At 37.5% G+C, this 72,089-nt stretch overlaps 3 protein-coding genes across 5 annotated transcripts in view; all 3 read right to left on the bottom strand.

The window, feature by feature from the left end:
* Positions 1 to 4,918: 4,918 nt before the first annotated feature.
* Positions 4,919 to 26,188, bottom strand: CEN2 (centrin2). The gene is made up of 7 exons (XM_089987392.1): positions 26,117 to 26,188; positions 24,612 to 24,738; positions 24,497 to 24,533; positions 24,369 to 24,396; positions 5,953 to 6,105; positions 5,785 to 5,887; positions 4,919 to 5,219 (listed from the first exon to the last, which is right to left on the bottom strand). The coding sequence occupies exons 1-7, from the start codon at positions 26,117 to 26,119 to the stop codon at positions 5,155 to 5,157; spliced, it is 516 nt and encodes a 171-aa protein (XP_089843518.1). The 5' UTR covers positions 26,120 to 26,188; the 3' UTR covers positions 4,919 to 5,154.
* A 4,112-nt stretch (positions 26,189 to 30,300) lies between these two features.
* LOC149816150 (abscisic acid 8'-hydroxylase 3-like) lies at positions 30,301 to 38,409 on the bottom strand. The gene is made up of 9 exons (XM_089988193.1): positions 38,152 to 38,409; positions 37,688 to 38,009; positions 36,623 to 36,772; positions 35,182 to 35,430; positions 34,508 to 34,597; positions 33,903 to 33,981; positions 33,297 to 33,403; positions 32,498 to 32,616; positions 30,301 to 30,533 (listed from the first exon to the last, which is right to left on the bottom strand). Exons 1-9 carry the CDS (start codon positions 38,346 to 38,348, stop codon positions 30,416 to 30,418), a joined length of 1,431 nt encoding a protein of 476 aa, XP_089844319.1. The 5' UTR covers positions 38,349 to 38,409; the 3' UTR covers positions 30,301 to 30,415.
* Positions 38,410 to 68,821: 30,412 nt separating this feature from the next.
* The window catches only part of LOC149816151 (red chlorophyll catabolite reductase-like), a 9,856-nt gene continuing 6,588 nt past the window's right edge, over positions 68,822 to 72,089 (bottom strand). Inside the window, exon 3 of one of the 3 annotated variants that reach the window (XR_016427719.1) lies at positions 68,822 to 69,305. The gene's annotated coding sequence lies outside the window, so the exon portion shown is untranslated. Of the gene's footprint in view, positions 69,306 to 69,332; positions 69,356 to 69,390; positions 70,770 to 72,089 lie in introns of those variants that run through there. The other 2 variants (XR_016427720.1, XR_016427718.1) reach the window with 2 other exon arrangements.

A 72,089-nucleotide genomic window follows, 5' to 3' on the forward strand; every position in this document is an offset into this window, starting at 1 on the left:
GGGTCGGGTTGGCGGGTCGTGTCGGCAGGTTGGCGGGTCAGCATACCTCAACACTGACCCGACCCGTTTATTAAACGGGTCGGCTGTGGCAAACACGAACCCAACCCATTTATTAAATGGGTAACCCGACACGACCCGGTTAACCTGTTTAATAAACGGGTTGGGTTGGGTAAACGGGTTGGCGGATCATGTTTGCGGGCGGGTCGGGGTCGGGTGAACGGGTTGGCGGGTCGGGTTCGGGTAAACGGGTTGACCCGTCCGCCTAACCCATTTATTAAACGGGTCAGCCGGGTTGCCGGGTTGGCATACCTTTAACACGAACCCGACCCATTTAATAAACGGGTTACGCGAGTCAACCCGTTTATGACACGAACCCATTTAAGCCAAACTCGAACCCGCCTAAGAGGCGGGTTGGCGGGTCGTATCAGGTTTTGCCACCCCTAACTAGAAGCCAAACACCATTGGCTTGGAATCAGTAATGGAAAAATATTGAAATGCTCCACTATCATGTCTTCATGTGTATCTTTAGGAGAGCATGACAGAGCTAGGAACAAGTCTCACACTATTATGCTTTTTTTTCATAGTTAAAGCAGAATATATAGAATCTCTTATGGATCTAAATCAGTGGGAGCATGGATTTGTGTATGACAGAGACCAAGAGAATTGACACTCCAGAATTAATGTTGCTGCTAAGTTGCTCATTCCCTGGTAATCAGTTCAAGTCAACGCAGTGGATAAAGACAGATATGATAACAACTCAAATTGAGTGAATCCACTTCATTAGATTATAAAAGCACCTCATGTTTCGTCATTACAAGTGAATGTCTAACCTTTTAATGCTGATCCTCTTGGGCTAAACAACAATTTTTGTTTTTGTATTCATCCGAAAACAGATGCGTGAACTTCAAAGAATTCAGTGACTTAGCTAGTTTTTTTGTAGTGTCAAGAACTTTGATGGGAGCATGTAAGACACTTTATCGCTCAGGTACATTCACAGTGCAGAATGGAATCTTCATAAAATCCTCAGGTGGTCTGCTCAACTCAATCATAAAACCTCTTCTTGCAAGAATACATCCTGTTAGGAAATTTTAATAAAGGTCAATCTCTAGAAGGTTCTAATCAACCAACCAGTCATTTATTAACCAAACAACATAAAACCAATGCCCATGCAGAAGTTTAAAACAGTAGCATGTTAAATCAGTAGCACAATTCAACACAACAAACAAATGTCAGTAATCTATCCACTCTACTCAACTCTAATACTAGTAATACCATGAAGAAAAGAAAGTAATAAAAAAATATAGTGATTATAATCATATACATTAGTATCGAGAAAATAAAATACTTCCAACGATATTAATGTGATGCTAAATTAGAATCTAACCCAATTAAAGAAAAATGGGAAGGCAGACAACCTTTAATAACAAATCTAAATCACCAGTTCTAGTTTTCTTTTCATATCCTGGTGGTGGGAATGAAAAGCATTGAGACATTGCACATGATCCTTGGATCAGCAATGGACTCTCCTTCCATGGATCAAACAAATGCAATTAACTCCAGATAATGTTGTTCCAAATGAGGAACAAACCTACACTTGTGATCTTGTTCATCCACCATGTCCCCGGTTTCATTTTCAGCTTCAGTGAAGCTCCATTTTCATCTCTCTTCTTTATACCCACCTCAGAGCTCAAACTTGTTCCTCATCAAATGCCAACACTTCCAACCCAATTGCCCACACTGAATTGAAGCAACACTGTCTTCAATTGGAGAAACTAATTTAGAAACAACTTATACGAACCACCAAAATCAATCAAACACAAATACACGAAAACTACTACAATCAATCTACACTTTGTCAGAGATGATTTGTTTATGTAAACCTAAAAGGAATTCTGAAAAATAGTGGCCCTCGAAAACCTGATCGTTTAACCATCAAACATTTATTTCTGACTAAGCCCACCTTCAACAATCTCAGGTTAAGCATTTTCCAACACCAACACCACAAAGAAGATGATACCGAGCTCCAACTGTAGTATCAACCCTCAATAGGTTTTACTTTCTCTTAGAAAGCAGCCGCTTTAGAATCCAATAAGCTCAAAGAATCGAATCACCATATTTCATCAGCAAAAACCAAAGCTTTCGGCAACGATCCTAATGTACAACCTTCTTCCATATCCTAATTCTGAATTCGGCGTTCCAATGCAAGGATTCACCGAACCGGGTCATCGAGCGACGACATACAAAACCCTAATCCCAAAATTTCCCCCTCCACGATGCCGGCTTCCGCCAAGATCCCAACCGAAGTTCACCATTGGAACAACCTCGATCTTCAAAAATCTCAAAACATGAAACTATATGCAGAAACTAATAACCATAGACTATAATCTGATACTTCTTCCCCGTCGTCGCCGCAAGATTTTGATCCAAACCTCAACCTTTCAATGTCGTCTTCTTCCTCTTCCACCAATTCAAATCCCCAATTATCAGAAAGCTTAGAAACCTCCCAAATCAAGAAGTGGGCATAAGCAGAGTGCAGAAAAACAAAGAAGGCGACAATTGGATTCTGGGGCGCTGGAGTAGCAACAGCAAGAAAGGCCAACTGGGGAGGCGGATTTTGGGGAAGATGAATTAAAAACGAATCCCCAACAAGAAGAAACAGATGATCACCAGAATCAGAAGGTGAGAGAAACCGAAATAAGTATCTAAAGCGTACGCCTTAGAAGCGAAGCGCGCCTCGACGCGAGGCATGCGCTTCACCCATGTGAAGCGTGCGCTTCGAGCCTGCAAACGCCTCACTACAGTGCCTCGGTTCTTTGAGTCTGGGCTTCGTCTCAAAGGCGTACTCTTCAGGTACTGAGGCATTCACCTCTCACAACATTGGGTACAATACCACCATAGAAGTGCCATATATATATATGAAAATGAAAACAAAAACCTACAAAATAGGCACAGTGCTAAATGAAACATGTTGTTAGATTTTCGGTGTTTTCTCAAAATTCTAACCATACAAATGTGTTCTATATGATTGTTTTCATAGGAATCACTTCTTAGAGCATTTGTTTCCTATTCATGGACAGTTTTTTATAAGGTTTCAAAAATCATTGGCCTACACTTTTCATAAATTTTTGAGGCTTCAAATACCATTTTTTCATCTAAAAGACATGATCCAAGTGTCAATTTCTAATTAATCAATCATGCTGAACACATCTATAAGGTCGGATTTTCGAAAAAAACATCGGAAATCTAATAGCATGTTTCATTTAGCATAGTGCCCATTTTGGTGCTCTCTCTCTCTCTCTCTCTCTCTATATATATATATATATATATATATATATATATATATATATATATAAAGCTGACTGGTTAGCTTGTTAGCCCGCAAGCTGACCCAGCTCTTTCCGAGATTTTGTTTGGTTGAGTTTAAGCCTGGTTCAGGTTAGACCTTTCTTCAAAAACTAAGCCCAGGAGCGACCCTTTCGGGCCAAGCCACAGGTTTCCGGCCTGTTGTCCAGCCCTAATACAGTGACCCACACAGAACTAGGGAAGCAAACAGATTGGCCCCGTTCTGATATAGTAGGCACATTACTGAATCCAACCCACTTGGACCTTGCCTAATTAGATTTGGAGTTGGTTGGGAAAAAGTAAAAATGAATCCAAATCCAATTAGCTAATCAGATATGTTTTACATGTAAGGTTGGATTATCCGTTAAATTTAGATTTGGATTCAAAAGCGAAACTACATACTTGGATGATAGTTTACCCAATTTGACTAATCAGATTTTTCGATCAAATGTCCAACCCAAACCCTATCAGAGAGATGCTAGATTAAAGCTGAAAGAAAATTGAAAAAACTAGTGGATTAGAGAGCGTGGTACAATCATGTGAAGCCAATATTTTCCTCCTTTTCTTCATCTTTGAATCCCAAAAAAGAATTCCAAGAAGATCTTGACGGTTTATCTAGACCATCACTCGATCCTTTTGGGCCCCGTTTGGATGCTTCATGTTTCAAATCCTCATGAGATCTCAGACCCTCTCAATTGGAGAGGGGCTAGGGTCAGTAACATGTCTCAGCCCCTTCTTGGATCTCAGTACCAAGATTCCTTGTATAAAACAAGGATTTGGCCTGTTTTCAGACCAAATTCAATCTGATATGAGGGATATGAAATCTTGAGGGAAATATAATTCTCACTTTTTTGATGGAGAGGGAAATAAATCAACGGCTCACAATGTACCATACATTACAAAGGATAATCATGCAGGTCAACTTAATGCCAAAGTATACAGTGCAAATGGATCTCACCTACGATAGAATCCAAACATGGAGCTATCGGTACGATTTCCTTTTGAAAATGCAATACCTCACCTTGTATCTTGTTCGAAACTTCCTTCGGCCAAATCTCCAAGTCTTCAAACATATGGCATAACCACCAAGTTTGGGAATGCCTCGAGACTGAAACATGTTGGAGATTTTGACAAAGTTCCTTTTGTATACTTAAAGGATTTGCAATCATAAAAATTTAGGAGAAAAAAGACAGAAAAACAAGTCATTTAAATTTTTTCCAAGTCTTGGTGTGGTATAAAAACACACTTGATATTATTGTGTGATAACAATGGCATAAATTGGGTCGAATGAGATAGCTGGATGGTTAGGTCGCACTATCATAACTGAGTCCCTAATTCGAATAACAAGGGGTTATCCCCCAGCTTGCCTGTCACAAAAATATTGGGGTAAATCCAAACTTTGGATCATTCTGAAATTACCAGGATAATATTGAGACAGTATCCACCAGAAAATGTATTGAAAAATTGTGTTATTTAAAATATTGGAGATATTGGTGACACAGCTTCAAGCATATGGGAACATTGCCCCTTATACATGAAAATAAGCAGTTTATATATTTCCCCAACCACTGAAATATGATCTTTCAAATTCCATTAGAAGGGAAAAGAAGTGGACATGAATCAGATATATGTAGCAACTATATTACAAAAGCCAGGAGTCCAAACTGGTTACAAAGTGCATTGGAAGGTCTAAATCTAAGTTGAACGTTCTCATAAAGTGTGACAAACAAGCATCCAGTTTCCCATCATTGGTTTTTCAAATTACAAATAAAAATATCTGATATTATAAAAACTAATTACGACATGCAATCCTCAGACCCGATAGTTCGTTCTCCGCATCATTTGGAGGAATTCTTCAGCATCCACTAGTCCATCATCTGCAAAGCACAAATGATTCATCTATCGTTTACAAAGAATATTCTAAATATATAGAAAACAAAGGTTGAATGAGTACAATTCCAGAACATATTCAAGGACCAGTAGAATTCCCATCAACAGTTCAGATAACAGGTTACAGAATCAATCACGATGGCCTTTATTCATATATGAACATATTACTCGTAATCCATTTTTTTCCTTTTTTGATGAAAAGGGGCTGCAGGGTTAAGGCCCCCTCCACTCATCATCGTTTTATACTCAATGACATGAGAGAATCAATGTCTCAAGCAAGTTTTTTTGTTCAAAACAAAATATACGGTGACATGGGGACTAGAGATGCACGATATCTACAGCAGTTTTAGTATTTAAGCTCTGGAACAAAGCATCAAAAGTATCGGGTATATATAATCCATTGATAAGTAACAAGAGCAAAGAACAAAACTCAATCATTAAACATTAAGATGCAACAAAATTCTTCAGATTGACTAGCAAACTTAATTTATGTTTGGTGTTCTTGCTAAAAAAGAACATAGGAAACTAATCACATAAAGCAAAGAAACTTGCCATCCCCATCCGCCTCATGGATCATCTCTTGTATCTCACGCCGTGAAAAGTTTATACCCAAATCCGTTGCAATTATTTCAATGTCCATCTCAGATATTCTCCCCTGCAATCAAGTATTAACTATGAAGAACATGAACATGGGAAAAGAAGTAACAAGTGAAAATTTACATCTTGATCTTTATCTATTATATGAAAAGCTCTCATAAGCTCCTCCTTGGTATCCCTTTCTCCAATCTTTGCATTCATCATGTGTACAAATTCTTCAAAATCGATTGCGCCACTGCCATCCCTATCTACATCAGCAATCATTTGGTTTATTTGCTGCAACAACCCCAACATAACATTGAAGTCAGAAAATAGAGGAAAACCATTACCAAATTACATACATCAAAAAGGCATACTTATATATCCTGACTTGATAGTCTGAAGCAGAGTTACCGGAAGCTTCTTAGATAGGTGGGAAGCTCGCTTCCCGGAAACTCGCTTCGGAAGCGCGATACTCCTCGCTTCCAAAACTTGATGAGAACCTCGATTCCCCCACGCTTCTCCTATGCTTTCCACACACTTCATTTATTCATCTTATATGTTCTCTTAACTTTTTATATTTTTTATGTGTTTTCTCTCACTCTTCTCACTCACTTCCATGTGCTTTCTCTAAATTGGTAATCATCATTTTTAGATTTTGTTAAAAATTTAATTCTTACACTAAAAAATCATGAAATTTAATATTAGTCACTTTCATTTTAGTTTTTATTTGTGTTTCATTATGATTCACAATCAATTATTATATATATTTTTTATTCCTCGCTTCCCGCTTCCTATACATTTTAAAATGCATCGCTTCTCGCTTCCGCTTCCCGTATCATTTCCCGCTTCTGCTTCCTAGTTTGGCAACCTTGGTCTGAAGCTAAATAAAACAGTTCCTCAACCAACATGTGTGAACGTGTGCATATAGTATGCACCTGTATGCATGTGTATGTGTGCATTTTCACATACTTCAATACTATCAGTTTGCACAAGTTCATTCAGACTTTGTTCCCAAGATATGCCAAGTTCACTCAATCATGAAATCATGTTAAAGGAACCTGATAGGGCATACAGCTGATCACAACAGTGGAACCAGCATGGATGCCATCAACTCCCACGTCGATACTATTTTGCAAAGAGGTGCATCTTCAATAGAGATTAATTCATCAATGTCTTAGTTTATTGGTTCCAACAGACTTTCTTAACACAACTAAAGACATATGAATCAGCTGGATATCCAAACCAAACCAGATCAGTTCACATCCTTGCCGGAAAAGTTAGATAAAGACAGAAAGTAAAGTCCTTTTCTCTCGACAGTGGAGAGCCTGGTTCAACGGATGCCAGGCTGGGACAATCTTGGTTTACCAAACTCTAGGCAGTAATGCTAACACATTTTCCATCCCTCAATTTACCACTTAGAAGCGACATAGAGTGGTTTCAAATCCATGACATTTTCCCTCAAACCCAGACTACTAAGACTTTTAAAACAACGGACAAAAGCATCACAAGAAAAATTGAAAGGAGAGCAGGTAAAACTTCTCAAACAAGTCGACCAATTAAAGTGACATAAAGCAAAGGCCTAATACAAATATTCCTTGTAAACAAAAATACTTATCCACATCAATATGCTTGTTTTATATGAGCACTGTTGTCGCTTAGAACATAAATGGTTATCCTAGTGCCAATATATACAGAAGGAGAAGTTAACTAAACACCATGTAGGCAATTCAGTGTATGAAAGCATCAGTCATGCTTTTCTCTTTACTATGAAATAAGTCTCCCAAGCAAATGAAAAAAACCAGCATTAGGCTGCAATTTAGCTGCATGAACTGTCTAATTTAGATTTAAAACAGGTTCATTAAGAACCCAATGTAGAGAAAGGTATAAACAGGAACTGCATTACGGGTTTAACCATATGTAGACAATGGAACTAACAAAGACTACTGTAAATGCAATCTAGATTCTCACCATACGATAGGTGAAGTTACCCGTTAACATTTCAGAAAGTGAAAGAAGCACATGTAAGTTGCTTAATTGTACTAAAAACTTCATCCATTCATTACTGATGGGTAAGCTAGACACTGAAAGAGCTAATGGATGCCTAGCCAACTGCGGCCTTGAGTCATTCCATCCTAGTTGGTTGAGTACACCAGGAAAACTAGGCTACCAGCTAGCTCTACTAATCAGTTGCTTACAGCCTTGATCAAGAAGATAACATTTGGAAGTTACAAGATGATTCTTTGCTGCTGCAATTTCTATGCAAGTTTCAATAATTTGATTATAGTTCTGTTCTTTCCTTTTGCTTATTTTTATTTTTTGGATCATTGCTAAATACCCACCAAACTTTTTGTTTAAATTAGTACACCCACCCTCATTTTCATAGTTTTCAAATGATGCCCAAACTTTTGACACCTTAAGAAAATACGTCCATCTCTACTACCCATGGCTTGATCAGGTTAGCGTTGATGTAGAGTTAAAATCACCGTATTACCCCTATAGAAATGGATTGCACTTTTTAAGCTAAACATAGATCCATCATAACATTAAGACAGAAAAATATCTATTGTTATCAAGCATCAAAGATTACCAGAACAAACCGAGGTCTGATTTATCCACAGGTTCTATTTTTAAAGATGTAGTTGAGATATAAATGAGCTAGACGGCCGAAATTAAAATGGCCTTTACTTAGTTTCTAGGGATTTCGATGTTGATGTATAATTTCAATGGTAATTATACAAGAGGATTGTATGCTTGTCAAGTTAAAAGTCTGGGGAGTAATTGAAAGAAGAAAAAACTTTGGTGGATATGTAAATTAGGACAAAAAGTTGGTCATTTGAAAATACCCATATTTTTTTAGGGTTCTTGTGTTTCTCCAAGAACAGTCACCTGGTCCAACCCCACGTCTAGGTAAGATAACCTAGTTAACATGTAACTTTTCTTCTTTTAGATAAGCAATGGAGAACTTAGACAAATAAATGCTGAGTTGCAACTGTTCACTTGGCCTGCAGCACATAAGGAGTTGACAGAATCTGAATTATAATGGAGAAGAACTAAAGTAGAGTGGGAAGATGAAGGAGAAGAGGAGATGAAACTACGAGTTATGAATGGGGCAACTCAAATAGTGCGCTCTGGTTCATGATGTTGTGTGTATCCTTTACACTACCTTTGTTAAATAATATGTAATATCCTAGTCTAACTAGGAATTGTTTCTTTTCTTTTTAGTTTTGTTAGAATAGGATTTTTCCTTGTTTTGTTTTTTACATTTTTAGTCTTTTTGACTAGTCAAACTTTGACTAAGTCAAAAAGTAAAGGAGTCGTTGGGCTCCCAACGACTCCCTTTCCCCTCTCTCAAATGTATTATAAATAAGGGGTTTTTCCCCTCATACATGTAAGGTTTTTAAGGGTGTTTTACCCTCTCAATACATATATTTTTTCCTTCTCTTTTGTATACCCTTTCTCGGGTATTGTTGTATGAACCCTTGTGGTTCTTGTGAATGTTTGGTATTTTGGTTGAAGCTTTGTTCGGTGATAATTAAAGAACTCATCTTCTTATATGGTATCAAAACTCGGTAGTGATCAAGCTAACGTTCTTTTCAAGTGTATGTAAAATTGTGATCGTGTAAAAGCTTGAAAACTTAGAGGAGCACTCGTACTCACTATCCGTGGTGTACATATTCTCTCTCCTCTTCTTATCCTTTTATTTTCTTTCTTTCCTTTGTTATTTCTTTATCTAAACCTTGTAAAATGGATGACAATGATAATGTCATCATTAAACCCATTAAACTCAACGATTCAAACTATGTTACATGGGATTCAATTATGAAGCACCTTATATGGAGAAAAGGGTTGTGGAGACTAGTTGATGGAACCAACTTGAAACTTAAATTAATCCTTACAAAGGTAGAAGGAGAGAAAGAAATACCTCTCACAGAGGCTGAGAAAAACAAAGCTATTACCACTTACGAAAAAAGTATAAAGAATGGAGAATAGGACATGCCAAGATCATGTCTTGCCTCATAAATAGTGTTGATATAGAAAAATGTTCAAGTCTTGCAAAATTTGAACATGCTAACGATGCTTGGGACTATCTTAAGAGAATGTATTCTCTTAAAGACATTGCACATGTGTGCGACATACAAGACAAAGTTAGAAATATGGTTCAAGGGGATAAGAGCATTAGGCAATACTATAATAATTTGTCCGAATTATGAGAAGAATTGGCTCTCTTAAAACCTAAGTGGCATTGTCCACAATATATAGAACTTCGTCAAAATCAAATAAATGTAAAGAACTTCTTTCATTTTATTAGTGGGTTAAGATCAGAATTTGAATCAACCAAATCCGTTATTCTTCGTCGAGGAAAGGTGTCTTCCATAGAAGACACAATAGAAGAATTGAGCATGGAAGAGAATAGGCTCAAGAAGAATATCTCTAAAAGTGATGATAACTCGATTCTAGCCGTATCTAAACCGAAAAATCATGTTCGTACATACAAGCCTCCACACTATAGGAGGACTAATGATGAAAAGAAAGGGAATACAACAACAACAACCACAACAACTACGCCTTCATCCCAAAACAATTGGGGTCGGCGATATGAACCAACAAAGAAAATCATTCTGGGTCTTCCACATGAATCATTCTCCTCCAATCATTTCTATCCAATGCCATGTCCTCGGTGAGGTTCAAAGCATTCATATCCTTTCCTATCATCTCCATCCAAGTCTTCCTAGGCCTACCCCGACCTCTTTTAACCAAGGTTTTAAAACCCGTGACTCGGAACTCGACTCATTCTTTATTGACTCGTGACTCGGCGGGTCAACTCGGTGACTCGGACCGGGTTTTGTTAACTTTTGATTTTAAAAGAAAAACAATATATAATTTGTCTGAAACCATGTTTTTGAGTAAACATAGTCTCCAAATGTCTGTAAGAATATAAAAACAACTGCAAAGAGCTATAGAGGTTTGCTTGAATAATTGAATTTGATATCTATACAAGCACTTTGACTAATTCATGACTTGAATTAGAGGATTTGGTCACCATGAGTTCAGTCTGCTACTACCTAAGGTTCCTAAAATGGCCAATCATATATGCTAGCTTGTTTTAAAAGTTTTAATTCCCTCTCTAACAAATCCATAAATGTAAAACAGGGATATATGTGCATATTGAAAGTTTACGTAATGCACAATATCAACATATATAAGCAATTTTCTCATGTATAAAACTATGCAGGAAATATATTAATGGCACAACTATAAAAAGACTACTAATATTTGAATATGTACAATGCTTGTTCACATAACAAATGGATGATGAAACCTAAATATGGCTTCCCATAGGCACAGTTGACCCGCCATATATAGTGAGAATCATTTCTTTAAAATATTTTGCTAGAATAAGTTGATAACACAGGGTGAACAGTAGTTCGAACAACATGGTGATTTTATTCTATGGATTTAAATGCTTTTTTATCTTTAAATGATTTTTATTTTCTTTTTAATACAAAATCTGGGGGTAACCCTTGTTAAAATATATGTACTTATATATTTCGAAACTGTAATTTGAAACTCAAAAAACAAATTTCAAACATCCCAAAACTCGCCCGAGTCAGGCCGAGTCAAGCCCGAGTTTTGGCAAACCGAGTTTGCCTTGCCGGGTTGACTCGCTGGAGGGGCGAGCCGAGCCGAGTCAGCCGAGTCAACGAGTTGACTCGACGAGTTGACTCGACGAGTTTTAAAACACTGTTTTTAACTAATATATTTTCCCGTTTCTCCATCCTTCTAACTGGAGCATCATTAGGCCTTCGCCGAATATGTCCAAACCACCGTAAACGATTCTCTCTCATCTTATTTTCAAAGGGTGCAACGCCTACCTTCTTACGTATCTCCTTGTTCCAAATCTTATCTTTTATTGTATTTTCACACATCCATTTAAGCATACGCATCTCAGCTACACTCATTTTTTGAATATGATGTCTCTTGGCAGCTCAACATTCCGTACCATATAGTAAAGCGGGCCTAATAGTCGTCCTATAAAACTTTCCCTTCAATCGCAATGGCATTCTACGATCGCACAACACTCCAGTTGCACTTTTCCATTTCATCCTAGTATGATGAAAAGAAAGGGAATGATTTTGAAAAAAAAAGTCATTTGTTACTATTGCCGAGAACCGAGACATGTAAATACTTATTGTCCAAAATTGAAGAAACTCTATGAAAAGAAGGTTGAATCTCCACAAGATTCAAATGCAACATTCATTGAAAGCATGTCTTTAAGTCAACTAGTGGAGGCACTTCAACCACTACTCAAAGGAGCATCTTCATCCACTGGAGCCGTTGTTTCCTCCATCGGCATTTTCGATCCCGATAAATTTCTTTGGCTCCTTGACTCAGGTGTCTCTTTTTATATGACACCAAACATAGATATACTATCTGAATGTTATAACTCAAATGGATCGAATGTTTATATCGTTGAAGGAACATTCCTTGAAATCAAGGGAACAGGAAATTTTAAAAATATTTTTTAAAACTCAAAAAGATTTTGTATTCCGCAAATTAGATATATTCTTAAACTTAACCTAAATCTTTTATCTGTCTCTTAATTATTTGACCATGGGTGTAATGTTTCCTTCTCCTCTTGTGGTTGTCGAATACAGAATCATTAGTCAAGGAAGCTGATTGGGGAAAGTCATAGAGGAGGCTTGTACTACATAAATTTTTTGGAAATACCTAAGAGTACATTATGTTGTAATGTCCAGAAAATGGACTTGGATCTTTGGCACAAGAGACTTGATCATCCTCGTATATCCAAGATCGAGTTTTTTCCAAAGTAATTATGAAACTTTTTCATGTGAAAAATATATTCTTGCAAAAATGAAAAAATTACCTTTTCAAGGAAGAATCTTTGTCTCTTCACGACCACTTGAGTTAATCCGAATATGGAGACCCGCACCTGTTATATCAAAATGTGGTTTTATGTTTTATGTATTATGTAATTTTCGTAGATAACTTTACAAGACATACTTAGATTTATTTTCTTAAACATAAATCCAAATTTTTCTCACATTTTCAAATATTTGATAATCTGGTCAAAAATCAATTTAAGAATGATACAACAACAACAACAACTACGCCTTTATCCCAAAACAATTGGGGTCGGCGATATGAACCAACAAAGAAAATTATTCTGGGTCTTCCACATGAATCCTTCTCCTCCATTCATTTCTATCCAATTCCATGTCCTCGGTGAGGTTCAAAGCATTCATATCCTTTCCTATCACCTCCATCCATGTCTTCCTAGGCCTACCCCGACCTCTTTTAACTAATATATTTTCCCATTTCTCCATCATTCTAACTGGAGCATCATTAGGCCTTCGTCGAATATGTCCAAACCACCGTAAACGATTCTCTCTCATCTTATTTTCAATGGGTGCAACGCCTACCTTCTTACGTATCTCCTCGTTCTGAATCTTATCTTTTATTGTATTTCCACACATCCATCTCAGCATACGCATCTCAGCTACACTCATTTTTTGAATATGATGTCTCTTGGCAGCCCAACATTCTGTACCATATAGTAAAGCGAGCCTAATAGTCGTCCTATAAAACTTTCCCTTCAACCGCAATGGCATTCTACGATCGCACAACACTCCAGTTGCACTCTTCCATTTCATCCACCCAACCTTTATCCTATGATTTACATCTCCATCAATTTCTCCATACTTTTGAATGATAGATCCCAAATATTTGAAAGAATCATCCACCGGTATTTCTTGCTCACCAAGCTTCACTACACTCCCATCTCTATTTCGTTGCTTACTAAATTGACATTCCATGTATTCTGTCTTACTCTTACTCAACTTAAAACCTCTTACTTCCAATGTCTGTCTCCATAATTCTAACTTAGCATTAACCCCAGCTCTAGACTCATCAATCAAAACAATATCATCAGCAAACAACATACACCACGACACATTTTCTTGAATCGATCTCGTAAGCTCATCCATCACTATAGCAAATAGGAAAGGGCTTAAAGCAAATCCTTGATGTAACCCAACCGTTATAGGAAAATTGGTTGTCACCCCTCCACAAGTGCGGACATTGGTTACTACTCCTTCATACATATCTTTAATTATACTAATGTACTTGAGAGAAACACCTTTCTTCATCATTGTCCACCATAGAACGTCCCTAGGTACTCTATCGTAAGCCTTCTCCAAATCAATAAAAACCATATGCAAATCTTTGTTCCTCTCTCTATTTCTCTCAATAAGTTGTCTAAGAAGATGTATAGCTTCCATAGTAGATCTTCTAGGCATAAAACCAAATTGATTCTCCGATATCATGACAACCTTCCTCAACCTAGACTCAATCACCTTCTCCCAAAGTTTCATAGTATGACTCATGAGTTTTATACCACGATAGTTTGTGCAATCTTGTATATCACCCTTATTCTTATATAGAGGCACTAAAGTACTCTTCCTCCACTCGTTAGGCATCTTATTTGTCCGCCAAATCTTGTTAAAAAGATTTGTCAACCATTCTAAACCTTTCTCTCCCAAGCATTTCCAAGCCTCGATAGGTATACCATCTGGGCCAACTGCCCTTCTTGATTTCATTTTCTTCAAAGCCTCTGCAATTTCTTTCTTTTGAATCTTGCGCATGAAGTCACGATTCATCTCATGAAAAGGAATGGAAAAATCTCCAAGATCCTGAGCATGACTTTCATTAAATAGCTTATCAAAATAATCTTTCCATCTCTCCTTAATCTCCTCATCTTTGACTAAAACCCTTTGTGTTTCATCTTTGATACATCTAACCATACCCAGATCCTTCGATTTTCTATCTCTCATTTTTGCAATCCTATAAATATCCTTCTCACCCTCTTTGGTATCCAACTTGTCATAAACCTCCTTATATACCTTATCCCTCGCGTTCCGAACTACTTTTTTAGCTTCCTTCTTTGCTATCATATACTTCTCCAAATTCTCATTATCACGACTTTTACTTAGATTTCTATAACACTATTTCAATTTTTCACAATGATTTAGGGGAAGAGTTTTTATCAAAAGAATTTAAAGATTATTTGAACCTATACAATATTACACATCAAAGATCAAGTCCCTATACTCCTCAACAAAACAGTTTAGCCGAAAGAAAACATAGGCATGTTATAGAAACAACAAGAACTTTACTCATTACACATCAAGTATAAAAAACTTTTGGGGTCAAAGCCATTCTAACTGCGGTTTATCTCATTAACAAAATGTCATCTTCTTCACTAAACAATATTTCTCCTGTAGAAAAATTGTTCAAGCAAATTCCAAATAATTCTAAGTTGAGAGTTTTTGGGTGTAAATGTTTTGTTTTTGTTGAGATTAAGAGGTTTTAAGTTTAAGTTTTCTTAGATTAGAGGTTATTTGATATTTTAATTTAATGAGGGACTTATATGTAATTTCTCCTTTTGGCCTCTCTCTATTTAACATAGAGATTAGCCCTAATAACATTTAACGAGTTCTCTTAATTTTGCAGTTGTCTCTCTCTCTTTCTCTTTCTCTCTCTCTCTCTCTCTACCTAGGTGTCTGCGCATCTCATCTACCTTCTACATGGTATCAAAGCCATTGATCTCGGGAGCGTGATCGATAGTGATTGATCTACACCAACGAAAAAAAAAGGGTTGGAATTAGGTGTGCAGTTTTTTTTGTGTGTAAGATCTGATAACAGATCTGGGATCTGACCAAGGTCATGACCCAGATATGTCATCAGATCTAAGGGACACGGTGGATGCGTGTCTTTGGTCTGGTAGTCGTAACCCTTGAGCCCCTGAGTTTTGGATTTTTTTTCTCTGTCGTGATTTCCTGCTGTTCGGGAGCAGCGGCAATCTCATTTCCTGTGTTGTTGCCTGTGATCGAGATATGACTGATTTGTTTAACCGTGCCCTGAATAACTGAAATTATTGTTGGTTGTCGAGCTTATATGTCTGGGAGCAACAACTGTTGTGATTTTTTTTTCTGCGTCTGCATATTATCGTTGGTCGTGATTCCCTGCTGTGTCGTGGTTTTTTTTTTAACATGCGTGCTGTGAAAGAAGCATGTTAGTATCAGTTGCCTTTCTGTAGTGGAAACAACAGTCGTGATTCCCTGCTGTGTTGGAAAATATCTCTGTTTGTGGGCTAACATGTGTGCTGTGAAAGAAGCATGTTAGTATCAGTTGTCTTTTTGTAGTGGAAACAGCAGGCGTGATTCCCTGCTGTGTTGGAACATATCCCTGTTTGTGGGTTGTTGTTCATTACTGTCGTGGGATTCTGTGTTGGGTACAGCTGCTGGTTGTCGTATTGGCTGATGTGTGATGATAACACACGCTATTCCCTGTGTCGCTTGAAGCCTGTCCAGATTTTATCTCTGGTGTGGAAACCTGTGTAATCGTGGACTTGCCTGACGCGTGATTATAAAACTTGTTGTTAAGTGAATGAATCTGATTTTTTTTTGCAGCTAAAATAGTATTAAATCTTCAGTATGGTTGAAACTTCGAAATGTGATTCCAAAATTGAACATATTGGGGAGTATAAGGCTTTTGTCAATCCCTTCTCGTACGGCTCTTCAGTAAGGTTGAATGAAACTAACTATGTTAGGTGGTCCAGAACTTTTATGATGTTGATATCTGGACATCGTAGAAAACACATTTTGTTGAAAGATGAACCCACTGAAAAAGTGGGAAAATATGTTACTTGGGATGAAGATAATGACATAGTTATGTCATGAATCATGAATAGTGTCGAACTCCATATTGCCGATGGTTTAATTTACTATAATACAGCCAAACAGATGTGGGACAATCTTCGAGATACGTACTCACAAGAGACTAATGTGAGTCGTATCCTGCAAGTCGAACATGAGATATATAATTTACAGTAGGGAGATCAGACCTTGGCCCAGTACTATGCCTCTGTCAAAGCTGCATTTGAAAGACTCAATGCTCACAGGCCTCTTTGTTGCTCGAAGCAAAAGGATCATCAAGAACATACTATGGTTGCTCGGTTTCTTACATGACTATCTTCAGAATTCTCGGTTGCAAAAGTCCAAATGTTGACTGGATCAGATGTACCTACTCTTGCTGATGCATACAATCGTCTGAGTAGACTTGCAATCTCTCTTCCACAATCTCAGCCTGTGACTCAGTCATCTTCTCTAGTTGTCTCATCTGGTTATGGGCGTGAAAATATTCAGAATATCAGAGGACGAGGTCGTGGACGAGGTATGGGAGGCAGAGGAAAGCTTCAATGTACATTCTGTGGAAAATCTGGACATTTAGAAGATCGTTGCTGGGATAAACATGGTCGGCCAAACACTTCTTCATCAAAGCCATATGCTCCTAAAGCAAATGTTACTACACTAGAGGCAACAAATGTACATGATAATATCTCTGCAAGTGACAGTATCACCCTCAGTTGAGCTGAATATGATGAGCTGATAGCTCTTCGCCCCTTGAGTTCCGCCCCTCCTGTAGCCGGTGTTGCCTACTCAACAGGGAATCATCTTCATCCGAATGACAGTAAGTGGATTATTGACTCTGGTGCATCCAGACACTTGTGTCGAAATTCATTTGTTTTTTCAGGTCTAAAGGATATTACTGTTCATAGAGGAGTCTCATTAGCCGATGGGAGTTCCTCACCGGTTGTTGGTCAGGGAAACATTTTTATATCCTCCTCCTTACAGTTGAAAAATGTTTTTCATGCTCCCAACTTTCCTCAAAGTTTACTCTCTGTTAGCTGCCTTACAAAAGAATTAAACTGTAGAGTGATATTTGATCCGATGGGTTGTCATTTTCAGGATTTGCTGACGGGGAAGAAGATTGGTGGAGGCTATGAAGAAAATAGAGTTTACTACCTACATCATCTAGTGGGTACTGCTCATGCTTCAGTGGAACACTCATCCAGTCCTGTTCAGTGGCATCGGCCTCTTGGTCATTCTTCATTGTCAAAGCTTCGTTCTGTCTTTCCTCAAATTCCTTCCACTACATCATTTCAGTGTGAAGCATGTCAGTTGGGCAAGCATCATCGAAGTTTGTTCCCTTCAAGTCAGAATCAGTCTAGTCATAAAGTCTTTGAACTTCATCATGCAGATGTATGGGGTCCTAGTAAGATTCCTACTAGGACTCAGTGTCGATATTATCTTGTTATTGTTGATGACTTCTCTAAGTTGTCATGGGTGTTTTTAATAAAAGAACGATCTGAAGTTCCAAGTATTATCAAATCCTTAATTCTTAAAATAAAAACTCAGTTTGAATCTATTGTCAAGATTGTTCGCACAGATAACGCTCTTGAGTTTAAATCAAAAGCTCTGTTACAATTTTACCAAGATCATGGCATTCAACCCCAAACTTCCTGTGCCTATTCATCTCAACAAAATGGGGTGGCTGAGCGAAAACATTGGCACCTGCTTGATGTTGCCAGGACCATTATGATTCAATCCAATGTTCCTGCGTTATATTGGGGTGATGCGATTACCACTGCTTGTTATATGATACCACATGCCTTCATCTTCTGTGGGTGATCAAATTCCATTACATATCCTAAAACCTAATGCCCCACTCTTCTCTTTCTCACCCAAAATATTTGGATGTGTTTATTTTGTACACAAACTTGGTCCTGACCGTGATAAATTATCTGCTCAAGCTACAAAATGCATATTTATAGGTTATCCAAAAAAATCAAAAGGATTATCGATGTTATGATCCTATTTCTCGCCGAGAGTATGTCAGTGCGGATATATCTTTCTTGGAATCCACTCCATATTTCTCTAGTATTGGTTCCCCGCTGCAGGTTGGTCCAGCAGACTCTTTTCCCTTACCTATATCTCCTTTTCCTTTGGAATTTGTGCCCTTGGTACCGAACCAAACTTCATCCTCTTCACGATTTAATAATCCTCCATTGGTATATGTACTTAGAGCTCCACCTCTGCCCGTGCCTCCATCCTCTTCTTCTCCTGAGGTAAGTACTACTGACAATAGTGATCTTCATGATGATGATAACAGGCCTATTGCTCTACGCAAGGGGACACGACAATGTACCTTATATCCCATATCTCATTTTGTCTCTGATGTCAGAATTGGAAATCAGATGAAAATTTTTATTTCAGCCTTATCTGCTGAAACGATTCCTCTGAACTATCAACAGGCAGAGCTAGATAACCACTGGAAGCTGGCTATGTAAGAAGAAATGGATGCTTTAGTGTCTCAGCATACATGGGATTTAGTTGATTCTCCAGTAGATGCTGACATTGTTGGATGCAAATGGGTATATACAATAAAGTACAAATCAGATGGATCTATTGAAAGGTACAAGGCCAGATTAGTAGCAAAAGGATATACTCAGACATATGATATTGATTTCTTTGATTTCTTTGAAACCTTTTCTCCTGTTGCACGGATGGACACCATTCGTCTTGTTCTCTCAGTAGTTGTTCATCATGGTTGGAGCTTATGTCAATTAGATGTGAAAAATGTGTTTCTATATGGGGATCTATCTGAGACAGTTTACATGCAACAACCTCTAGGTTTCGAGGTTGAGGGGGAGTGTCAGAAGGTGTGGAGATTGAAAAAGGCGATTTATGGCTTGAAACAAAGTCCTCGTGCATGGTTTCAAAAGTTGTTTGAAGTGATGTCACGCTTTGGCTTCAACAGGTCAGCGGCAGATCATACACTATTTATCAAGAAAACTAACTCAAGCATAGTTGTTATGGTGGTATATGTGGATGACATCATTCTTACAGGAGACGATGTGAAAAATATTGAAGCCACAAAGGCTCATCTTCAAAAACACTTTGTTACAAAAGACCTTGGTTCACTTAGATATTTTCTGGGTATAGAAGTTGCCAGGAACCGTGAAGGGATGGTTTTGTCTCAACGGAAGTATGTTCTTGACTTATTAAAGGAAACGGGAATGTTGGAAGCTAAACCAACAAATATTCCCATGGACCATAAAGTTCAGCTGTTTGAAGAAGGGTCAAAATCGGTTGATAGCAAAAGCTATCGCTCACTAGTAGGGAAGCTACTGTATGTAACTGTTAGCAGGCCGGATATTGCTTTAGCAGTAAGCAAAGTTAGCCAGTTTATGGACAAACCAACTGAGGTACACTGGAATGCAGCTATAATGATTCTCAGGTATTTAAAATCTTCTCCTGGAAAAGGGTTATTGTTCAGGAAAGGTGGAACTCTGGGGATAGTGGCCTATTCTGATGCTGACTATGCAGGATCTATAGTGGATAGAAAATCTACCAAAGGATTCTGTGTGTTTCTGGGAGACAACCTGATCTCATAGAGAAGTAAGAAGCAAAATGTGGTTTCTAGATCGAGTGCAGAATCAGAATATAGGGTTGTGGCTCAAACAGCTGCTGAATTGATGTGGGTTCGTACTGTTCTTCATGACCTTCAAGTGAAGGTTTATTCTCCTATGACCATGATATGTGATAACAAGGCTGCCACATATATAGCGAACAATCTTGTCTTTCATGATAGAACAAAGCACATTGAGGTTGATTGCCACTATGTAAGAGATATGGTTCAAGCTGGTTATATCTCTACCAAATATCTAAAGTCGGAGGACCAAGTTGCAGATATGTTTACAAAGCCTCTTGCTAGACCAAATTTCTCAAAATGTTGTGACAAGCTGAGCATGATTGATATCTATGCTCCAGCTTGAGGGGGAGTGTTGAGATTAAGAGGTTTTAAGTTTAAGTTTTCTTAGATTAGAGGTTATTTGATATTTTAATTTGATGAGGGACTTATATGTAATTTCTCCTTTTGGCCTCTCTCTATTTAACATAGAGATTAGCCCTAATAACATTTAACGAGTTCTCTTAATTTTGCAGCCGTCTCTCTCTCTTTCTCTCTCTCTCTCTACCTAGGTGTCTGCGCATCTCATCTACCTTCTACAGTTTTTATAGATAAAAATGACAAATTCTCTCATCGTGCAATTCTTTGTGCCTTTTTAGGATATGCAAGTCACCAAAAAGGCTATATATGTTTTGACCTTAAAACTGAAAAATTATATGTTTCAAAGAATGTATCCTTCTTAGAAAAGAAAAGTTCTTTTAGTGAGAACCCTACGAAAATATATGAGTACACCTTTTTGTTGGACTTAGTTCCAAAGATTGATGAAGGTGATGTTGATGAAAGTAAGGATGAGCAAAACAATATGATAAGTATAGAATCATTTAGTGATGATCAAGGTTGTATTCAATATTCTAGGTAGGAAAATTTAGAAAAACCATTTGCTCTCGAAAAATATACTAAAGAACAGGAATAAATATCAACTAGAAAGTCATCTAGAGCATCAAAAGTTCCTAAAAATTTTGTGTCATATGAGTCTTTTTCACTAAAATATCAAGCCTACATTGCCTTGATACACTCCTACACAGAGCTTTCTAACTATACTGCAGCAAAAGAACAACCTGAATGGGTCAAAGCTATGACAACAAAATTAAAAGCCTTAGAAAAGGTAAATACCTTGACCATTCAAGATATTTCATTAGGCAAAAAGCCTATAGACCGTTGATGGGTGTACAAAGTTAAAACCAAGAGTGATGGCACTCTTGAGAGGTTTAAAGCTCGATTAGTTGTCAAAAGTTATTCCCAAGAATATGTAATAGACTATGAAGAGACTTTTGCCCCAGTCGCTAGAATGACCACAGTAAGGATCCTAATATCCCTTGCCTCTATAAAGAAATAACATATATACCAAATAGATGTGAAAAATGCATTTCTAAATGGAAGCCTAGCTGAAGAAATATATATAGACCCACCACCTGGCATCAATATTCCTAAAGGAAAAACTCTTCGTTTAAATAAGGCTTTGTATAGACTTAAGTAAGTCCCAAAAGCTTGGTATGATAAGTTTAGTCAAGTTATGCCTGATTTTGGTTTTTAATTCTATCTTAGTGACATAGCTTTGTTTGTTAAGAATTTTGATGTTGGTATCATTATTCTTCTCCTCTATGAAGACGACATAATCATCATTGAAAGTGATAAACAAGGAGTTGACAATATTAAAAAGTTTCTTAAAACACACTTTGAAACGAGTGACTTAGGTTTTCTAAAATTCTTTCTTAGAATATAAATTGCTTATTCTCTTAGAGGTTATTTACTAACTCAATCTAAATTTGCTCTAAATATTGTTGACAGGTCTGGTATCTCAGGTGAAAGACAGGTTGATACTCTCAAAGTTGTAAATGTCAAAATGAAGATTGATGATGGAGAACCGCTTGAAAATCCAACACCTTACAGACAACTTGTCGAGGCACTGTCTTATCTCTCCATTACAAGGCCTGACATTGCGTATGTCATTCACACAGCAAGCCAATTCCAAAATGCTTTTACCACTGTCCATATGGGAGTTGTTTTACACATTATTAGATATATTAAAACCTCTATTTTTCGAGGACTTTTCTTGTCTGCTTCTTCTTCCTTAGATTTAATTGCTTATACTAATGAAGATTGGGAGGTGATCCCAATTATCGACACTCAACTACTAGTTTCTGTGTGCTTTTAGGAAAATCATTGGTCTCTTAGAGGTGCAAGAAGCAACAAAAGGTTTCTCTTTCGTCAACGAAAGTCGAGCACAAAGTCATGGCTACAACCACCATGGAAGCAGTTCGACTAAGGCGATTGCTTCAAGACATGGGTGTTACAAGTATAGGAGCATCACAGTTGTGCTACAACAACAAAAGTTCTATTTACATTGTCAGCAACCGAACATTCTACAAACAAACCAAGTATATCGAGATGGATTGTCATTACGTGTGAGAGAAATTTCAAAACGACACCATTGATCTTCCATATGTCGCCTCAGAATATCAATTAGCAGATTTCTTTACCAAACCACTTGCTGCTCCTCGCTTTCACTTTCTCTTAGACAAACTTTCGGTTATTCATTTATTTTTAGTTTAGTTAGAATAGGATTTTTCCTAGTAATATGTAATATCCTAGTCTAACTAGGAATTGTTTCTTTTCTTTTTAGTTTAGTTCATTTCTTTTTAGTTTAGTTAGAATAGGATTTTTCCTTGTTTTGTTTTTTACATTTTTTGTTTTTATTTCTTATTTTTTATTGTTTTTGGTCAAAATATATTAACCAATCTAGCAATTGGGCTGGGCCCACCTTTTTTTCCCTCTTCCTCTATTATATATGGGTAGGTGTGTGCCTTATAAAGTGAGACAGTGATGGGTAGTTTATGAGTGTTTGTAGTGAGGTTTCTCTCTTGTATATTTTTGTGTTTATTTCACATCAATAAAATATTTATTTTTTTATATCTTGTTTCTTCTCTTGTATTTACAAGGCCCATTGTGTCTAGCCAAATGCATTTGGATTTCATCTATGTTGTTATTTTTTTTGTTTCTTGTGTCTTGGGTTCCGTGCCCTTTCATGACATTCACTTGCATTCTTTTTCTACTAAAATATGTCATCAATTATATGACCTTTTGACTTTGAGCTTAATTTTGTTATTTGATGTTTATAATCATAATGGTTAGTTAGAAGTGTTGTTCAAGAGTTTGCACTTAAGATGCCATTCATATTTTATTGATTTAAATTTAGAATATTTAATCTCCCCCTTCCCCCCAACACACACACACAATGTATGGCTGTGTCCTAGTTTTACAAAATTCTCATGTTGTATCAAGTGTATCAGCATTGCGTCTCATAACGGTGTTCATATCTATGTGAGGTAGCTAATATCAGCAACATTTTCAAAACATTCCATTTTCAAATGCTTTTAAAAGCCAAAAATGGAAACTATCACAAAACAAATAGAAATCAAAACCGAAAATATCACAATGTTTTTGCAATATATTCCAATAAATTCAGTTTTTGAAACTTTATGTTTCTAATTTACTGTTATTAATTTTAAAATACATAACATTCTGAGGACAACACACTCATTCTTATATTCTCAGAGACAACACCCTCACCAAGATATTGCTGAGACCAATATGCATTATCATGAGACATACACTACTAGCATCAAAGTCAAGGTTACCTGATAACATCCAAAATATGAATAGAAAGATGTATACATCTTTGTCCTTCCTGGTTTTCTCCTCTTTAAAGATAAGTACATATCCAAAAGAATAAAGATGATAAAGAATCCTAAAACTTTCCTTCTTGTCAACAATAATGACATAATGAGTCACAAAACATATAATACCAACATATGAGAGCCAAAATAGTCAAAGATGAAAAGTTTTACTCCATTTATACATCACAAACAGACAAAAACTGAATCTACGAACATAACATGCAGTCATGCAACTTACACCACTTCATCAAATGCTTGTAAACAATGATGGAATTAATACTTACATAGACATGATTAAATGAGGTGTATACATTCAGAACAAGCAGAATAACATGATGGTCTCCTAGAAGACAATATAAACACTCTTCTACCAGACTCTAACATTTATACTAAATAAGAACAGAGAAAATGCAATGAAGGGTATAAAACTGTATATACAAAAAAAGGAATTCCTCCAACCACATCCATCCCTGCCTATAAAATTCATACCTCCACAGTCATCTCAAAGCCCAAGGCCCTGTGAAAAACAATGCTCTGCTTTGTAAGAGATGATCTAAACAGGAAGAGCAGTGCAACTATATGCAAGTGTGCAACAAGCAAATCAATAGCCTGAATACCTCATTGCAACATTTAGCTCCTTAGCATCAATTGTACCTGAACAAAAAGAAGTAAAAGTCAGGATTATTTTGAGCACACATGGAAGGCAAAACCAAACACATCCAACAGGCATACCTGAACCATCAGTATCAAACAAATCGAATGCTTCTTTAATTTCCTGCCTCTTCTGTTGGCTTAATCCTTGATGTCGCCCCCTGGGCTTCTCTCTCCTTGACATTCTTCCACTTGGTTGGAAACTTGCCTGAAAGAACAATATTCATCACAGTAACAGCAGTGAATGGAACTGAAGTCATCATTGATAAACATAGCAAAGGTAGATAAGAAATAGAGTTGTAAGGGAAACCAGACAACTTTAATATATTGCACAAAAACTACATGCTGATGTTCAAATACATGACTTAATTTTGACCAATCATAATTCATCTTGATTTTAGAAATAAGCATCCAAACTAATTTCACCATATTCAAATTTCAAATACTATCATATTTCCAGAATACCAACATGATCAAAATAAGATGCTTCTGATGAAATGAGAAACAGCATTACCAAATCTCATAAATGAGGAAAATCAATTGTTTTCAGCTTAATTCTATTTGACATTAAACACCCATTGAAAGAAAATCAATGTCAGTGACACACTTTTTTCCTTCACCACGTAATTCTTGGAAGATAATAGTGAAAGAATTAACATCGACCTGATGAATCTCAAACTTCATTTTGGTACAAAAATCTACATAATTTATGAGAAGAATCAGCAAACATCATTTAAAAACCTCAGAGATTGCAAAAAGGAAACAAGAGAAAATAAAAAAGCGAGCTTGGATATTGATGACAGCAACTAACATGAAGAAATTACATACTCAAAAAATCTACAAAAATGAAAATGAAATAACTAAGCAAGCAACCACAAAAGAGCAAGCTTAAGCGGTGGATTTTACCAAACTAACACGCAAAATTTACAGTGGCCAAGAAATCTGAAAAATAAACATAACGGGAGAGATTGAATTGTGATGAGATGGCAATAATGCGCAAAAGAAAATTTATCCCACTCTGTTTTCCCATTAAAAACAAATAAATAGTAAAGAACACCAGGAAATGATCAGAAATAGCATGTATTTCAAACATGGACATAAAATAAACGAACGCGGATATTACTCTTACATATAAAATCAACCAAAAACGTCAGAACAGAACAATTAGATATGTACCCATGAAAAATAAACATACAATGGATAATAATCGTGACGAAAATCAGAGGTTTCGGAGTAACCATCATCTTCTAAACCAAAAGCGAACAACTACCTTTAAATTCATCGCATAAATCCTCAGATTTATCACACCAAGCAATACAAAGCAACCACTGAGATCATTGTCCCATCGACATCGATTTCTTTCAGAGAACTATTCATCAGTAAATCCACAAATTTCCCACTTCCTCTTCTCAAAATACGACGATAATCTCGGAACTTCTTGATATTAATGCGGGCGAGAACAGAGAAATCCCCCCAAAACTCGGATGTCGGATCCATCGGAAAATGAGAACGAAGAGCAAAAAGGAAGAAAAAAAAACAAATATTTCAAGATCAAAGGCAGATGAAAAAGTAAGGAATTTTCATACCATGAATATTTGCGGAAAACGGATTCCTTGGATTTTTTTCGCTCAACAAACCAGCGGAGGGATCGAATTCCTGGCGATCGAGAAAGCCTGACAAATTTAACAGAGCGTAAGGGTGTCAACGGGTCGGATCTGGTTTGGATCCACGTGAAACCGAACCCAGATCTGAGTTTAAGGTGCTGATATCGTACTCGGGTCCGATCGAGTCTTCCATAACAAAAAATTTACCCGGGTCCTTTAAGGATTACATTAACCCGGACCCAGTTCATGCCAGTAGAATATTTTTTATTTTATTTTTTTTACATTGAAAATCATGGATCTTAATCGGAACTCGAAGAGACCTAGGTCTCGTATGCAATTTCATAAATCATACCCGGCTCCATATAATAACCAGACTATATGAGTCCCACCTGGATTCTAATCCAGCCTTCTTCTTTATCACCAAACCCTGACTCCATAGAGTTTGGTGCGGGTCTAGTACCGGTCAAACCCACAAAGTTCTAACAGAGCAGGTCATTGTTATAAAACCGTCTTTTCAAATGTGTGGGATCGAAGACCCCAACTTCAAATGTTTGAATCATCTAGGCCTTGTTTGGGAGCATTGCATTGAGATAGAAACAACATTTCTATGTAGGGATGGCAGTGGACCGGGGGAAAGTGGGCCCCGCCTCGCCCCGTTTGGACCGGGGATGAAGGGTATGAAACAGGGATGGAGGCGGGGATGAAGGTTAAAATCCATCCCCGTTCAAGGATGGAGGCAGGGATGGACTTACACTTTTCCCCACCCCACCTAGTCCCGTCCCACCCCATCCCCGGTCCTTCAAAAGGATGGCAATAGACTACGGGGAAACGGGGCCCTGCCTCGCCTCATCCCCGTTTTAACCGGGGATGGAGGACATAAAACGGGGATGAAGGCGGGGTTGGAGGTTCTAATCTTGAGATGGGGCGGCCCCGGTCCATTACCATCCCTATTTTTATGAATCACCAAAATATGGTTTTGGCAAAATATGGCATAGAAGACGAAGTTGTCAAAAACTTTCTCTTGTGAATGGTGTTGACATCCAAATTTATTCTCAATGCAGTGTTTTAGCAACACATCCCAAACAGCAATGAAAGCATGGTCACAAGTTAATATATTGTCAACCTATAGTTTGCCACATATATTGCATATCGGCTATATATATATATATATATCATTAATTTATCAGCAATTTAATTATTATTAAAATATACATAAAAATTAGTAAATTTGAGGCACTAAATTAATTTTATTAGCTGGTCAGCTAATCTTAAAAAAAAAAATGTAAGCAAAGAATTTAGTGCAGCTAATAAAATTTAAAAAAGATGTGAGGGATTTAAAAAGAGATATGAATCCCCATATATTTTGTTGTTCCGGATCCAAACCGTTTGCAACCCTGATGGTGGTGCATGAATATAACTTAAAAAAATTCTTACAAGAAAAAGATGTGCCTATAAAAAGTTTTGATATGATAACTTTTCTAAATGAAAAATGTGAGAAAAATGAGAGAGAGTCAGTGAGTGTGATACAGCTGGAAATGGTGGTAGGTGGATATATTTAGAAAAACTTTCTTTTAAAAAAATTTCTTGCCATCTTTTATTTCATGCTTGCATTTTTTCCTACCATTTTCTCGCTTTCAAACATGCCCTTGGGAGAAAAAAAAAAATCACCAAAAAAGAAACAAAAACAGGAAAGTGAAGCAAGGAAGACAAATGAAGGTTGTGGTCTAAATTAAAGAAGGCGATGGCTACATTAAATGAGTGGGTATCAGCAGGGGTGTCAATGCGTCGGGTTTGATTCGGACTTAGGTGGAACCGAGCTTGGACCAGATTTTTGAGTGTGGTATCGGGTCTAGACTAGGGTCTAATCGTGTTCACTATAAGAAAAAACATACTCAGGTCCAATAAAAACTACATGAACCAAAACCCGGACCATACCTAGTAAAACCATATTTTTTTCATTTTTACATTGAAAAATTGTGGGTCTTAATCGAAACTTGGGTCGGGTCCAGATCTGGTATAAAATTTCACAAACTATACCCAGGTCCATGTATTAATCGAACTTTCGTCTCTGGACCTGGGTCTTAATTGGTTCACTTTTATCACCATACCAGGACCCTATAGGATTTGTTTCAGGTCGGGGGTCCGGGTAAACCAGGCCCCTTGGCACCCTTAGGTATGCAATGAACCGTATCGCAAATACCATGGTTGGACTCTTCTACATTTCTTAGATGGGTCCCACATTTTTTCTAGAGCCGTTCATGCCCTAAATAAACGGTAGAGTTTGCAAAAGGAAGGACTGAAAACATAGAGTTCAACCATGGTATTTGGGATGCCGTTCATCTCATCTCATGGATGAATGACATCAGGGTGACCTCTGATGGTGCCCTCTGACCAAGAGGGATCAGGGTGACCTCTGATGGTGTCCTCTGACCAAGAGGGTGTTGCGTGTGCACCACCGGAACACGCATGGTGTATGGCTCCCCGTACACCCCCATTGAGCGCCACACAGCGCTCAGTGGGGACCCAGGAACATGCACTGTAGCTCTGACCTGATATGCTCTCACTCCAAATCATGGTTGCCCAACTCAATAAGCTGAACAAACCGTTTGGCACCAACTCGTACCTCGGCCAGCCAACTCAACTTAATATGCTGTAATAATTATGATTTTTAAAATATTATTAGGATTCTGTTGAATCTCCACTTGATTTCTGTACTTTGTTTTTTTAGATTAACTTAATTGATTTTTTATTTTTTGGATTTTTATTATTTTAATTTTTTAAAGCTCAATTTTTGAAGATGAGCTGATTCAAAATTATTCAATTTGATTCAGGCTGATTTTCTGAATCATTTTAAAAAAACGATTCAGTTCAGAAACTGACAACATTGGAACTATCCAATGCTCTATGTATACTCATCTTTTGTAATAATTATGATAATAATATGATAATAATAACAATAATGGCAACCGCCACCGTAATGACATTCAAGTAGGAGACTGAGAATTTTCATATATACTCACATACCACCACAATGTCAGCATTCTCATGTTTGGATTTTCAGTAGCAAATGGCTGGAAAATCCTCAATCCCTGTTTTAAGTTCTCACCTATCCTGATGGGAAATCCAGTTCTAAAATTTTGAGAGGACTACCATTGTTGCCTCTCTCTCTCTCTCTCTCTCTCTCTCTCTCTCTCTCTCTCTATATATATATATATATATATATATATATATGTGTGTGTGTGTGTGTGTGTGTGTGTTCTCGTCAGGTCTCTTTTTAATTAGGCCCCAAGTTAGGTCCCAGCAAGAAATTGGCTGGAGGTAATTTTTGCTTGATCTAAACCGATAGATGTTTATCCTATTAAATGCATTCAATTAGGTATTTTTCATGCATATATGTATTTTTTGGAGGGGTGAAAAATCCAAGATCATGTTGTGCTAAAATTTGATGATAAAATATTTTGTTTTTGGCAAATTGGTTCAATTCAAAATCTGTTCCCTGGCAAATAAACAATTGTGAATACATTTACAAGTTCAGATTCGGCAAAAACACTACAACCGTGTTTTTTGCCAGGACCTAACAAAAATGGGACCTGTAAAACATTTTCCATATATATAGAGAGGAATGAGAACCTATTTAGTGTTTATTTCAAATTTTTGACTGTACAGATGTGTTCAGAAGATTGATTTACTAGAAATCCACACTTGGATCATGAATTTTGGATAGAAAAATAGTATTTGTGGCCTAAAAAATTTATGAAAATCATACACCATTGATTTTTGAAACTTATAAAAACCAATCCATGCATTGAAATAAAATGCTCTAAGAACTGACTCCTATAAAAATAAGCATCTATATATGTAGGGTCAAAATTTTGAAAAAAACATCAAAAATCCAATAAAAGGTGTAGTGGGTAGGTTTGACATATTTTTTAATGGGTAGTCTCTCTCTCTCTCTCTCTCTCTCTCTCTATATATATATATATATATATATATATATATATATATATATATATATGATCACAATTCATCATCACTTGGCTCCTTTTACAATTTCCAATTCCCATGAACGATAAGAAATCTCAATACCTGTTCAGACATTTCTCCCTCTCCAGCCGTTCATATCAGAACCAGCTCTCTCTTTCTCTCTCTCCATTGCAAATTCTCATGAAACTCAACAAAAAAGGGGTTTCTTTTATTTAGAATTCTTGAATTAAAAATTCTCAATCCCACGACAATTTTTGAGAATTTACCCAAACGCACCCTAAGAGAAAAATTCCCGCTTCATTCCTTCTTGAGTGGTATTAAATGACGTGCCTTCCAAAATTTGGCAGGAAGGCCATGCTTGGGGACAGGGAATGGCCCATACTCAACCTCATTGTCTGATCCCACCACCTCCCACCTGCAGCAGTTTGGATTGAAAACTTTAGTCACTGAAATTCAGATACCCTCATCAAAACATCTTTCCTAACTTCATCTATGAAAGATAAAAACAATAATACTGATGATGACAATGAAAATGAGGGTGACAGCATTGACAATGGCAAGTATAATTATATCAAGGATTTTATTATGATTATACAAATAGATATTCTTAGGATGTAGGTCTCCACCCGGGCTAGTAAACGAGCCAAACAAACTGAAAACAAGGTGCTCAAGCTCCGCTCCTTTTTGTGGCGTTGGGATGGACCTCAAGTTAAAGAAGCTGTGTTCAAGGAGGTTTGATCCAGTGATCCTAAGGTACTGGGTCCCATCAGTGGATGCCATGCATCCACCCTGCTGTAGGGGGGGGGGGGTGCAGCGGGGATGAGATCAGATCAGTGGATCTGTCAAATCACTTTAAGAAAGTGATTTGACATCTTCACCGTCCATTGCTTCGTCCCACAAGAATCGCATGGCCCTTGTCCACATTGTGGAACGTGAGGATGCCAAATCATTTTTCTTAAAGTGATTTGACAGATCACTTTGATCAGCTCTCGTGGGATGCATGTCATCCACTCACTCGTCCAAGTACTTGGGCCGAGTACTGCCCATGTTCGAGTTGGCTCGTTTAATAAAAAAAATACATTGTTATAAAGCTGAACTCATAAGATTTGAACTCTAGAGCTATCGAACAAGCTCATATTGGCTTGTTTGCTAAAAAAACTAAGTTGTTCCAACGCTGGATTTAAACTCTAAACCTATTGTTTGCAATCTCAATACTTCATTTGTTTTATACCATATTATGTGACATAAAGATATATCTAGAATATATTATTACTAATTAACGAGCTTGTAGCTTGAAACAAGCTTTTTACGAACCAAACCACAAGCAGCTTGTCTCATTTTCTACCCTTATCAAGGGGATTTCCTAGCATGTACATGTTATGGTAAATGTGCTGGCAGTGGTCCTCCAGTTGGCTTTGAACTCATGAATGGACCTGGTGCTAGACCAATAAATGGATATCAGTAACTCTCCAAATCAACACTTTTGAAGATACATAGCTAGCAAAACCAATCCTTTCCTTGCCATAAGGCCAAAGCAATGAGGCTTTCTTGGTATACAAGGAGGGGTTAGCCCGAGGAGTTATACACCAGGGACTGAAACAGGGCAACCCAGTCCATATCCAGGATGTCCGAACCATAATGGTGTTTCTCCTAAAAAAAAAAAAAAACCTGCAAATCTAACACAGCAATTTTCTCCTTAACATGTTTGTGTGAAATGCAAAAGGCATTTTTGGAGGAAAATAGCAAACATGTTCTCTAAATGGATGGGTAAATTGTGCATGCAGCAAACACGTGCTAGAGCAATCACGGTGATACTTAGTTGGGCTCCTTTGTTTGGTGTGGGTTAATTTGTTTGGTGCTATTGAAGGTACAAAACTATTGAGCTGAAAATCATAGGTTCAAGCTTTATTGACTTAATCTGACCACAGACATGTTCAACATGGTCTGTTTGTAAGGATGAAACTATGGTTTGTACTATTTCGATCTAAAAATACGATTTTGTGAGGTGTGATTTTTTTTATCTCTTAAAAAACCTACTTACATGTCGCAATCACATAATTCAAAACCCATTTTTTTACCAAACAAATCTTGTAGATCACATTTATAAAGTCCGATCTACCAAAAAAAACATGAAAACAAGGTTATTTATACTCAATTGTTCCATTTCTTCAATAACACCAAATATTAACCCATACTAGTTAAACATATAAAGGCATATATGCAATTATGAATCAATCCCACCAGTTTGACATATGGTTCTAAGCACAATATCACTATTCTGGTTATTGTAATGATCTTTCCTTGGTGTAATTTACAGCTCACTCAAGCATCTAGTAATGATATGAAACCAAAAACATCTTTGTGTGTGTGTGCACTCACCTATATTTGGTCACAAGATGGTGGACAAGCACAAGCATCTCCAGCTTAGCGAGTTCGTTACCAGGACAAGAATGGACTCCATTGCCAAATGGCAAGAAAGTATTTGGCTTTGGTGCCACCTGTTACACATGAGAAGAAGGATTATTTTTGGTAAAAAAAAAGTTAAAAACCAAATTCAATTTCTTTTTCGTTCCAATAAATCACAGAGAACATCATCCCCTTGACTTGGCCACACTCAGGTTCATGTTGATCATCAGCTTCCCGGGTCTCCTTAGTCATGTCATTGGGTCATGTTTAGAAGTAAGATAGAGGGAAAATTCCCTTTGAAGTGTGGAAAAAATAAAATCTTTCTATGTAATTCATACAAGAGAATCTCATAGTGGTATATGATCTTTGCCACCACACGGGGGTAAATTTTGTCCATGTAGGGAGGTGAAGTTTTTCTATGAGAAATTTTCACACCTGTATAGATTTCCTATCTGCACATCTCATGGTTTTCACATGAGGATTATGTTTTCTGTGAAAGTTTGGATATGACTCATGCCACATGCCAAGATATTATAGATTTGGCCAATACCAACTAGAGCCAAGGTGCTTACATAGGCAAAGTAGGCACAGCTTGAAGCCAGCTTGGTCCATTCTCTAGGAATCTTGAGACCTAACTGAGTCCCCTCTTTGCCCACTCTCCTGACATGAGCCATATCCAAGCCTTCTTTCTTTGGAAATGGAGAACAAGTTGGTAATTTGAGTATCTTACAAATGCTATCCTACCAATAGTATAAGCAGTAGAAGTGCATACCTCAAATCTTGAAGGGTCAAACTTCTGGGGTTCAGGAAAGAACTCAGGGTTGTGATGTATGTTCCTGAATAAGGGCAACACTTTCCACCCTTTGGGGATAAGGTACCCTGCGGAACCATGCACAGAAATAAAATAAGTATGCTTATTAATGGCTAGTTCTGTCAGGTTAATTTGGCTAACATAGCAAAAAATGCCCAACCTTGACCATAAGGGCTCAGCCTTCCTGGCTAGGGGTTACCCTGGGAGAGCAGATCAAGTGATCTGCCAAATCACTTACATCCTCACCGCCCACAATGTGCACAAGGACCATGAGGTCCTTGTGGGATGAAGCAATGGACGGTGAAGAAGTTAAATCACTTTCTTAAAGTGATTTGACAGATCACCTGATCTGCTCTCTTACCACACCTGAAATGGGATCACCATGGTTCAAAACCCACTTCAAGGTCGAAGCTCGGTATACTCCCTAGTGGACGGGGGGGACCTCAAGGGCTTTAACAAAAAGAGTCTTGCCAATACGTGGTCAGTGATTGGGTTTTTTCCTTTGTAACTCCTATCCTCTCAAAAAACAAAAAATAAATAAATAAGCAGAGGAGGAGGATGCTGAACCTTTGTAATCCACATCTACTACAGCCTCCCTGAATGTGAATGACAAGATGCTAGCCTTCCTCAATGTCTCCATTATTACCTGAAAGAATACCTATTTTAGTATCACAAATCCATGTATATAAGATATAAATGAATATGAAATACCTATTTGCATCTGTATCCTACTGTTGCTGTATACATACTTTTGATGGCCTAGCTCTCATATATATATTTAGTTCAATCATGCGTATATATATATATATATATATATATATATATATATATATATATATATATATATATATATATATATATATATATAGACATGACCATTGATTAATTGAAGGATATCATTTTCCGCATGCTGGATGGTACATAAGCACATACATAAAAATATATTTGCACGTTCATGTATGTTCTTATGTGCATATGATGAGGAAGACTTGAGTTGGTTTTTCTGCATAAACATATATGATGTCATGATATATATCCCCACATGCATGAAGGTTACTGATGCATTGGTCTATGTTATGCATGTGAATGCAACACGTGTTAACACCCCATTCATGCATATGTTAATGTATGATTGTTCATGTGGGAATGGAATCAAGGATCATGGCACATACGCGGGATGTGAACGGCATTTTTTTGGTTTGCACCCATGTCAAGCTTTTCATCCCTCCATCATTTTCTTCATTTATAGCCATTTGTTCAGCCTGTGACAAGAGAGGAAGATGAGTACAATTAGCAACAAACAGTAGCATAAAGTGGCTAATTTGGTTAGGCCAAGGGAAATTCCGCCCACCGCCAGCCACACGTTCAGTTGGCAAAACCCTTAAGGTCCCTCCTGTCCACTGAAGAGTACACTCAGCTTGCACCATGTGGCAAACGATGGTTTTATGGGTTTTGAATTCATGACATCTCGTCAACTTGGTGATATTCATAAGTCGGCCCCTACCAGATGAGGGGAGTGCCAAAACGACTACACCTTTATACGCAGCAATAGTCAAGGGCGTTTGATTGACAGACAGGGGGGGGGGGGCGGACAAGGACACCATGTCCTGTCTGCAGACAGCGTTGGATAAGGAGAGAGAGGACACATTTTTTTTCCGTCCTGTCCTCTCCTATTCCAGGGGGAGGATGGAACACTTTGAAACAGCAAAACACGTCCTAAATGGATGTGCAGGATGTAATTGCATGGGCGGGTAGTGGGTGTGAGCCCCACGCGTTTTGCGTACTGTGAACAGCACTGTCCGCAGGATCAAACACCCTCTCGATGAACGAGTAGGGACATGCTTACCCGTACTGCTTCTAGAATTTTGGTGTTCTCGTGGAGGTACTTGAGGAGCCATGTGAGTACACTAGCAGTGGTGTCTTGGGCAGCGAAAAGAGCCCCAATGACATTGTCTGCAATCTCCTCTTCACTCAGAGCCTCACCATTCTCACCTCTGTAATTCATCAAATTACCCAAGAGATCCTTCTTCACTTCTCCTTTCACCCTTCTTTCTTCAATCACTTTGCTCAAGATCTGCCCCAATCTTTTTCTTGCCTTCATCACAAAAAAAAAAATTTAGAGTCCATGCCATTATCACATCAAGACCATACAAATGAAATAAAAGACACTAGTGTTGATCATAGTTACCAGAAGCTTTTGGGAAAACTCACTTCCTCATAAACTCTCTTTAGAAGCGGGAAACTCCTCGCTTCCCCCAAAAAGAGGAGAAGCTTTGAGAAACCCACTTCCAAAATATGAGAAACCTGCTTCTTCTTCGATTCTCAAATAGATTCCTTTTCACTTTCTTAAAGTTTCTTTCTCATGTCTTGTCACTTCCCACTAGTTTTCCCCCTCATTTTCTATGTTTTTCATATTAAAAAATTATAAATTTTTTTATAAGTTTGCATGTTGGTTTTTACATCGTTTTATATTTGTCTTCATGTTATTTCTTATTTGATTTAACCTAAGCTTCATATTGCTTTCTATGAGTTTCCTTTTCATTTTTCATAATAATTAATTGCTTCGTAACCATATCATGTTTTCCACTTCATACTGCTTTGCAGCACTAGCTTTCCTGCTTCAGTTTCATACATCACTTCTCGTATCTATTTTGTTTCCTGATAACTATGATTTTGATAATGACGTAAAGAGCTATTATCTGCCCAATAAGAATAACAAAGATCATTATACAAATTTTATTTTTTCAGGTTCAAGATTTTAAAGATTTGAAGCTGGTCCCTTTTGTAACGGTTCAAAAACTAAACCGCCAAGACCATAAGTGCTCATTAATAAAAAGAAAAATCTTCAGAAACGAACCTAAAGTTTTGTCATTAATAAAAAACACACCTGAGTTTTGAAAAATTTAAAAGGACACTTGAATTTTTGCACGGTTAATAATGAAAAACAAACTTTCATTCATTTTAACCTAGGTTATCCCTGATCCAAGATGAGTTAAGAGAGTTAATTTACCAGTTAACTTTTCAAAAACTCTTTCCTTCTTTTTTAAGGTGTATTTTTTTTTTAAATATGATGTTGAGGGTAAAATGCTAATTCTATAGCACATCTAACAACAAACTCGATGGTAGTAAACCCCTGGGACTTCTTAATTAACCACGATATTATTTAGGTGCAATTTTCAAATCTTTCAAAACTTGAGAGCATTTTTTTGATTAATGCCCAAACTTTAGCCGCTTTTTTGAAAAATTCCTTAATAAGAAACAGACCAGAGCAATTAAGTTGGCCTTACCAAGATGGCTCTATGGTACAGTGTACCCGGAACCTTATTAGGAAAAGAGTTGTATCCTTTGTCAACCATGGAGTAATTTCTCTCCAACTCCTCCTTGCATTTGTCATCCAATCTCCCAAAAATGGAAATAATCCCTGCATCAAATGTATACTGCACAAAAAAAGAAAAATAATCAAACAGTGAGTCAAACAAGTAAACCAAATATCTCTCTCTCTAGGTAGTCCATTTTGCTCAAGGGAACACGCAGTCGGGACCATTTTGTCGCTGGGCAGGTTTCGTCCTGCATTTCAAACGCATCCTTAGAGCACATTTGATCCGCTGGAAAACGCTGCCCGGACATCCGGATGGTGTTTTGTCCAGAATGCGCCAATCGCACGTCCCTTCAAAAGTAAGGCTGTGGGAAAAAGCGATCCCTGCGTTTCAAACACGGCACACACCGTGCGCGGGGACCCCTTTGTTCCCCCATGCAGGCTTGCACCGCGATTCAAAGATGATCTTTTAGAGCAATACAGTCCGAGGACAAGTCGAGTTTGTACCAAATGATTGGGACAATCAGACAAAGATGCGCCAACAATCCCTGAACCACAAAAACCCAAAAAAAGAAAAAGAAAGGAAAAAGATATTTTCTTGTTCTGATAACTGGAGAACAAAATTTGCAAGAGTTCATCAGCGCAAAAAACCGCAGGTTTCTCTTGCCTATCAAAGGGTAGGCTGAGCTTCAGCCTCTTAGCTAAGAAACACACTTATAAGTTTCGAACTTGTGACATCTCGTCAATTTGGTAACATTCACCAGGGGTGGCCCCTATCAAACGGTACACCGGGCTTCAGCCTCTTAGTTAAGACACACCGAACTTGTGATATCCCCGTCAATTTGGTGACACACCTATAAGTTTTGAACCAGTGACATCCCGTCAATCTGGTGACATTCACCGGGGAGGCATTCAGTTTAATTAGAACTTGTGACATCCCGTCAATTCACCAGGGTGGCCCCTATCAAATGAGCAGAGTTCTCCTTGAGCGAAAAAAAAAATGTTAAAAAAGAAAATAAAATAAAAAATCCTTCACCTTCTTCATCCCTGAGAATACATGCACGACCCTGCCATGGGTCCACGAGTCCAAGGCAGCGTCCGCGAGGGCCTCGACGTCGGGGACGAGGGCGCGGATCGAATCCGGCAGGAGGGAGGCTTGCACCAGCTTCCTGAGGCGCATGTGGTAGTCCCCCTCGTGGAAGAACAACGCAGAGGGCCCGATCATCGCCATCTTGCTGCTCGGGTAGGTTGGCTTGAACAGGTCCGCGCGCGTCACCAGCACGAACCTCGCAGCCTCTGGGCTCGCCAGCATCACGCACGGGCACCCCAACACATGCGTCTTGAATACCTCCCCATGTCTATAAAACAACAATACCAACCCTTGCATATTAATTACTTTCAATATACAAACTATATATATATATACAGATGGAAGAAGAAAACCTAAGTCCCACATGTTTAGAAGAGAATATGAAGAGAAAACAAGAGTGAAGGGCTCGCCTCTTTTGACGATTTGCAAAGAAGATGGCTGGGTTTTGGGAGTAGAGTTGAAGGGTTTCTCCTAGATAAGGAAGGCCCATGGACCCAGGAGGAAGCTTTGAGCTCACATGGGTCCCTTTGCGATTGAGCCTATAGAGAGAGAAGAAGAAGAAGATGGCGCAGAGAGAGAAGAGCAGGCAAGCTGATTCTACCAACATGGTCTCTGTATTTCTTATTTCTTTAAAGAGGGATGCAGAGAGATTTTGGTACTGGGGGAGGGAACGTGGAGTTGGGAAGACAAGATGGTGATTCTTATATAGATGTGGGGTGGGGCCAGTTTGTCTGTTCAGGTAATCTACTAATTTTAGCGAGCGTTTTATTAATTTTCTTTTCTGACATAAATGTTATATTTTTTTATATAACTTTGCTAATTTTCACTTTTTTTTTAGGAATAGTTTTCACTCTTTTATATATCGACCATGACGTCCACGTCCTTAGCATAAACAAATTTGACTTGTATATATCTTGCCTAATATTTAAAAAATAAAAAATAAAAAAGGAAGGCATAATGACGAAATTACCCCCATGATTGAGGTACAAAGTTGGGTCTGTCTAGTGTCTGCACCATCCACTAGGCTTGGGTTCATTAGAGAGTGAACAACTCAAACTAGGGTCCAATTGGATTTCGGTGGGTCCATGATCCATACCGAACTTGAGAACTTTATTGAATCTGGTTTTGATGGGTGCAACTAAAACGGGGTTTGGATCTAACTTTGGCTCGTGGTCAAGATAAACCTGCTGGCAATCTTGTTGAACTTAGGCCTTGTTTGGAAACTAGCCATCGGAGGTAGCCAGAGTGGGAAGTAGGGAATACCCAACACAAACGCCGTTTGGGTGGAGGCAGTTGTAGGAAACGCTGAAATTGGGGTGTTATTTGATACCTCCAGTTTCACATTTCGCGTACAATTAGTGTTGACCCGAACCTAACAGGCCAAACCGGTACGAGTGAACTGGGGCTAGAAACGATCTTATGACGAACACGACCTGAACTTCTGCTATAGTCCAGGTTCAAAAGACCATACATAGAGTTGGTGATGGTTTTGAACCGGGTTGATCCGATGGATACTTGTCTAACAAAACCAAACCCGTCATCTGGGCTTCTAAAAGCTTGGTTAGGATCGTTTGAGTTGGTCTGGTCGTTGCCCGCTTGCCAACAAAGAATGCGAAGACCATTTGGATCATCTGGATCGATCCAGACATGTTGGGGATTCGATCCATCTGGGATAGACTAGAAAGTGGGAGAGCATTCTGGTAATTGATCGGGACGGGTTTTCGCAGGCAAGGCGGGGCGCATTTTAAGCCTCAGGTAGACTTGGCCAGGTGGGGCGCACACCTGGTTCGGTGTCCGTGGAGTGCAGCCAAAGGGACGTCCACGTCAGTGCCAGTTGGGATGTGGACCCCTCAACCTTTCGTACATCATTGTATGTGGATTTCAGAGAAACGGAACGTTCGCAACCCGGGTCCACCTGATCTGACGTCCCCGCAGACGTTGGACACGTGTCAAGCATGTGGCGGTTAAGATGTTCCCGTCAGGTGCAAGAAGGGACGGGATGCGTCCTCCGTCCGATGTCGGCCACCGGCGTCCCTGCGCCGACCATCTCCAGTTGTCTCGAAAGTGACCCTGCCCACACTTCTTCCCAAAATGCCCCTGATTTGGGGGACATCATTAACTCCTAATCATCATTAGTGACTTTGTTAGGTGTTGGATTATATATATATCAAGGTTGTTAAATGCCATGAGGCAAAGCTAGGCGTTGAGCATGCGCTTCGCCTCTGAGGCGTACGCCTCAGCTCTCACAACTGAAATGGAAGTGAAGCGGTGGGAGGGGAGACCACGCGCCCAGCTGGTACGGAAGCGAGGGATATGCCGGTCGTCCGGTGGTCGGAGAAGACTGAGCAGCAGCTGCAGCAGAGCAACTCCGGTGGTCGATGGTGACAACTGGTCGGAGGTTGATGAGGGGCGCATCACAGCAACGCCTCAATACCTTGAGCGTGCGCCTCGCCTCGCCTCTGAGGCGTACGCTTCAGGTACTGAGGCGTACGCCTCTCACAACACTTATATATATATATATGGAATAACCACCTCCTAATCATAGACCTAGCCATGCTGGCTTTGCCCGACGTACTTAGTTACTATTAAGGTTGCTGTCCCAGAAGCCCGTACAACTCCATGGGCTTACCCCTTGCCCTCGTAGAGTTGCCACACGCTTGGGCTTGCGCAAGGGGTGACACCGATGAGATTTGAACTTAGACAACCTTCCTAGCGGCCTAGGTCCCATTCCACTAAGCCAAACTTCTTTGGGGAGTTTGACAATTTAATTTGAAAAGAAGAACGTTTAAATTAGAGTGAGAAGAACCGACCAGATTTTCATAATTTTGTGGGGTTCCACTGTTTCATGATGAAAGGTTAATCAGTGTGTCATTTTCAAATGCATTGGATATTCTTAGAAGTAAACCGCAAAAAATAAAATTGATAAATTACAACTTTCCTTGAAGGATTTTATTTTTTTGAAGGAAAAATAAATTGCAATTAAAATTGTGAAGTAGCTAGACTTCCCCCCTCAAGGATGCAAAGATATGAGCTCTCTTTCTATAACTATCAGGATTATGTACAAGAAATCAAGGTACTATTACATGTTAGGTGGTTGGTTGGACTATATTACATGTTAGGTAGCACTTTGTTCAATATCATATGTTAAGGAGGAATCTAACCTGATTGTGATGAAGCTCATCTGAAACCACCAAAGCAGCTCTGATAAGCTATGTTAACTATAGTGACAAATACATTGGTTTTTTCTTAAATGCATTAAAAAAAAAACATGATATTTTACCAGCCCATAGAAACATTATTTTTTTCTATGTTTTGAAAATTTTGCTTTTATATATTTTAAATAATTCTATTGCTGCTAATTTTGTGATAAAAATGTGGGAAAAATAAAAAAAATTCAATGTCGAATGAGAGAGAGGTTGAGGTATTTTTCCATCTTAAACTCTTGTCAATATGATTTTAATACCATTATATATGGCCAAGGTTGTGGGCCTGAATATGGTTGGCGACCTTGGATATTGTTGAGATGAACATGAATTCAAGCCCACAACTATGTAATAAGGACGTCCTATCTTTTGGCCCCTTGTATAGGGACACACCATGGCACAGGGACACGACACGTGACAAATCACTGTGTATGGACGGTATTTAAATTTTAATTATTTTTAAATATATGCCCTTGTGTTCTATTTTTCGAAAAAACTTACGATGACATAGTCTGACAGATAGCATGGTCAATCCAAGCAACACATTAGGGGTGTCAACGGGTCGGGTTTACCCAGACCTGACACGTACCAAACCTTATAGGGTGTGGGTATGGTGATAAATAATACCTGATTAAGACCTGGGTCTGGACCCAAAGGTCCAATTAATGCATGGATCCAGGCATAGTTTGCAAAATTTCATGCCAGACCCCAGTCTGGCCCGAGTTCCAATTAAGGCCTGCAAATTTGCATTGTAAAAATGATAAAAAAATATTATTCTACCAGGTATGGCCTGAATCTGGTTCGTGTAGTTTTTATCGGGTATGGTTTATCTTATTGTGGGTCTTATTAAACCTGAGTCCGGACTCGATACCATACCCAAAAATTGGGGCCAAGTCTGGTTCCACCTGGTTCTGAACCAAACCCAACCCGTTGACACCCCTGAACACAATAGCTCATCTCAAGTAGAAAAAACAAGAGAAAATCATTGAAAAACACTAATAACAAAAAGAAATTAAAACCAAAATAACGGATCACACATCCCCTCTTATAAAACAACGTTCTTAAATAAAAAATCTAATATAAAAAAAGAAATGCCCAAAAAACCTGTTTGTAAATAAATAAATCATCCATGTAACATCCATACTAGATCTGACCAACTGCCCAACAAATCTGTCAAGTGCTGGGTAAGTGGGCTCCAGAGCAGATCCAGTGATCGGGCAGAGTACTTTACAAAGCACTTGGGCCACAAAACACAGAAAATTGACAAAGGGTGTAGCAATTTCGTGTGGCTGGAGTATTTAGTAAATTACTCGGCCCGATCACCTAACAATGTCCCAGCTGGGTTCTGGATAACAGGTCATTGAACCAAAATGGCGAAAGGGGCAGCAGTCGTTGAGCTCATTCCCATTCGCGATGGACCTGTGTTCAATGCCCAAACTCAACATTGTGCGGACTAAAGATGCCGAAGAGCCAAAACATCGGTGCAGCCTAGCCCACTAAAAATGAGTTTAGACCTAGGTCCGGATTATGTCCCGGTCCAATGTACTAAATTGGATCGCAATCCAAATGAACTTATCAGGTAGGTCTCAGACCCAATTGGCAGTTAAACCCAGATGACGATAGTGTTTGGTATCAGGCTGTACGTTATTGTGCATACGTAGGGCGTAAAGGGGTTGGACCCTGTCCAGATCTAGGCAACCTAATTAGATCCTTGCCTAATTGAATTCAAAGCCGAATAGGAAAAGGTAATACCAAATCCGGACCTTATTATCTAAATTGGATGTGTACGTATCATAAATGATAGGGTTGGATTATCCACCAGATTTGGATGCAAAACTGCATAGATAATCAGAATCTGACTAATCAGAATGGAGCTCGGTCAGATATCCAACACAAACCCTAATTAGATGCCTACATGATACAGGTCAATCACACCACAACATTCTGAGTGGGGCCCATGAAAGGCAGGCACTTAAGCACCGCGGGGTTTGCCTGAGTGGCCAGCGGGGGGGGGGGGGGGGGGGGGGGGTTGTGAAGGTGTTGAGTTAAAGACCCCAGATCAAACCTAGCTTGCGAAAACAGCTGTGTCTGTATCTTTCAGAAGTGGGTCAAGTAAGGCAGGGTGATCGTGGGGCTCTCCACCCAGGGTGCATGTTCCCTCGGCAAGAGTTTCTTCTCATCATCAAAAAAAGATTCCTAGATTTTCACTGGTTGTTTTGATGCAACAAGAGAGGTCTCCCTTATTAATGGACCGTTGGAGGGGGGGGGGGGGGGGGGGGGCGAAAAAAAGGAGAAGGGAAAAAAAAAAGCACAAAACAAAGAAAACCAATAAACCAAACAAAACGGGTTTGATGTAGTGGAGGGGGCCTTGGCCACTAGAAGGACGGGTGGCCAGGGTTCCATTTCCACGAGTGTGAGCCTCTTGCATTAATGAGGGCAAAGAATAAGCCCTTACTCGGCCGAAGCTTGACGGACTCACTAGGGGTAACAGGTGCACCACAGGTTTACCCATCAGGAAAGCGACACCAAGTACGGTAGGCTTAGCCAGCGTGACTAGGTGACTGATTTCAAGAGTGATTTCTTCATCCTTCCTGAAAAAACAAAAAAGTGAAATACGTAAAGTGGTGCTGGCTTGCGGGGAGGACAGGGAAGTCATGGAGATGTCACAAGAATTATGTTCCCCTTCAGCATATAATTATATGTTTTTGCACCATTTGGAGCATATGGTTTGCTTATATGCAATACGTCATTAGTTGCTCTCCTAGTTAAGTATATGGCCCTCAATCTAAGGGCCACTAAGTGCTGTTCCAGTACTCCTTGAAGTCTGATAGATCATGCACCTATGCTTTTGTTAACATCACATGATATGCACCTGCCTTCACATGACTGAAATTCTAAACAGTTCCCCCATTGGAAATTGGAGTGAAAAAAAAAAGGCTTTCAATCTCTGTTTCTCAAATTGGTTTCAAGCCAAGGGGGGAAGAATGGAATGATTGGAGGCTATAGGGGCACGTCCAAACTGAGGGCATACCAAATCATACCACCTAACCTGGCAAAAAGAGAGAGAGAGTTTCACCCCGTGTTGTCAGTATCGGTGCCCTGAATTGGCCGAATAGGTTACGATACTGACCTGAATCGGTTATTTTTTAATAAATATAAAATAGCTTAAAATTAATTTTTTAATATTTTTTAATAGCTTTAACATGTGTCACATTTTGATTGACACATAATATTTTTTAATTATTTTTTTTGATCGATGATTTAGAACGATTCACTTGAGAATCGGTATTGGCCAATTCATATGAATCGTTGACCAAACGATACAGGTTTGATTCCGATATTGACAACATTGGTTTCACCCCCCATTAAGTGCTCATTTTGAATTTCATCTTTGTTAACTTCATTCATAAGAGGCCAATTTTGGAGAAGTGTATTGACGATACACAAGTCTTTTTTGTCCCTTTTCAGACACTTTAATATTCTAGTCACTTCTATCCAGTCAGGTCTAGTTCATAAGGTAGTATGCATTAGACTTTCGGGTACAAAGGACTTTTATTCTACCTTGTCAATCTTTTGGATCTTGTCAAGGTTTAAACTTTTCATCAGTGGTTGGCTTGGATTTACTCTTTTTAAAATGAGAGTTACCCACTTGTGTGCCCACCCCAACTCAAATGGTCTTGATATGCAGGTTACCATATTCAAGACAAGCTATAGAGAGATTTTGGATGAGGATGCGGGTCATGTGCACTACATTGACTACCAAGTTATTCATTGCCCAAATGGTTGCGACTGTAAATCTCCTAAACATTGTTTGCCTAACCCTAGTGGCTGAAAGCATGGCTCTTGTTCCATATCCCCCACTCAAGCGCTATTCCCCCACCCTTCTTAGTTTCTCTCCCTACCTTTTTACCCTAGGCATTGTGCAAATCCGCCCTTAGTACCCTCCCACCTGACCCAACCACCAGCATTAGACGCTCCAGGGCCTCCAGGCCCACCTTGTTTCTCCTCTGCGTCTCTGCCCCTGACCCCACCCAGCCAGCATAATAGCATCGGCGGTCCCCCACTCTGTTCGCCTGACCCCACAGGACACCGGCCGACCTGCCCTATTCCCACGATATGTGCTCCCCCTCTGTTTAAACTGTCCCTGACCGATTGACCCCACCCTGACACCCACCTAGGCCCTAGCATGTTCCATGGCTTCTCCCCTTGCCCTTCGCCCTCTCCGAAGCTCTGAGCCTCCGCCCTTGTCCTAACCCCACCCACCTATCACATGTGGTCGGTGATCTCTCTCTCTCTCTCTCTCTCTCTCTCGGGTAGGTAGCCCTTTTTTCTTCCTGCTAGGTAGTGACCCCACAGTGGAGTGACTTTCGTTCTGTCAGATCTTTCGGGTAATATTATGAGATTCCTAGCAGAGTCATCATCTTACTTCTTCTTTTCTTCTTTTTTGTGAGTTTTTGTACATTTTTCAAGTTTTTTTTTGTGAAGATTTTTTTCGTACTTTGTTTCTCTATAATTGTTGGTTGAAATCACATTCTTTCTTGATGATTGAACCAGTCTCTTCACAAATCAACCCATGGGACCAAAAATATTCATAAGTAGCAGCAGTGTCTACAGCCAGATTGAGAAGAGGATTGCCAATCTACATAATCAGAAAGAAACCAAAATTTAAAATAGTGAACTTAAATTCAGAAGACCAACTTTTATATACAAAAATTGGCATTGCCAACTTAAATGAAAATACGAGCTCATGCCAGATCAAACCAAATGCCAACTACTTATTGGCTCAGGGCTTCAGTATATTTGGCAATTCTGTTATGGCTTGCAAGGTCTCCATTGATTGGTAATTTATCATGTGCCATGTCAATGAGACTGGTTAACTCATAGCTAAGCCCTTGAGGTTGAACTTGAACCCAGATGAATGTCTATTGTGGTGTAGCAGAACACTTGCCAATTGAGGTATGTAGTGCCCTATTAGTAGTCATAAGTGAGGAACTGATCAAGAAACACAATCACATCACATAGACTATAAATTTATAGTATTCAAGACCTGCATAGCTTTCTCCTGTTAGAAACAAAGCTCTTGATTTGTACTCTGGAAATTTCTCATACCATCCCACAAAAACCGAGAATACAAGCAGAAACACAAACACCCACAATGCAAAATCCATGTTTAGAGCAGAATGAAGAGAATCCATCACGTCAGAGGCCCAGAATCAAAGGAAAAAGAGTGGTAGTTTTTAGAGGCATGAGTGATGCTTATATTGAAAGCGGGATGGAATAGGGAGATTGGGGGTTTCAGTCTCAAAATTTAGAAGAATATAAACAAGAAATACACAAACACCATCCAGCCCAGATGATGTTTGTGTATTTCTTGTTTAGCTCTTTACGTATAACAAATTCAAAAACGCCCAAAAAAGGGACCGTTCAGAAAACATGAAAGAGAACGGAAGAAAGAAAAAGAAGAAGGGGAAGAGAGAGAGAGAGAAAGAGAGAGAGAGATACCGACCTGCTTCAAGCCTTCAACCGATGGTCCAGCGTTCTGGCATGACGGCAGGCGACGGTGATGCTTGGGGTGGGCATGGGTGAAGCAACAACCCAAATGAAACAGTGAAAATGAAATGGAAAACCTCAATCCCTAATTTTTTAAAATGTCCTAACTCCTGACTCGGTCGAATCTCAGTAGACTCGAGGTTGGAAACCGAGTCAAGTTGACTCGGTTGAGTCCCAAATCGACTCAGTTTCTAATTATAGGGTGGGCGACCGCCCACCCATGCCCACCCGTGGCTCCGCCACTGGTTGAAACTTGAAAATGAGCTATATTCATAATTTTGTATTATTAGATTGAACAACTGGGCAAAAAAATGTATTTGTATTCTTGAGATTTGAGAATGAGATATATTTTTATGATTGTAATAGTTGGGTTTTAATTTTTTATTTGTTTAAGGGATATGAATTTGGATTTTGCTTTTAGGGTGTCATGTATTTTTTTTAATCTTTGTTTTTTGTTAGAACTTAGAATAATAGAATTTAAGTTTTTTTTCTTGTTTCAATTAGCATAAATGCAAATTTTATTTTATTTTTCAATCTACATGTATTTGTTTTAATTAGCTTGTATTTATTTTTTTCAGTTAATTTAGTTCTTATTCACTTATTAGATATTTGTTACTTCTTAGTAATTGTTAGTATACGATTTTTTTAGTTTCCTACATCGCAAAGGATATGTTTGACACTGTTAGCAATGAATCAATTATGAACGATTTTCAAAATATGAAAAATTGATGAGGCAAATTGTAAAAGGTATTCATTAGAGTAACTATTTTTAATTATGAATGCTCCCCTTTGTACTTTTTTAAATTATGAATGGCTTATACTTTTTAATTATTTATAAAATATTTATAATATCCTATGTAGATTTTTTGGAAGATTAAAAAATTAAATTGTTATTTATTTGATGAACATTTGTGTTTATTTGTCATGTCTTGCTGAATGCATTTTATAATCGAAGCTTGAGATTAGTCGCACTACATTATTTATGGAAGATACTTTCTTTGAATGAATGAGTTTGTGTTTGAATGATATATGTTTATATTTGATCTTTAAATGTTTGAAGAAATTTATGAGCAAAAACTAAATTTATATTTTTGGATAAATTGATAGACAAATTATGAAGTTATATGTTTGAATATTTGATGGGCATGTCAAATGTATTTGAATAAATATATATTTATATTTAAATATAAAAAAGAATTAATGTTTGTGTTTGAAATTTTAATTATTGAAAGAATTTATAAGCAAGGAATTGATGGGCATGTTAAAATGTATTTGAATGAATTTATGTGTATTTAAATATTAGGATGAATTTATGTTTGTGTTTGAATGATATATGTTTGTGTTTGAACTTTGAATGTTTGAATAATATATGTTTGTGTTTAAACTTTGAATGTTTGAAGGAATTGATGAGTAAAGAATAAATTCATATTTTTAAATGAATTTATGTGCATATATGAAGTTACATGTTTGAGTATGCGATGAATAGGTTATAATGTGTTTGAATGAATTTATAAATATTAGAAGCAAGACCCAAGTTAAAATGAGTTGTATGGATGTTTTTACACTTCTTACCTGAAGTATGTTATCTAATCTATAGTTGAAGACACTAGTTTAACTATTCAGTACTTTAAATTTTTGTTAGTAATTGACTAGATGCAGCTGGACGAGTTATCGAGTTGAACCGACCGAGTCACTCGTCACTAATGAACGAGCCGATTATGCATTTGTGCCCATCCTAACTTGAATTCATGACTCCGCGCCCTAGTAAGAAACCTAGAATTGAAAGGGCTTCATTCCTACCTAATCATATATATGAGTCACCCTATCCATTCCCACATAAATGGAAAGACCAAGTAAATCCTACCATTGCTTAAACTATTCAATGCATAGAGGGAACACTGTACTATTTATTATTTATTCTTTTATGAAGGAGTTTTGCCCGAGTTATCAAAAGCGAATCAAATCGGCGTAGAAAATATGGTTGAATTGGCTTTCTTTTTGGTTTTTATGAATGACTATTTGATTCTTTAAGCATTAAATGCATATTTCAAAATTTGATTTGGCTTGATAAGTCATCATTCATTTTATTTCTATATTTTCATAATTTTCCTGATTTTTTGATTTTTTTAAAAATATCAAAAATTTAATGTAAAATTATTTGATTTGATTTTTAACTAGCTGATTTTATAAATAGTTTTGAAAACTGATTGTGATAACATTGACTTTGAGTTTTGTAGCTCTAGACAGGAAGGAATGGTGAAACAAAACTTATAAAGCTGACTACATGTAGTTGGTATAAGGCTTTGATGGTGATAGTAGTCTCCGAGTCTCACGGGTGTGTCCATAGCTTTTAGAGGTGGGCCACGTAAGCCTGTGTGGTCGTTGGGCCCCACCCAGGGTTTTCCTTTCCTTCGGTGAGGGTTCCTAGTCATAAAATAAAGATACTAGCCTCCGAGTCTCTTGACACTAACCTCATGCTACTTCGGACACCAAAACAAACATGAGCTGGACTATTTCCTTTGAATTACTTGTGATCTTTAATTTCATTTGAACCTTATCAATGACATTGTTGTGATGGATGTCCCTAGCACGAAGCTTCAAGACTAACATGGGGAACAACTGCTTTAAATCCCACTGCTAGCACAATTCCAACCTAAGGAGCTCTCCTACTTTGTAGTTTGGTACCTACAAGATTGCATCATGGCAAGCCAAGATTCTTAGCTATCCCCCTTCTCTTGCCCAAGAATCATTATTCCCAATGTTATCAGTATCGGCCGATACACATCATATCGGCAGAAAATCGATACGCTTCACCTTTGAATCAGTTATTTTTTAATAAATAAAAATACTAAGAATTATTTTTTTAATATTATTTTAATAGTTTTAACATGTGTCATGTTATGATTGACACATAATATTTTTTTTTTATTTTTTTGACCGATAGAGAACGATTCCCTTAAGTATCGGTATATATCGACCGATACAGCTTATTTAGGTGGCTTAACGATTCAGGGCGGATACCGATACTGACAACATCGATTATTGATTATGGGTTTCTTCAATCCTTTTCATTTCTAGCTAGGGCAAAGCTTTGTGAATCTATAAAAGTGGCTTTCTTTTCTCTGCTGTGTTGTGAAAAAACAAGATGGATTTATTTATTAAATTCCAAGCAGGATTTAACTCTCCCAAATTCAATGTTCCAGATTTGGGAGATCCAGATAAAGAAGATGCGGTTCATGTCCATGTAGGGGTGTCCATTGAATGGAACCCGTTTCAGTTCTTTCTGCTGCGAGTACGTCCAATCAGATGTGTGGGATTCTTTTTGTGGGACCCAACTTAGTGTGATTTTTGTCAAGATTTGTTGTCCTTAGGTACAACATCCTGAAACGGATATATTTCACATGCAGTTGGGTTGGATAATCCAGATTTGGCTAGGACTCCAATTAGGATTTGGATGTAAATATGTGTATCAAATCTGAATATGATTGCTAATTGGGTTCGATATTAATTGGATTCCATTTGCTTTACCAAATCCAACTAATTGGGTTCAATTTTGGTTGGATATCCGATATAAGATCTGGCATATTGACATAGATCATTAATTCACTATTAGTAGGTAACACATAAAGTACTCGCTCTTTCTCTCTCTCTTGTGTACCTATGCAATCAAAAAATATCTAACCAAGGCTCAACCAAAGTTCATTTTGTTCATGTCATGAGTTCAAGTGAGTCCAGTCCTGATGGGTCGACCAATTCTTGCAAGACGATCTAATTTTTTTTTCTTTTTTCGAACAGAGAAAGCTGGGGTTAGGCAGACCCCTACCAGTTACACAACTATAACGTTGGGATTCGAACTTGCAACGTCCCAACACAAGGTGACGTGGACTAACTGCTCCTGCCAGACAAGCTGAGCCTCCGTTGATAAGCCTATTTTTTTTTTATTGATAATGAAGGAAAGCATCAGTACAGGATGATTGGGATGTGCATGGACATCAAATGTCCCTTTGCCAACCACCCTAATTGACTAGCATTTACCATAGTGACAAATATGGCCAGATTTATGAAAATCTTGCGATAATATCGAGCCAGAAATTGCCTGAAAGTTTAAAATGGCAATTTCTTGCGAGATTTATGAAAAAAACATAAATACCATGATTTAAACACAACATTTATGTTTTAAACAGCTATTTAGCGCAAAAAAAAATGTGTATTTTTATTTTTAAATAATTTGTATTAATATTTTTTTTTATAAAAAAATTTTTATTTTTAAATTTATTTTTTTATTGTCGAGATCTTGCAAAAAAAAATGCGAGATTTATGATTTTTTTTCAATTTGCGAGTATTTGAAAAACGAGAAATTGCCGTTTAAAACGTTTGTCACTGTGGCATTTACAAGTAGAGTTGTTGATGTTTCTAGATATAAGATCCAACCATCACCTGTTCAAAATAGCCTCCTTTTGTTGGACTTAGTAGAGGACGACTGGTACCTAGGGATGGGCTGGGTACCCCACGGGCTGTCGGGCCCAGGCTGCAAAATACGGCCCAAGCCCGATTCAACTTGGGGGAGGCTTGGCCTGATGATGTAATAGGGACAAAAACTAGTGGGGCCCATGTATAAACTGTTAAGTGTGCACGTTGAAGACAAGCCAAATCTCTAACAGCTGGATCTGATCTTGAGGGGACGTGTTAAGGCAGGGGAGCTGGGCCCTTAGAGGCACAATATGATGCTGAAAAGAAATATTGAAAAAGAAAACAGTTAAAGGAAAAGAAACCTCGTCAAGGTAGCACGTTGAACTTGGCAAAACATAAGGAAGAAGAAATAAATATTGAAAAATGCATCATTGAAGAAAATAAACCTATCAAGGTGGTACGTTGAATTTGGCAAGAGATAAGGATGAGGAAACTAAGAACAAGTAAAAAGAATTGTAAGCTTACCTTGTGAGACAAAATTTCATTCTCACATACCTCAATATTATTAGAGTTGGCAACCTCACTTACCTTTCTTAACAAGTCTTATAGAATGTAAAAAGACTAATGTATATTATGAGAAGACCACAAAAAAACGTGTAAGTATAAAAAATATATGCATCTTAAGCCGAACCATGTAAAAACATGTTCTCTTGTGTGTTTTTGCTCATTCTTTAATCTTTTTATGGTATCAAGCTCAATCACCTTAGTTGGGATCCATCAGTGAGTGATTTTATCAGTGTTTCATGGCTGGCTCAAGCATGTTTTACAGTCTTATGCTATCTCTTAATCTTACTATGCAGTGAATTAGTTATGTATAGTCAAGACTTTCAAATAGGTTGATGACTCATTCTTTCCCCCCGAATTAGTTCATTATTTAAGGTGATAAGTCCTCACCTAATCCATATATTATCTTATGTGGAAAAGAGCCGATCAATTGGGCTATTGTGACTAAGTATGTTCTTGGACAACTAATAAGGTTCACTACTACTCGTAAGGCTTGGCTTGCGTTGGAGCACTCCTACTCATCTCAATCAAAGCTAAGAATCCTCCAATAAAAAAAAGAACTCCAAAAATGTCAAGAAAGATGACAAACCTGTGGTTGAATATCTCTCAACCATGTAAAGTTTGTTACTGATTCATTAAGTGCTATTAGTGAAGAAGTTAAGGATGAGGATTTCGTCCTATTCACTCTCAAGAGTCTCCCTATTGAGTATGAGAGTTTCATTATTACTGTTTATACCTTTTAAGATAAATTATTCATGTTTGTTGAAGTTTTTGACATGATGCTCACCCAAGAGAAGAGGCTATAATTAGTCATTTCAAAACCACATCAAGTTGAGTTTTCTTCAACTGCATTCTTTTCTCAAATAGGTCAGGGTTGCAAAAATAACTTTTGAGGTCGTGGAGGAAGAGGTCGAGGTTTTGAGAGAAATTTTCAAAACAATTTTCATGCCCAGAAAATGTCATTCAAACAAGCTTTCAACTCCAACCAAGATGAGCATGCGGTGTGTCAATTTTGTAGTCATAGAAATCACAATGTCTATCAATGCTATGATATAACTAAGGCCTTTGCTGCCATGACTCTAAATTCTTCGCAAGATGATGTTTGATATTATGTCACTGGATAAACAAATCACATGACTTATGAAGATTAAAGTACGGTTGATAAGAAATAGTACCAAGGAAACAACTCCATCATTGTTAGAACAATCTGCCTATTTCTAACACCAGTAACATAATCCTCAACTCAAACTCAAAATCTTTTCTTTTAAAGGATGTCCTACAAGTTCCTAATATTAAAAAGAACTTATTGCCTATGACCAAGTTTACTCGTGATAATAACTGCATATTTGAATTCACCTCTCATGGATTCATTATGAAGGATTTGCAGAAAGGAACCATCCTCAAAAGAGGATCGAGTAGTGCCAACTTATATATGTGGTTCAAAGCTCCTCATAAAACTGATAGCAAGAGAGAAGAGGCGTATGTTTCAGTCAAAGGGGTAACAATAAATACTTGGCATGGTCGGTTGGGGCATCCAGGAAATGAGGTGTTTGAAACTCTTGAAAAAAACAATATTTTATCATTTGGAAATGACCTACAGTTAAGTTTTTGCTCTACGTGTCTGGTTCCTAAAATGCTTAGATTACTATTTGATTATACTAAATTTCATGCTTCTCGTCCTCTTGAATTGATTCATGTTGATTTGTAGTATATTTTTGCTTGTTTATCTAGATAAAGCTTTAGATAATACTTTTGATAAATGATTATTCAAGAATTCTTTTGGATTTTTCTTTAACCAGAAAGTTTGAGACTCAAAGATGTTTTGAAAACTTTAAAAACATTGTTGAAAAATAACTTAGGCATGAGATTAAAAATTTTCATAACGATGGTGGTGGTGAGTTTTTAAGCATAAGTTTTTCTGAATTTTTAATGAAATGTGGTATTAAAAGATGGTTGCCATGTCCTCATACATCACAACAAAACGGAGTTGTTGAAAGAAAGCATCGACGTAAATGAGCCTCATGATATATGCTTCTATGAAAATGAGGTTTTGGGTTGATGTCTTTCATATGGCGGTTCATATCATAAATAGATTGCTGAGTGTCAATCTAAATGACAAGTCTCCATTTGAGTTGATGTTCAAAAGATCTCTCATTATAACTACTTCAGAGTTTTCGAGTGCACGTGTCACTTGGTGTTGGTTTTATGAAATAATCTTTTAAAGCGATATTTTTGATAAAAAACGTTTTGTAAAAGTCAGATACCAAATAATAAAAACCGGCTCACACTAGGGTAAAATTCGGGTCGAACTCAGAGAACGGGAGAATAAACTTTGTATTCCACAAAAATTAAAAGCTTTATTATCTTTAAAAGTAAAAATAAATAAATCAAAGTAACTAACTAAGTACAATGAGTTACCCTCTTGTAGAGGGCTCAAAAATAACAAATGGCCTTATTACAAACCTAAATTAAAAATAAATAAGCCTAAAGCTAAAAGAAAAGAAAAAAAAGGTCTTTAGTTGCTTGAGCACTAGTCCCTTGATCTTCACTGCTTATGTTTCTTACACATCTTAATATGATCAGTATTGAAGGGCTCGAAGGGCCTTTTCAGGGAACCTCAAAAGGCTCTTCATAGGCACTTTTGATGGCTTATCGCACGCACAACCGCTTTCCTACAAGACAAAAAGATAAAAAACAAAAACAAAAACAAACAAACAAAGACAACTATACCCAAAACTAATGTTAGTCAACTCAACACAAGAAACAAGAATCTAACAACCTCTAACAAACTTGTAACAAACTAATAACAACTATACTAACAAACTATTAAACAGACTGAATATGTAAACGGCTTGTCTGGGAAACAAGAAAAACATTTAACTAAACAACTTAACCAAGAAATGTTAAACAATTTAACTAAGGCATGAATGGCTTGGGGCAATAAAATAAGTTTTGCTCTAACGACAATGCATAATGAACTTAATAAAACTATTAAAAATAATTGAAAGCTAAAGTAATTAACATATGTCTGTTGTAGTCCAAGAAGGTATTACTTAACGTTAATCATGCTGGTGCGTGATTTGCATTAAGTAATGTGGACTGGTCATGCACGGTTGTGCAACAACTACGTGCAATACAAAATCTGTGTGATCAGCTCACAATATGCAAAGGAACATATATGCCCAACATAAAATTTATGAAACGTGATTGTGCTGCCTTCTTCAAATTCGTTTGATCTGAATTTCTTGATTATGTAAACGACGGAACATATTCAAACTTGTACTCGACAATCACGTTAGTATGCGTGATTTGAGATTCACGCAGATCAACATTATTAAGTGAATATGATCAAGTCGATTGCAACTCTAAATCTATCAAAAAGTTAATCTCTTTAAACGACACATCCGTGGCTAAATAAAGATCATACATGATCTTTGTTCACGCAGATTATGCCAATCACGTAAAAGTGCACGATCTACAGAACCCACACAAGCTGCACTCGAAGGGTTGCTGGACTAATTCAAATGTGATTAAAACCCAATCAGATATGTTATGCGTCAATCCAATAAACAGTCAGATCTGTCAACGGTGACAGATCTGATTGTTGGTTTCACGCAGATGAGACTACAATAGGATATAAAAAATTATAAAACAACATATCTTATGCAACAAGAAAAACAAAATATTCAACGACTTCTACACTATCCTTCTTGTAACAATGCTGCAAAAGTTAACCTATGTTATATGAAAATCTAAAACATGCTTATATGGATGCAAAAAATACCTAATCTAATGTGCAAAAATCGTGAATCATGAATCAACTACTCTAGACGAAGCACAATTACTGACAATAAAATATGTTGTATATAATGCTAAAATATTTTTTTATGCATGCAATAAAACAACTTAAATCTAATCTAAATGGAAAACAAATAAATAAAGAGACGGAGGGAGAAGAAGCAAACCTCGCAGTTCGCCTCTGATGGAGGGATTGAGAATAAGAAGTGATCTTTTCTCTGGACTACACGTACCTCCGACGATGGGGATAAGAAAAAGTCGACGATAGCAAGGGTTAAAAGTAAGATGAAACAAAGAAAGAAAGAAGAACCAAAGAAAAAACTGGCCGAGAATGAAATGGGGAAAGAAGAGAAGAGAAGAGAGGGATAAAGGCAGAGGGTGTGAAATTCAAAAGGAAAAATGCTCCTTCCGTTTGAAAAAGAGGTTTTTATACTAAAAATTTAGGTTACACGATTTTCTGAAAAACTTTGATTAAGTTTCAAGAATTTCAAACGAGTACTTCTAGAAAAATGTGTTTCATAAAAAGACAATTCTAAACAAAGTAAAAATATTAATTAGAATTCCTAAACTAATTAAACTACAATTGAAAAATTCTAAACTAACTAAAACACTAAAAAAAATGCAGGGAAGGTTATAAATATGCCATTTTCCTTTATTTTGAATTTCAAAACAGTTTCTCAAAAATGTTGATAAGAATGAGTTTTTAATGCAATTTTTTGATGAATCATACATAGAAATATATGTATAAAATGCAGAATTTATGCATGATCACTACTCTTATCTTGTCCCTTTTAATTGGACAAAATTATCTCCCAAGTCTAAGCTGTGAATGTTTATTGGATATGGGGCCTATAATAAGGAATTCATTTGCTATGACCCTATATCTAAAAGAGTTTTTACCTCACATCATGTTACCTTTGATAAACAATTTTTTTTGTATAAAAGAACTAAAGAAGCCACTACTACCATAGAGGTGAATGAGTGGTTATGAAATCAAAGCTCCAAAAATGACATCTTCAGTGTTTCAACCTCTTCTATGACACAAAATCTAACCAGTGTTTCTTCAACGTCAAGAATATGAAATTGAAATTCATACTCCTCAAGTCTGTCCAAATCAATTCATGCCTAGAGGTAAAACTAAATCTCATGATCCACCTAGTAAAATTGAGATAGTTCAACCGGTCACTCAAATTGTTTCTCATGAGACTATGGTCGAACCCGAGTTAGATGTTCGAAATTCAGATGATGGGATAAATATTATAGTTGATCCCTCGTCTCAATTTTTTGTTCAGACTCGTCACGTGGTCACTCGATCTCAGGATGATACAAGAAAACTTAGGTCCTTCATTGCTATCCTGTATCCTATTCCTGAAGCCCTCATTAGTGAGTTGATCCATGAAGAAAAAGAGCTTTCTAACTTCAAACAAGCACTTCAAGATCTTAAGTTGGTTTAAGACATGAAAAATGAAATGGAGGCCCTTCAAAAAAATCATACATGGGTTTTGGTTCTCTAAATGACCATCATAATATTATCAGATGCAAATGGATATATCAAGTTAAGTGTCATATAGATGGTAGAGTTGCTCGTTACAAGAACAAGCTTGTGGCCAATGGCTATAGTCAATAAAAAGAAATTGATTATTTTAAAACTTGTAGCCTTGTGATTAAACCAACTACTATTAGAGTTGTCTTGTCTGTTGCTTCAGGTCACTGATGAAAAATTCATCAATTGGATGTCAACAATGCTTTTCTGCATGAATTCTTGAAAGAAGAAGTCCATATGGCTCAAGCTCCTAGGTTTGAGAATAAGGAGTTTCTGCATCATATATGTAAACTCAAAAGCTCTTTATAGGCTTAAATAAGCTCCTCAAGCCTAGTTCGAAAGGCTCCAAAATTACTTGATTGGTCTTGGTTTTGTTGAGTCTAAGACCAATTCATCTCTATTTATCAAAAGGTCCAATGATATTATTGCTATTGGGAGTTCTCAAAGGGACATAAAAAACATCATTGACAATTTTGGTACTGAGTTTTCCATAAAAGATCTTAGGTAATTGTATTTTTTCTTAGTAATTGAAGTTCATAAGGTTGTTGATAGTCTTATTCTCTCTCAAAGAAAGTATATTTATGATCTCTTGGCTAAAACACAATTGACAGAGTCCAAACCTATGGTTACCTCCACTGCTCCCAATGTAACTCTGTTTAAATTCATTGGTGAACCTATGCTTGATGTTACACAATGTCAAAGTGTTGTTGAGGTCCTTCAATACGTTACTCTCACATGACCCAATGTTGCGTTTTCTGGTAATAAGGCATGTCAATTCATGCATGAGCCTACTCAGGACCATTGAAATTATGTAAAACAAATTCTATGGTATTTGAAAGAGACAATTAATTTTGGTCTTAAATTTGTCAAATTGGGTCTTAAATTTATCAAATCTAGATCTTTGGATTTGTCTGCTTATTCTAATGCAGATTGGTCAGACCCAGATGATCGAAAATCCATCAGTGAATATTTAACTTGTTTAGGCCTAACATTATCTCTTGGAGCTCCACTAAGCAGCACATTGTAGCCAGATCAAGTATTTAAGTAGAATACAAGGCTTTGGCAAGAGCAGTGCCTGAGCTAATGTGGTTGCAAAATCTCTTAATTGAATTGAGAATAAGTTAGAAAGTTATTCCCACGTTGTGGTACAACAATGTAGGAGCTACCTACCTGTTTTTCATACCCGAACAAAACACATTGAAATCGATTACCACTTTGTTCAAGCAAATGTTGCAAAACACAATTCATGTAAAGTTTATTCTCTCTAAAGATTAACGTATAAACATTTTTACTGAAGCCACTACTGGGCCCAAATTTTGTATGCTAGTGATGGGTTGAGGGGGCATGTTATATAAGTATAGTGTGCACATTGAAGAGGCAAGTGTAGATGTTGAAGACAAGCCAAATATCTAAGAGCTGGAGCTGGCCTTGAGTGGGCGTGTTAAGGGAGGAGTTGAACCCAGAGAGGTACGTGTTAACGATGGTTGTCACAATATGATGCTGGAAAGAAAATATTGAAAAAGGAAACAATAAAAAAAGAAACCCCATCAAGGTAGCACGTTGAACTTGATAAGACAATAAGGAGGAGAAAACAACAACAACAACAACAACAACAACAACAACAACAACAACAACAACTACGTCTTCATCCCAAAACAATTGGGGTCGGCGATATGAACCAACAAAGAAAATCATTATGGGTCTTCCACATGAATCCTTCTCCTCCATTCATTTCTATCCAATGCCATGTCCTCGGTGAGGTTCAAAGCATTCATATCCTTTCTTATCAGCTTCATCCATGTCTTCTTAGTCCTACCCCGACCTCTTTTAACTAATATATTTTCCCATTTCTCCATCCTTCTAACTGGAGCAAGGAGGAGAAAACAAATATTGAAAAATTCAACAATGAAAAGAAACATCATCATCAAGGTGGCACGTTGATTTTGGCAAGACATAAGGAGGAGGAAATAAAGAACAAAGTATAAAGAATTGTAAGTTTACCTTGTGGCAGAAAATTTCACTCACGTACATCAATCTTGTAAGAGTTGTCTACCTCACTTACCTTCCTTAACAAAGAGTCTCATACAATGTAAAGATTAATGTATACTATGAAGAGACCACCAAAAACGTGTATGAGACAGAGAATAAAAAATAGAAAAAGAAGAAAGGAAAAGAGCCATTATCGTGGATGTAAGCATTTTAAGCAGAACCACGTAAAATTGTGTTATCTTGTGTTTGTGTGTGTTTTTTTTATCGTTCTCTAATCTTTTCATTATAGAGTTGACCGAACCCGACCTGAGCTTGATAATAAGTGGGTCAGGCCAGCTCGACCTGAACTGATGTCCACCCCAATGGCACCTGCTATGATTAGGAACTTATGTTACTAAGAACATAAACCAAAGCAAATGGTGGATTCGAGGTTGACTACTGATATTTGGGAGCATTCCAAAATCCAAATAACTCAAGTTGGAGTTCTCACCAGACCAACCAACTTGCTGGCCCAAGGGAGTCAAGCTGCTCTGAGTCTCACCATCTTAAAGAGTTGTTTGGATACACCCACTTATTATGAAAAGTGTGGTAGGTTGGTAGTTTTGCATTCGGAAGTCCCTCATCAGCGGACCAGTGGCTGCAACCAAACACACCTTAAACATATACATAGGAAGAAGACCAAAGAAAGTGCCAATCCAAACCAGCTCAATCCAAAGCCCCAAGGAGGGGTTGGCGTAGTGGGGTGGGGCCTTGGCTGCTAGACCGGTACTTAAGGTTCGATTTCCATGGACGCTGCCCCTCTATGCAAGCCAACTCATAGCACAGGGCCTGGGAGAAAGGGTCCTAGCCTCAGAGTTTTACGCTACCAACATGATGATCATAGGTATGGCAGGCTGAGCCAGCGCGACCAGGTCTTCGTGCTGGGTGTGGTTTCTTTGGGTTATAAAAAAAACAACTGGATTCAAGAAAATTTAAGGGTCAACCAGCCACTACATATTTCTTATTCACCCGACTTTTGAGTGGGGCTGTTAAACGAGCCGAACCAAACCAACCAAGCAGACATGTTCAGCTCATGCACCAGTGGATCGAGCTAGTGTTTAGCTGAACTAAGCTCAAGCTCGGCTTGGCCCTAAACAAAATTAGCTGAACACGAGGATGTTTTTTTACATGAAACATATATATATATATATATATATATATATATATATATATATATATATATATATATATATATATAGATAGATAGAGAGAGAGAGAGAGAGAGAGAGAGAGAGAGGAGTCGGACGTGCGGCTGTCGCTAAAACCAGTTTTTACAACAGGAAATTGTCTGACTCCCCAGGAGGAGAGGGTGGTGTATGTTCTCCCCCGATGATTCACTGAATCCCACGTCTGTGTTCGGGGGGATGAATGAGCGTCACATATTTACGCACATGGGGCTCGTATTCCCGTGTATGTTGACATAACTTTGCATCGGACTCTGGTGTTGTTGCAAAGACTTAAGTACCCTTTCTTCTATTCTTGCCATAAAACGACGGTTTGAGAAAATGACAAAAATGTCTATTTAAAAAAAGGAAAACAAACGGTTCAAAAAAAGAACAAACATGTCCTCCATCCAGAAAGTCCCGGCACTGCAGGATTATCTGAGAAAGGAATCCCCCCTAAAGAAAGCCATGAACATCAACTCTCTCTCTCTTCCTTCTCTTTCTGCTTTTGTGCATATCCAGCAGATGATCCTACACTGCTCCAGCAAGCATCGACTGACCTGCACACTGACTGTAGCATGATTCAACTTGATGAGTTGTGGAGCCAGATTCAGAGATTTTGCCCTTACAGAAAGGGGGTTTGGGGGCTCCCACCGGTGTGGGTAGCATTGTTTAACTTTTTAAGTTGTGGAGCCAGATTCAGAGATTTTGCCCCTACAGGAGGGGGGTTTGGGGGCTTCCCCCGGTGCAATAAAGTGTTTTATTTAATCATGGTGCTCATGTTTCCTTTGTTTGTTTCTTGCTAAAGGTTTTCGTAACACCCTTTCCCACGATTTTTCTGTTCTTTTTTTCTGGTTTGAAGATGGTGACTTCTAAAAGTTACTGTTCAATTTCAGAAAATAAACCTGTTATAGAGATTGGATTTCAAATCCGTAAAAAATGGTGTCTTTCTTATTGAGTTTAGTTTATTTTTGACAATTTTCAACAATTTTTATGGTCATTTCATTCCCCATTTTAATTAAAAACCAGACCCCTATTATTCTGCATTATTTGAGTTGCACAGATTTTTTAGTTCATTTTGCAAGAGTCATATCTCTTCAACGGGAGATCATTTTCTAAATCTGCAAAAAAGGTTTTCTTCTTTTATTTGTCTAGTTTATATCTAAATTTTTTTATAACTTTTTATACATATTTGATATTTTAAATTTACTAAAATTCGGGATTGGTTACAAATTAATCTTACTTCACCATGATTAAACAAACCAGTTCCAGTTTTTTAAAAATTTGTAATATCAAATAAATATATAAAGTTATAAAAATTTCCAGATATAAACTAATCAAATAAAAAAAAAAAACCTTTTTACAGATTTGTAAAACGATCTCCCGTTGGGGAGATATGACTCTTGCAAAATGAACAAAAAACCTGAGTATCTAAAACGATATAGAGTGTGACAGGGTCTTGGTTTTCGACCAAAAACAGGTATGAAATTACCATAAAAATTGCTGAAAATTGGCAGAAATAAACTAGACTCAATAACAAAGATGTCGCTTTTTACGGATCAAAAATCCGATCTTCGGTTAAGGAGATACGCCCCCGACAAGTTGGTTTTGATTCAAATAGCGATTTACTCGTGATGGCTTACTGAATAGCGATTTGTAGTGTTATTCAGTAAGCCGTCACACGTAAATCACTATTTGAATCAAGACCAACTTGTCGGGGGCGTATCTCCCTAACCGAAGATCGAATTTCAAAATCATAAAAAGCGGTGTCTTTCTTATTGAGTCTAGTTTATTTCTATCAATTTTCAGCAATTTTTATGGTAATTTCATACCTATTTTTGGTTGAAAACCAAGACCCTGTCACACTCTATATCATTTGACTTGCTCATGTTTTTAGTTCATTTTGCAAGAGTCATATCTCCCCAACGGAAAATCATTTTTCAAATCTGTAAAAAGGGTTTTTTTGCTTTATTTATCTAGTTTATATCTGAAATTTTTTATAACTTTATATATTTATTTGATATTTCAAATATATAAAAAACCGGAACTATTTTGTTTAATCATGGTTAAATAAGATTAATCTGTATCCAGTCCTGAATTTTAACAAATTTAAAATATCAAATATGTATAAACAGTTATACAAAAATTCAGATATAAACTAGACACATAAAAAAAGAAAACTCTTTTTACAGATTTGAAAAATGATATTTCATTGGGGAGATATGACTCTCGTAAAATGAACTAAAAATATGTGCAACTTAAATAATGCAGAATAATAGGGGTCTACTTTTTAATCAAAATGGGAAAACAAATGATTATAAAAATTGCTAAAAATTAACAAAAATAAACTAGACTCAATAAGAAAGACACCGCTTTTTACGGATTTGAAATCCGATTTCTGGTTAGGGAGATATGCCCCCGACAAGTTTGTCCTAATTCAGGTAGCGATTTACGCCGTAAATCGTACAACGATTTACTGAAAATACTATAAGTCACAATAGCAATTTACACATGATGATTTACTGAACAACACCACAAATCACTTTAGTGACTCATGAAATACACTACAAATCGCTATATGTAATGTTATTCAGTAAGCCGTCACGCGTAAATCGCTATTTGAATCAAGACCAACTTGTCGAGGACGTATCTCCCTAACCAGAGATCAGATTTTTGATCCGTAAAAAGCGGCTTCTTTGTTATTAAATCTAGTTTATTTCTGCCAATTTTCACAAATTTTTATGGTCAATAACCAAGACCCTGTCACACTCTATATCGTTTGAGTTACTCAGGTTTTTTGTTAATTTTGCAAGAGTCATATCTCCCCAAAGGGAGATCATTTTTCAAATCTGTAAAAAGGGTTTTCTTTCTTTACTTGGCTAGTTTATATTTGGAAATTTTTATAACTTTATAAACTCACTTGATATTTCAAATCTGTTAAAAACCGAAACTGGTTACAGAATTTCAGGTTCTGTAACAGGTTCATTTCCTGAAATTGAACGGTAACTTTAAGAAGTCACCATCTTCAAACCAGAAAAAAATAGAAAAATCGTGAGAAAGGGTGTTACAAAAACCTTTAGCAAGAAACAACCGAAGGAAACATGAGCACCATGATTAAACAAAACACTTTATTGCGCCGGGGGAATCCCCCAAACCCCCCTCATGTAAGGGCAAAATCTTTGAATCAGGCTCCACAACTCATCAAGTTGAACCATGCTACAGTCAGTGTGCAGGTCAGTCGATGCTTGATGGAGCAATGTAGGATTGTCTGCTAGATGTGCACAGAAGTAGAAAGAGAAAGGAGAGAGAGAGGGTTGATGTTCATGGCCTTCTCCAGGGAGGATTCTTTTCTCGGATAATCCTGCAGTGCATCAAGTTGAATGATGCTACCCATGCTGGGAAGAGCCCCCATACCCCCAACTTGTAAGGGCAAAAACTATGCTACTCACACTGGGAGGAGCTAGCCCCCAAACCCCCTTCATGTAAGGGAAAAAACTCTGAATCAGGCTCCACATCTCATCAAATTGAATGATGCTACCCATGCTGGGAAGAGCCCCCTAAACCCCCCTCCTGTAAGGGCAAAAACTATGCTACCCACGCTGAGAGGAACCCCCAAATCCCCTCCTGTAAGGGCAAATACTCTGAATCAGGTTCCACAACTCATCAAGTTGAATGATGCTACCCACGTTGAGAAAAACCCTCAGACCCCCCTTCTATAAGGGTAAAAACTCTGAATCAGGCTCCACAACTCTTCAAGTTGAATGATGCTACCCACGCTGGGAGGAGCCCCCAGACCTCTCTCCTGTAAGGATAAAAACTCTGAATCAGGATCCACAACTCATTTAGTTGAATGATGCTACCCACGCTGGGAAGAGCCCCCAAACCCTGCTCCTGTAAGGGTAAAAACTCTGAATCAGGCTCAACAACAGTCAATGTGCAGGTCAGTCGATGCTTGATGGAGCAATGTAGGATATCTGCTGGATGTGCACAAAAGCAGAAAGAGAAGGGAGAGAGAGAGAGGGTTGATGTTCATGGCCTCCTACAGAGGAGATTTTTTTCTCGGATAATCTTACAGTGCAGAGACTGGGTCTTAAATAATCTTCTTCGGGGCACTTAAGTCTTTACAACCACTCCTTTTCTAGAATCGTCATTTTTTTTTGCACCAATAGAGGCGAGGGTACTTAAGTCTTTGCAATCGCATCAAACTTCAACGCTAATTAATGCTGACAAACATGGGGATACGAGACACACATACTTACATACGTGGTGCTCTTTGGGCCCCCCGAACATGAGATGTAGCTAACTGCCCTGTTCGGGGGGGAACATATAACCTGCTTCAAGAGTTTTGTATGTAATGAGTAGCTGAATTCTCATATTCTGGCCATTTTTCAAGGTACTGTGAATTCAAGATTTTTGTATTCAATGAGATGCTCTATTCACTAGGATTCAGACATGCAAGGTAATTTTTATGTTCATTTGATGAATTCTGTTGTCAGAATTTTGTTAAGATGATTATCTACATATCAGATTTTTTCTTTTTTTATTTAATTTGAGAATAGAATTTGTTCAAAAACGAAAGAAAAGGAAGTGGCAAGAAGTCACTAGTTGACAATACAAAACCCAAAAGCTCTGCTGAAAACAACACAATACAAACAACCAAGTAGAGTTCAAGTCTGCAAAAAGGTCTAACCAGGCCCCATTATCCGACTCCTAAAACCAGGCCACTATAAATCCAAATTAGGCCACTTTTACCTCTGCCTAGGTGAGTCTCCCTTTTGCACTTCCTCCAAACAACCCTTCACTACGCTGCATGCCTCCAAATCTTCATCACGTTTGCAACAACTACCATTTTCACACTGCATACCACCTTTTGCCCTTCTTCCTGAGACTCCTCGCCAGTAAGAGGGATCTTAAGTCCCTATCCTCTCCAATGTCATTACATATATCTTGCCAAAAAAGGTACAGCAGACTTTGGAAACCAGCATTTACTAAACAATTGTTGATTATATTAATTTCTCCTGAATGCAACACAAATAGCATTGACATGCAAGCTGAAATCCCACATCCTGTAGATTTTTTGCATGAAAATACCACCCATGAGTACCTCCCATCCGACCACTCTTGCCTTCGGGGAAGGCCATGTCCTCCATATTACCTTTAGTGGTAGACGATCTACTTGAGATGAGGGGTTCATAAGAGGATTTGATGGAGAAGCTACCAGTCGATGACAAAAACCAGCTTAAGGAGCCTTTATTTCCATTCAGCTTCCATTGCTGCAGCTTGTTCATGAGATTGCTGTAATGGTACCAAGGTATTCTGAAGTTTATTTCTGATGTCACTGTTCATGTTGAGGACGTTGGCTATCTATGCAGTGTGGTTTTCCTTAGCTTTTGTTGGCATGGCTTATAAAGCCTGTCAGTTAGGTTCGTCTTTACTGTCAAGACTTGAGACAATTCTACTCGCTTTTTTGTTCTTTGTAGTTTTAGTGTCTTTGATTTTGAAAGACATGGAAATATTAATTATAGATCACAATTCAATGTATAGAGAGAGAGGAGGCTCTCTCAAGGGAAATAGACAAGTCTTTTTTAATGTATGTCTTTGGAAATTGTAAACCTTTAATTTTCAGCTTGTAATATATATTGGATTTATCAGCAATGTGATCATTTATTTTCACCTGTTTTTTAATTTTATTCTATTTTTCTCCTTTCTAGTATTTAGGATATTTGGGTGACCTGAACCCGACAAGGCCTCGTTTCAATTATACTAAATGGACTGGGTCTAGACCCAGGTCTTACTAGATTCATATACAAAGGCCCACCCAGTTGAGCCTTGGTAATAGGGCTAGGCACCTCGTCTCAAGCCAACTCAAGCAATGGAAAGAAAAAGGATGTTTTCTTTTTCTCATTTGTAATTTTTTATCGGGTATGGGTTAGCCCAATAACGTGGCCTCAACCGAAACCAAAACATAGTGGATTGGGTTTAAGCCTGGCCTTTATCGGATCCAAGCAAAAATGCTGAACTGGGCCCAGTCCAAGCAGCAGACCATCCAGGTGGCTCGACACGCCAGGCTGAGTTCCTGGCGCTTGATCGGGACACAATGCCATCCATCCAATTTTGGCCTTTGGATACAACCAAACTACGGCCCTGATTCCTTTGGATATAATCAAACATACCTGATTCATTATGGGCATGCCTTCTGTATCGAGACCATGGGACCAATGTTGTATGGTTTGGACCTGAATCGGTTCAGAGAATCCGGAGATTCATTCTCGAATGGAATCGAGCTGAATCAGCCATTTCTACTTTTTTCAATATAAAAATTTTAAAAAATAAAAAATATATAAAAATATTCTGAAAACCATTACAACATTTTAAAAATATTAAAATATTAAAATCGGCTAAGAGCTAAATCAGCCCTTATCGAATCGATTTTGGGACGATACGATACGAATCTAGGTGAGTCATTTTTTATGGAGTAAATTACAAGAAGTCGCCCAACTTACCACCTATTTACAAAAAGCTGCTCGCTTTTCCTGTCATTGCATTCAACTACCTGATTTTTTTTCTTAATGCATTTTAAACACCAAAATAAAAGTAGAAATTCACTTTTATCCTTCGTTGATAAATGATTCATCTTGTCCACCTCATCGAAAACATTATTTAAGGCATTTTAGTTTAATAAGGCTGAAAAATGGTCAACTGACTGTTTTTTAGGTTCAAGCTTGTTTTCTGAAACAAAATGAAAAGGATAAGGCGGTTAAATGCAATAACTTAAGCGCTAAATCGTTTTCTGTAAATAACTGATTAGTTGGGGAGCGTATTGTAAATTGTAATTCATCCTTTTCCAATCTCACTGTTGGCATTCCTTGGGATGGGCTTTGGGCAACATCACGCCTTATTAGCACGAGCCAAGCTGAGCCAAGCTGAGATTGAGCCTAGGCCGCTTGGCCAATGACAGTTCTTCAACATCACTTGATTTTGCGTTAATGTTTCAATCAAATTATATGCATATCATGTTTGTGGGGAATGAAAACCTCCCCAATGGAAAACCTCAAAAACCTCACCAATGATTTTTTTTTTGTGTTTTTTTTCAAAATTCTGACCATACAGGTGTTCATCATGATTGATTTATGATAAATCGACACTTTGGATCATGAATTTTGGATAGAAAAATGGTATTTAAAGCCTCAATAGTTTATGAAAATTGTACGCCGTTGATTTTAAAACTTATAAAAATTTATCCATACATCAGAATCAAATGCTCCAAGAACTGATTCCTATAAAAACAAGCATATAGATCACATATGTACAGTCAGAATTTTGAAAAAATATTAAAAATCCAATAAAACGTTCATTGGAGAGGTTTGGGAGGGTTTTCCGTTGGGGAGGTTTTCATTTCTAAGTATGAGCTTAAATAAGTTTTAATGAGCTCAGACCCCATTCATTCAAGTGAAATTAGGCTCAGCTCGAGCATAAATGAGTGAAGTCTAAGCCGAGCCTCCTCATGCAGCATCAAAATCATTCCTACCATCGAAAGTAGGACTGGTAAATAAACTGAACTCATGACAGCTCGGTTTGGCTTGTTGTGAACTCATTTTTTATAGCCTGATCACAGGGTATTTGGCTCACTTGGGTGAAGTCATATATATATATATATATATATATATATATATATATATATATAGAGAGAGAGAGAGAGAGAGAGAGAGAGTAATGCACTGGTTCTGCCCACTTTCTTTGCCCCTTAAAAATCGCAGTTTTTTGGTATTTTTCTAACATCTAACACCATATATGTGATCTATAGGTTTTGTTTAGGCTTTTGGATCACCAGAATCTAACTTGTATACGGGTTTTTCTAGTCATCCAAAATCAATGGCTAGGAAGGCATCAATTTTTTCTGGCTCATAAAAATACATTTTTTCATTGAAAAAATTATTAAGAGTAAATTCCCAATAAATTGATCATTATAAACACATCTAACTATTCAGATCTATCAAAAAACACTTCAAACTATGGGGCAAAACAATAAAATGAAACCTAATGTGTTCAGCATGATCCATTTGCTAGAAAATTACACTTGGATCATGTTTTTTAGAAAAAAAATGATTTTTTAAGCATTGAATATTTTTTGAAATTATAGACCGTTGATTTTTTAATCTTATAAAAAACTAATTTGGTGCTGGAATCAGACTATCCAAAAGCTGATTCTCATAAAATCAAGCATGTATATCACATTTGTACAGTCAGACTTTAGAAAAAATAGAAACAATCTTTCCAAAGCTCGGTAGGCATAAAAAGCACCGGGGCACCTACCCATTACTCTCTCTCTCTCTCTCTCTCTCTCTCTATATATATATATATATATATATATATATATATATATATATATATATATATATATATATATAAAGAGAGAAAGTAGGTGCTTCTACGGTGGTAATGTGCAGACATAGCTTATGGTTGTAGATACTTGATTTACATAGATCTAAAGCTCCAAAAGTAAAATATAACCCATGGATCATGTTTAGCATCTTCTATATTAAAGTTGATTCAGATATGATGTTTTATATCATTTTTAAACCACCCATATTTTCATAAATTGTCATTGATTTTTACTGTCTCCAAAATAGAATCTTATGGTGTATTAAACATGATTAAACCATATAATATATTAAATAGATCATGCTAAACACATATGTATAGTCAGATTTTGGGTTTGGTGGCTAGATCTACGCAAACAAGAGTATGTACCACCATATGGTATCATGGTACTTAACCATGACATATATATATACTAGAAAATGGCTAGACGGGCAAGAGAATCCACAAGTGCGAGTATTTAATAAAAAATCTATTACAAGAAAATGTATGCAAGATATAAAAGTAAAATACCCTCATCCACAAAACCAATTGGTGGCAATACTATTCCATGTAAAATTTGTGAAGGCAAGAAAATTTCAAAAGAATTTATAAAAAAAATTGAAAATCTAAAAAAAACTTGCGTAGTTCACCCCTTACTCTCATCCTGATGTTTAGCCTAAGGTGTAAAAATAAAAATCCCCCCAAAAGGCAATCTAAGATCCCAAAAAGAACCTTAAAAGGATTCTAAATCTAAGAAATAAATAAACCTCCAACTCTAGTTCCAACAAAACCAATGGTATGGCAAGTACACATATTCTAAAAGAAATGAGCAATCTGTCCAAGCTTTAGGCACCAATATGATGATGGATTGATCATTTTGAGAGAAGGGAGAAATGTAGAGCGTGGCCGTAGAGTAATTGCTGCTCCTTTAGCTGCCTCACGATCTGGCTCCCAAAAAAGATTAATGATAAAAGAAGTTCAATTGCTACTGTTTCTGTCATAGAACCAATATCAAACAACTATAATCAACCAGTCCCTGAGTGAGAAAAACAAAACCTTAGAAGTTCATAAACATTAAAGCTGAAAAAATTCAACATCTTCTCATTGAAAAAACACTATCCAAGTGTCATTACCTAGCAAACCGATCATGCTGAATGCATATGTAGGGACAGATTTGTGAAAAACATCCTGAAAATGACTCCTAATTTTAGTAGGCACCTAATATATATATATATATATATATAGTAATGGGTAGGTGCGAAATGATAGGTGCCAAATAGTATGTGCTAAATGAGTTTTTCAGGTTTTTTCATTTTATTTTTAAATTTTGACTGTACAGATGTGATCTATGTTCATTTTATAGGGATCAATTCTTGAAGTGTTCGATTCCAACACATGAGTGGGTTTTTATAAGGATCGAAAAATCAATGCCCAACATATTTATGGGGTCCAAACTGTGAAAAAACACCGAAAGAGCAGAAAAATCCATTTAGCACATATCAATTTGGCACCTACCCATCTCTCTCTCTCTCTCTCTCTATATATATATATATATAAAGAGAGAGAAACTAGAATATATTTACTGGCAAAACATGTTTGTTGGTTTGAACTGAGATTTTCATAGGTTTTTTTTATCTTTTTCTAAAATTTTGTTGTACGGATGTGATCTAGATGCTTGGTTTTATAGAAATAGACTCTTGGATTATCCAATTACGATGTATAAGATTATAAAGGATCTTGAAAATCAACTGCTCAAAAATTTCATAAATATTCAAGCATAAAAAAATCACACTTCTTGATTGAAAATACATGATCCAACAATCAATTCCTAGCAAATGAATCACACCGAATGCAAAAGTATCAAAAATACCTAGTTCAAACCAGCAAACATGTTTAAACATATTACAATTATATATATATATATATATATATGAGCACAAGAGAGACAGAGGCATACTACCTAAGATATAAAGAGAAAAAGGCATGAGTTAACGTGGGTCACTACAACAACACTTACGTCCACTAAGAGTCCCTTACACACTGTAACGCCCCCAAATTTTTAACTTACGATTTCTAAAACATTGACAAAAAACCTTTCAAAGAAAAGAGTTTTTACTTTTAAAATCAACAACGAAAACAATTTAGAAAGAAGCACAAGTTACCAAATTCTGAGTACGTTAGCAGTAAAATCATCATTACTCATGAAACAACTACTCAAAGGAAGTGAGGAAACAAAACAATAGATTATTAATAAAATTTGCAGCTTATTACAAATTAAGTATTTTCTCACTATCCAATAAATCCAAAGAAAAACTCAAAACTCAGATCCAAGACGCCAGCAGAAAGGAGAAAAATCTCGAGCCACATTGCATCGCGCCATCGGTCGCCTGTGAAATCCTACTCGTCACCTGCCCATGAAATGGGTCAGTTTCATAACAAATTAGTAGGTGCACGAATAGACAATGTAGAATAAAAATAAAACCGGACATTCATGAGATAAACAATTTATTATATTAAAAGCAACAAGTACAATATGTAATCTATTCTAGCAGGTGCAATACATGCAAAGATCTATTGTCTTGAAATAGATATGTCAATAGCATTTCAAGTAGTACAAATCTCAATCATCTACAACTATTATGAAAGAAATATTCTTTAAGTTATGATATTAACTAGCCTGTAGGTACGCACATACGCGAAACATAGAAACAACCGAGATCGATCCGGGGGTTTAATATGTCAAGTGTTTTTCATTAACCCGGATGACTTACTGAGTCCACTCCTATGGAGACGGTCAGTGACGAAGAGAGTAAATCCCCAAAGGCATTTGTGGCCCATGGATGCATCCAACTTCTGCAGAAGTACCTGAGAGTTACCACCTAGGATAATTATGATAATCTCATTTTCTCTAACTCCGATGACTGAGAAAGCTGAGTCTTTTGCCCGTGGGGTGATTATTAACAACCTATCCATCAGAGTTTTTAACAACCTGTCCATCAGAGTTTTTGTATCATCCATCATCTCCCTTGATAAACTGTAAAAATCGAACAAGTACGACGGAGGTTTCTTAACCGCTGCCCCATTGTACATGCTCTGGTATGTTAGACCCATTCGAGCATCTTGCATGTGAAGGTGAGTTGTCACCATTTATGTGATCTCAGCATTGTGTCATATGCATGCTTCGAGGTTGCCATAACTTCATCATCAAAACATCATAACACTCATGTGACATTCTTGTTCAAAAGTAGAGTCGTGTCTGCCTAAAGGTACGACTACGATGAGAGGGCAATCAATTAATATATTGCAATTCTTTTAGTTCATACATGATATGCATTGCTCCTTGAGCATTTGGCCTGCGGAGGCCGACATCATTATTTCATGTATTTCAATAAAGTGCTTATTGCACACCTCGAGGTGCTCAACGACCTCACATACTACTTATCATAATGTATATACCATACATGACTTAATGTACGATTATGATAGCAGGTTATGGGTTTCCTGAAGGATAACCTCACACAGTGTTTCATATAACTTAAAAGCAGTAATATACTTGGCCTGCTCAATCTTAAACAGGTCTTGAGATCGCTGTGGATCCAATCATTCCTTTCGAGTAACCGACTCGGGGTACAATTAGTTGCATCTAGTAATGCATAAATAGATCACAAGCTTTATAAGCAGAATTTTGTTCTCGAGGAGTCAACCTTGCATAAGAAAGCACCTCCTCT

This window comes from Nuphar pumila, chromosome 14 (genome assembly GCF_984573655.1).
Source record: "Nuphar pumila chromosome 14, dmNupPumi1.hap1.1, whole genome shotgun sequence".
NCBI lineage: Eukaryota > Viridiplantae > Streptophyta > Magnoliopsida > Nymphaeales > Nymphaeaceae > Nuphar > Nuphar pumila.

Coding starts and splice junctions, on each gene's coding strand:
- CEN2 (XM_089987392.1), bottom strand. Junction 24,534..24,611: donor GTTTGATACTGATGGTTCAG/GTATGCCTGTTG, acceptor CTTTTTGTTCAG/GTACAATTGATGCTAAGGAG. Junction 24,397..24,496: donor GAGCTAAATGTTGCAATGAG/GTATTCAGGCTA, acceptor TGTTTTTCACAG/GGCCTTGGGCTTTGAGATGA.
- LOC149816150 (XM_089988193.1), bottom strand. CDS start 38,348: ATGTTGGTAGAATCAGCTTGCCTGCTCTTCTCTCTCTGCGCCATCTTC. Junction 38,010..38,151: donor TTTGCAAATCGTCAAAAGAG/GCGAGCCCTTCA, acceptor GTTGTTTTATAG/ACATGGGGAGGTATTCAAGA. Junction 33,982..34,507: donor AAATGCCGTTCACATCCCGC/GTATGTGCCATG, acceptor GTATTCTTTCAG/GTAATAATGGAGACATTGAG.